Source organism: Rhodamnia argentea, chromosome 3 (assembly GCF_020921035.1).
Source record: "Rhodamnia argentea isolate NSW1041297 chromosome 3, ASM2092103v1, whole genome shotgun sequence".
NCBI classification, from domain to species: Eukaryota; Viridiplantae; Streptophyta; class Magnoliopsida; order Myrtales; family Myrtaceae; genus Rhodamnia; species Rhodamnia argentea.
The window spans coordinates 12,792,099-12,864,187 of record NC_063152.1 but is presented as its reverse complement, the minus strand read 5'-3'; the positions used below and the strand labels follow the sequence as shown (position 1 = coordinate 12,864,187).

The following is a 72,089-nucleotide window of genomic DNA, read 5'->3' as shown; positions in this document are numbered from 1 at the left end:
TTGAAGTGGCAAGTGGAGAGCATACTGAACCAAATCATACTGCTAAATTAACAAGAGGATTCTAAATCTAAGGGATACTGCTTTGAAGAGAAGAGAAAATTTGGTGACTCATGGATTTGAAATCACACTAATATTTCCGAAGGCAAGGCTATAAGCCAGCTCTACCGGACACATTACATGAGGGGGCCTTTTATAGGCAAGATTACAAACAAGACAACAACATACCATATGTATAGGATGCTCAAATAATTGAAATCCTTTAGTGGTATGACAAACACATGACAGACATGTCATATTGGCTTTTAACAACTTTTGACCATAAGTGGACAATTATTGAAACAAAAGACAGATATAGTACATGCATGGCCGATAGGATGATCAAGCGGAGTGGACAACTCATTATGAAGGGTGATAATTTGCATCGTCGTTGTTTAAGCTATCTGGGCCATTTTTCTATCGCTTAAATGCTCTCCATAATTGTGCTTCTTCAAACTCGGATATTTTTCCGTCAAGTTCTGGATCGTCAGGTATTCCATTGGAAGTAGATGGAATATCTCTTGAGCTGGAAGAAATATTCTAACTGGGCATCATTGATTGGGGAAAATCATAGGGGTCCTGTGACAGTGGACCACCCCATGGGTCTTGAGAGCTTTGAGAGTCTATTTCCATTGTTGAGTTTAGTTGATTTCTTCAAAATTCTTCAAGGGCTTCAAAAGTGCTAGGATGTGTGCTAGGTCTATCCCATGAAAAATGGCTGTATATGGCCAAATTTATAAATGAATGACTTTGTTCTCCTAGCATAGAATTCTCTGGAGTTCTCTATACTCATGCGGGATCCGTAAAATTGACCTTGGAAAAGTTTGATCAATTCGAGCAACTTGTTCATGGATATCAGGCTTGAAAGTTGAAGTACCAACTTAAGTTGCCTGTCTATCACCCGAAGGTCCTATGAAAAACCATGGCTTGTGAAAGATCACAACTGCGTATCTCTCTAGTTATGGTATGCCAACTCGCCACCGCATTCCGAACAAATCTCTCCATGCTTGGAGTGGTTGAAACCATGTGAGCATATCCATCATATGCCTTTGGTCATGAGTTCAGTAATCTCCAAAAAGTGCTTGAGATAAAACCTTAATGATCTTATCTGTTGGAAACTCTATGGCAACATGATAAAGATTAATCATGTACCATAACATCCATTTAAGTTCTTTTGAAAATTCAACATCCGGAAACCGTTGAGAGGATGGATAAAAGGTTGATTATGATTAAGGCCTGGTTTTAATATTAAGCCACTATAATCTCTAAAGATTTGGTAGTAGTAATGCCAAAATCTGGAGGAGAGGTTTGCAGTGAACTAGTTGTGCTAGATTTGGTCGTGGACATCGGGAGGATATCGGTGTGATAGCCACCGGTGTTCTCTCATATTAAAAGTACGGAAAGTGCTATCCGAAGCTTGTTTTCTCACATATATGTTAATAGAGGAAGTAGGTTCTTTGGATCTGGAAAGGAAATTTGCAATGACATTTTTCTTTCTCGAAATGTGTTTGGCTTCAAAGGAGTATTTGAAAAATCATTCGGCCCATCTCAAAAGCCGAGGGTGAGAAAAAAAATTTTGTTTGAACTTCAGCATTTGAGGGAAAGAGGACATATCCCTTTCCACAAGAAAATGGTGGCCAATGAGATGGAATTCAAACTTTTTTATTTCATTTTTTACTGCTAAAATTTCTTTGAAGGTGGAATGATAATGCATTTCCGCATCGTTGAATCATCCACTCTTGTAAGCACAAATTTTATGCTTACCATTGAATTCTTCAAGAAGGATAGCTGTCTAATATTTGTCATTGGCATCGGTTTGCAAAATTATTTTGCCTATAGAAGGAATTTGCAGATGGGGAACGTTCTAAAGGATCTCCTTGAGATATTTGACTGTTTTAGTCCGCTTGGGTCCCCATGGCGGTGCTTTCTTCTTCAGCATTTTTTGAAGGGGGTGTAATACCTTTGAGAATGTAGGTATAAAATCTCTAAGGTAATTGACAATACCAAGAAAAACTTGCACTTGGTTGATCGTTAGGTCAACATCCGGAAACTTCTGCAAAATTTTCCGCAACATGAGGTCCCGAGTAATAAGTTCCATCTTTAAGATGCATGCCAAGGAATTCAATTTCCTTCCGGGCAATAATCATCTTCTTCTGGGAGAGCATGATGCCATATGCTTTGACAATTTTAGCGAACCGGATGAGGAGTTTATAGTGAGATTCCTCATCAATAGAGTAAAGAAGGATATCATTAATGTAAATCTAGGCATTAGGCGTAATAGGCTGGAAAATTTTGCACATAGCCTTTTGAAACATTGAGGGAGCTATTTTTAGTCCAAAAGAAGGACTTTCCATTGGTAATGTTGATTTGGGATACAAAAACCAGTTTTGGGTCTATCTTTTTGGCTAATTCCCAATTGCCAAAAACCTACTTTGAGATCAAACTTAGAATAAATTCTAGATTGAGTAAGGCTGGAAAATAGGGAGTTTTTATGAGGCAATGGGAACTTATCATCCTGAAGGAATTGATTCAAAGGCTGGTAATTTATGATAAGCCGAAGCTTTCCACGATTTTGATCCACTCTTTTGTTAACATAAAAAGCTTCACAAGCCCATTGTGAGTCCGATGGCTCAATGAGTCCTTGAGAGAGTAACTCAGAGCATTCTTTCTAGGCCAGAGCAAGATGTTCGGATTCATTCCAGAATGACTTGCCTTTGTGGGATTGATATCTTCATTCTTCTTAAATGGAAGGTGGACAAAGAAGTCTGAATTTGTCCAAAGAGGACGGGGACAGCTTTGAGAAAACTGAAAATGGGAGTCTGTACAACAGGATAGAAGAGATTGGGTGATTGGGTCAAGGATTTTCGGTTGTATGATAAAGAGTCTTTAAATGTCCACAAACTCTTTGAAGTGATTATTAAAATGAAGTCCATCGTGAGCAATCTTGAGTTGTGGAAGTTGGGCTAAAATATCCCAACCTATAATAAGATCTTTATCATGAGAGCGACATCCAAGAATTTTGGTAGTAATCGAACTTTAGGGAAAAATCTAAAGGGTAACTAGTTTATTGCGAACTTTTGTGGCAAAAGCATTACCAGAAGTAGAATTAAAGTACCTTATATAAAGCACCTAGAATTCTTCTAGAAGAACTTTGATGTCCATGAGGGACGCAGAAAGATCGATATCTATGAGTGCAATTACTTGGATGGAGCAAGAGCTATATTGAAGTTTGGGAATAAAGTGATGAATATTGTGCCAGCATTCAAAGTAGTTTGGACTGTACCAATTGAAGCATATTGGTAGTCCAAGAAACGAGTATCCAGGAGAGCAATCCTTGCTACCACAGGTAAACCTTTTCGGCCATGGAAGGATAAAGGAAGACGAATAGCTCCAAAATGAAGATGGGTAAAACCTTGTTAGATCCATTGCAATGGAAACTCCTTGGGAATTTGTAGAGGCCCTTCTAAAGGTGCTCAACAAGATGTATGCTCCCGATACTACCGGCGCACTCCGGTTAGAGGAATTCGTTGGCTCTATTCTCATGAATGATCAAATATCATTTTCTAATGAGGATCTTCCGTCCGGCGATCCTTCGCATTGCAATGCTCTCCGCATCTCTATCAAGTACCGAAGCGTAATGATTTCACGAGTCCTTATTGACAACAGGTCCGCTATGAACATTTATCCCCCGAGTACATACCGTCTACTGGGATTTGAAGAGTTGCAAATGCATCCGTCGAGATCAAATGTGAGGGCTTTCGACGGTATGCGTAAGAATGTGTTGGGCAAGGCTAAACTAGAAGTGTTAATTGGGTCTTCAAAGTTCTCAATGACGTTTCAAATTCGGGACATTCCATCTTCCTTCAACATGCTGCTTGACAGACGATGGATTCACATGGCTAGGGTCGTCCCTTGAAGCCTTCATCAGAAGGTTCAATTTATTGATAACAGCCAAATGATAACGGTTAATGAAGAAATACACATGCGACTTCTCGAGGGAGCAGTTATCCTTACATCCCACTTAGGGCTCAAGAAGAAGCCGATTACTGTACATTCGAACCGGTATCAACAATACATATCCCCGAAAATGCTATCACTCAACCCCCGTCGCTACCTGGCCTCATCCTTATGTCCAAGAGAGAGTGTTGCTTCAATATGGCCATGTCCTCGGAGAGGGTTTGGGATTGTATAGTCGGGGCATCATTGAGCCCATCCGCGTAGAACTAGATAATGGTCATTTCGGACTTGGATATTCAAGAAGCCGTAACCGATCTGACGGCCCCACCTTCCATCTGTTTCGATGTAGGCGCCGTAATACAGCTAATCCTTACCCATCTCCCCTTTAGTGTGGTTGCTGCATTCAAAGAGGTCGGGGCAACCAAAAAGGTTGTATGGATAATGCCGCCCGCCTGGTAGTAGGTGAGAGTTCTAGCAGCCAGCCAATTAGAAATCCCCTTAAGCTATTTTTTCCTCATCTACCCAGAATGCTAGATGACACAAGCCTCTCCAACTTAGAAGGGATAGCGCAAGTGCTCGAAGAACTTGTTGCTGATACCGTCATCACACCTACTGATATTGATGCATTCTTTGAAGAGGAGACTCTCGAGGTTGAGCCAGCCGATTCTCAGAAGATTCTTCCCAAAGAGCCTTCCGCATGTGCTACTGCATCCAAGGAGGAGGAGTCGTCAGCTAGTTCCCCCAACTCTCTAGAGTATGATCGTGGGTTTATCTTTTTTTGTCATGTACATATGCTTTTCCCGCTCCCGCTAGGGACTATGTTGGTGTTGTACTAACTATTTTTTGCATACCCCCGTGTCTCGAGTAGTTGGCTTGGGGGAGTACATATTGTAATGCAGCTCCCAGTTAAATAAAACTAGCACATGTTTATTAATGACATGTCAAAGTGTACTGCCAATCCTATGACGGTGCAATTATGAGCCTAAGTATAAGCCTAAGGATTGGACTTTTACACGCTTCTTAATTTTAGCTTTTCCAAAAATCCGGATAACTCGATGATATCAAGATATTTCCCGGAGCTTACCCATTTGAAAAATGTCGTTGCAAATCTATTTTGAAAAACACATATTTCTGCTCGTTGTTTATATGTCATTGAAATGAATTGACCTTTCTGCATTTGTCTCAAGCATAGCATTCTTCATAATCATGATAAGAGCGCATGGGACTTGGGCTCGCCCGGCGACGATTCTTCGGACTCGGACAATGATAGTGACGATTTGAAAGGGATTGAGATCGAATAGAGTCGCCACGAGGAATCAAAACCGTTGACACCTGAGCCGATTGTGACAGTGAATTTGGGTACCGAAGACAACATCCGAGAGACCAAAATTGGGGTAGGGTTATAGGAAGCAGAAGCCGCCGCATTGGTTAGCCTTCTTCAAGAGTTTCAGGATGTATTCGCCTGGTCGTACACCGATATGCCAGGATTGGATCGAGATATCATGCAGCATGCTGATCTGACTAACTCGGATATATCGCCGAAGAAACAACGGTTGAGAAGGACAAAGTCTAAGTTGTCTAAGAAGATTGAAGAGGAAGTAATGAAGCTCCCGAAAGGCAACTTCATTGAAGTCGCTCATTACTCGGATTTGATGGCAAATATCATCCCAATGATGAAGAAAGACAGGAGAGTCGGGGTGTGCATTGACTACTGTGATCCGAACAAGACCAGCCCGAAAGACGATTTTCCGCCCTCGCATATTGACGTGCTAGTTGACAATACGGCTGGGTTCAAGCTATTTCCTTCATGGACGGTTTTTCTAGTTATAACTAGATTCGGATGAAAGAAGAAGACGGAAGCAAAACTGCCTTTATAACCCCATGAGGAATCTTTTGCTATAGATCATGCCTTTCAGCCTGAAAAATGCGAGTACTACATATTAAAGAGACATGGTGACCTTGTTCCATGATATGATGCATAATGAAATCAAAGTATATGTCGATGACATGATTGCGAAATCAAGATCAAGAGAGAACCATGTTGCAATTCTCTCGAAGCTATTTAAGTGCCTACGTAAATACCAATTACGTCTCAATCCCGTAAAGTGCATATTTGGGGCAAATTCCGGGAAATTATTGGGCTTCATGTTCAGTAGTAAGGGCATTGAGATTGATCCGTCCAAGGTGAAAACCATATGTGAGCCGCGACCCCCATCTTTTGTAAAAGAGATTCGCAGTTTACTAGGGAGATTGAATTTTGTGGCAAGATTCATATCCTAGCCGTCAGAGACCGCCGAGTCGTTTTTCAAGCTTCTCAAGAAGAATGCGAAGATTGTGTGGAATATTGAATGTTAGATCGCTTTGTTGAAGATTCAACATTATCCGATCCATTCCCCTATTCCGGTTCCTCCCGTTCCCGACGTGCCTCCGATCCTTTATCCGACCATCCACAAAGAGTCCTTGGGAGCCGTATTGATGCAAAAAACACCATCAGATGGAAACGAATGTGCGATATACTATCTCAACAAGAAATTCTCGAATTCCGAAGCCAATTACTCAGAAGTCAAGAAGACTTGTATAGCTCTGGTTTGTGTGTCACACAAATTGCGACGAGATACCCTTCTCTATCGGATCATGCCGATCACCAAATGTGACACCATTTAGTATATATTAGAGAAGCCGGCGTTGGTCGGCAAATTGGGTAAGTGGCAGATTCTCATTTATGAGTTCTATGTGCAGACCATGACACAGAAGTCGGTGAAAGGTCAAGCTATAACATACATGTTAGTAGAAAATGCTGCAGGACCGCAGTCTGGATATGAGATAAACCCTCTTGATGATCGTGTTTTACTAGTGACTACAAAAAAGTGGGTCATGTACTTCGACGAGGCTATTAACTTATCCGGATCGGGCATAGGGGCTGTCCTTATCTCCCTAGATGGCCAGCACTATCTAGTAGCCACTAAGTTATTGTTTTCGTGTACCAATAATATCGTTGAATACGAGACCCGCATTCTTGGGCTGCAGGCTGTTGTGGAGATGGATATCCGGAGCCTACGAGTTTATGGTGATTCCGCCCTCATTATCCTTTAGACATAAGGGAAGTAGAAGACTCGTGACCAAAAGTTGATCCCATATCATGAGTTTCTAGAGGATATAATCGAAGAGTTCGATGAGATAGCATTCAAACATCGTCGCCCGTAACCAATTTGTAGATGCCTTGGCCACCCTCTCTTCAATATTCCAAGTAACTACGGGTTCGGACATCGAGCCATTAAGAATTGACATCTTGAAGCGTTCCGCCTAGTTCATGCTAATAGAAGAAGAGGCAAATGGAGAGCTATGGTATCAAGACATTAAGGTCAACTTGAAGACTAGAGAGTTTCCTGAAAGGAGTGAAGCGGGCGACAGGAAGTATCCGATAAAACTATCTTCGAAGTTTTTCCTCGGCGGCGATACTTTGTACAATAGGTCATATGACTCTGTTTTCCCGAGGTGTGTCGACGCCAAGAAAGCCAATCAGTTGATGAGTGAAATTCATGAGGGTAAATGTGGCCCCCACATAAATGGCTACCTCGTGAGTAAGAAGATCATGAGATTGGGATATTGTTTTCTCACCCTAGAAGCCGATTGTATTCGGTATGTTCATTCCCGCCATCAATGTCAGGTCTATGGAGATAGAATCGCTGCTCCTCCTAATGAGCAGTACTAGATGTCCGAAGCGTGACCTTTCTCAATGTAGGGCGTCGACGTCATAGGGTTAATTAATCCCAAAGCTTCAAACGGATATCGTTTTATACTTGTGGCAATTGACTACTTCTCAAAGTGGATTGAAGCGAGTTCATACACCAATGTCACTGCCAAGAGCGTGGCCGTGTTTTTGCATCGAGATATCTTTGCTCGATATGGAGCGTTAGAGGTTATAATCACCGATAATGGTTTAAACCTCAATAACAAGATGGTTGACAAGGTGCTTGGTGAGTTTCACGTTTGGCATTTGAATTTTTCGCCTTATTGCCCGCAGATAAATGGTGCCGTAGAAGTGGCGAATAAGAATATCAAGAAGATTCTATCTAAGATAGCAAACAATTATCATGATTGGCATGAGAGGCTTCCCTATGCACCGATGGCATATCGGACGTCGATCTGTACTTCAACCGAGATAACTTTTTTCCCGTTGGTATGCAGTATAGAAGCGATGCTACCGGTAGAAATAGAGATTCCATTACCGAGGATTTTGTCGCAGTTGAAACTATCAAAAGCAGAGTGGATTCAAACGAGATATGAACAGTTGAATATGATCGATGAGAAAAGACTGCAGGCCATCTATCACAATCGGTGTTATTAGAAGCGTGTGGTCAAGTCGTTCAACCGCAAAGTTCATCCCCGGCATTTCGAGATCGGTGACTTGGTGTTGAAGAAGAGATTAGCATTTATACCGTACCACGGAGACAAGTTCACACCGAACTATGAAGAGCCATATGTGATCAAGAAAGTTCTTCCTGGCGGCGCGTTGATTTTAGCCGAGATGGACGGCCGTGTCCGGTTGAGCCCCGTAAATGCCGATATAGTGAAAAAGTATTTCCCATGAATAAAATCAGAGGTCCTGGTGGTTGTTTCCCATGTAGATCCGAGTCAATCCAATTGTTAGCATCATACATATCATGCATATATGTATATCATTTTTGTGTTGCGCATTTAGGTGTAATACTCAACGAAACCGAGCCACATGATTGGATTGACTCAATTTGGAACACCTTAGTGGAAGCAAGCTTGCAAATAAGTAATGCTCGAGGCCGCATGAAAAGTCGTGCCCTGCCGCGGCGGGATCGCTTAAATAAAAGCGAAGCCTCCACATGATGCCAACAACGTCATAGCCTGGTGGTTAGGGGGATGAAGGTGGTCCGGACGTAACCGGGATTCGAACCCCATGGATGGCACCCAATGGAGGGGAGCATTTCACTCAGAACGAAATCGGGACGAGTAGTGGGACGGTTCCTAAAATTCCAGGATGCTTTGTTAGCATAGATCCTCGGAGGAGTCGACACAAAGAGTCAACTGGTCACCGTAGCCCAAGTAAGTATCCCTCCCCTAAAATTGCTATAGAAGCATGACTATTTAAATGTTTCGGACCCAATCGAGTTATATCAAATGTTTAGTCCATAAAGCATTGTTAAAAGATCTCATCCCCGGACAATGCGCGCAATAGGCGTATCCAATCGAAGTGGGGTATATCCGAGTCCATCTTCGGGAACCGTTCGGTGGTGTCTTAATGTACTGTCTCGTCCTTTTTTCATGATCTTTTCTGCTGGGATTTGGCTACTATTTTGGCCTTTTTGTTTCGGTGATATATATACCGCTGTCTAGCAATTGTGTAGGTTGATGCTCTGGTCCGGCCAGTGTTGTCTTTGTATAGCTCTCCTTTTTGCCTATACAACCTTGCACCTATTGACACATGCCCGTGTTTCTATAGGTACGAGGGTGGTATATGGTTTTTTATTGTATGTAGCGCTTTTGAAAAGTCAATATACACCTTACCTTACCAAAAAAAAAAAAAAAATCTCATCCCCAGTCGAATTGGAGTAAACGCACTTGTTCGCCAACAAAAAAAAAAAAGAGGCATCCACGTTCACCGAACTGGTGCATCCATTCATGCATGCATGCATCTTGCATCGAAATCCCGTACAAGTTCGTTTGGTCAAATGATGTTTCCGAATGAAGCGGAGATATCGAGTATGCGAAGCAAGAGTATTTAGCATGAGAGGAGAGCCCCACCTAAATACACCCTTGATACACTTTGAGATTAAGTGAAGTGAGAACAAGATTCGTGACTCAGGATAGAAGATTCATTCGCAATGTGTACAAGGGTTGAGGTGACGAAAGGCATTCCTTCTTTACCCCATACACAATATATCCCTTGCTAGCTACTTTTAGCCCGAGTAAGGAGAAGTTCAAGATATCCCTATCAAGATCCACCCCACACTGGGGCAAATGTAGGAGATCGTAATTGAAAATCAGTGAAGAAAAAGGTAAGAAAAATTTAATTGTCTTCACTTGCATTAACTTTTGTGTGGTAACTTCAGGTGAATCTTTGTGGAGGCTCGAAGCGTCCCAAAATAAAGAAGGGCAGTTCTTTCTCTATCTAAACATTGAATACCCTTTGCTAGCCAAGTTGAACCTAAAATCATTCATTTCAAAACCCGAGTGGTGATCATCTTCCCATGCTGGGGTAAAATGTGTGATTTATTAGAAAATAGGTGTCGATATGAAATGTCTTGAGAGTCCAGAAAGCTCACGATAAAGGCAAAGAAGAAAAAAAAAAGAAAAGAAAAAGAAAAAATAAAGGGCTAAAGAAAAAAAAGAAGTACCTAGTAAAAGAAAGGCGAAAGCCCATAGAGGAAAAAACTAAATGCAGAAAAGCATTGAGCTTACTTCAAACAGAAACAAATGCATAAAATAGAGAAAAACTCTTTTTTTGCTAGGCAAAAACAAGCAGCTCATTGGACTCTTGAGGCGAGTTGTGATTCTCATAGTCATTTGATTTCCCCAATTGGAATGAGATTAGTAAAGACACAAAGAGGGTCACCAACTCTTAAACCCAAAAAAAAAAAAAAAATCAGAGCCTTATATGTCTTTCTTGAACCAACATTACAACCCATCCAAAGACTTTTTCGATTGGGATGTTTCGAGTTGACACGAAGACTTTACAAAGAAGCTACCGCCCGAGGGAGTGGAGCCAATCATCTCTTGTCTTATCTTCCAGGTTATTGACTTGTAAACCCGGTGAAGATAACAACTTCACATATTTCACTTGTGTAGCCTCAAAGCGGGAGAAACCCTTTGTGTAAGCCCATGACCAAGCCAACATTATTATCCCCGAAAGACCTTTCAAATTAATCAACAATGTATGCATTGCGAATATGTCCCAAACCTTAGACAATGCAAGGTCTCAAGAGTATTTCTACTAGAACCCTCAAGTAAGCAAATTTGGGATTAATAGAATATCCGCCAGCACGAGTGTGTGAGAAGCCCTTTCAGACTAAGGATCTTAGCTTGGCATGCTCAGCAAACCCTTTTCAAGAGGTAAATTTGTTATTTTTCATGAACCGAGGTTTTCATCTAAAAATCATTTTCGGGAGTGACAATTCTCCCATCAATTGATCTTTCCCGTGGAGTCTAACGGTCAGTGATACCGTCTAATTGAGTGAGAAGTTTTCGGTATCATATTATGCCTTGTAGCTTCCCCAACGAATCGACTTAGCTTTATCTGCGCATGCATTTAACGCCACTTCCCCATCGGTTCGAATTTTTCCCGAGTTGCGTAGGGACCCGGCTTAAGCGGTTCAGTTATCGAGAGCAAGTTTTGAGTTGTGAAGGAACATAGCATAAATGTTCATTGGTATCAGTATTTGTTTGAGCTATCCTTGTTTGGATACGTAAGGCGAGCTTTAGCATTCCTAAACTAATTCCATAATAAGCTTCCTTAGTCCGGTGAACCTAATAGCCCGCAATAGATATGACAGCAAGTACTTATCAAGAGCAAAGTCACACGAGTATAAGTCACGGTGGCAAAGTTCGTTGATGATATTCTCGATTCATTCAGTAGGTTCCGATCGACATGCAAATGCTAAGGTCGAGAGCTTGTCCCGTGCAATCCAAAGAATGTACTTTAGAGGCTAAAGTGTGGTTCAATCCCAGAGTAGCATTCTCTCTCCATTGGTATAATTATTTGTTGGAGCTAACCTTCTTTGGATAAGTAAGGAGAACTTTAGCTTCCCGAAGCCCGTTCCAAAAACAAGTTCCTCATTCTCGTGAGCATAATACAATGCTAAGCCAAATTCCCTTCTTTTCAATAGCCTTTTCAGGAGTCAAAGATCGTGAACTGAGACTTTTCAATAGCCTTTTCATGGGTCAAAGACCTTGAACTGAAACTTTTCCAAAATAACCTTTTCATGGGTTAAAAGACTATGAACTGAGTCTTTTCAAAATCGTCTTTTCATGGGTCAAAGATCGTGAACTAAGACTTTTCAATAGCCTTTTCATGGGTTAAAGACCGTGCACAAAGTCTTTTCAATCGCCTTTTCATAGGTCAAAGACCGTGAAATGAGACTTTTCAAAATTGCCTTTTCATATGTCAAAGACCGTGAACCGAGTCTTTTTAAAATCGCCTTTTCATGGGTCAAAAACCGTGAATTGAGTCTTTTCAATCGCCTTTTCATGGGTCAAAGACCATGAATTGAGTCTTTTCAATAGCTTTTTCATGGGTCAAAGACCATAAATTGGGACTTCTCAAAATCGCTTTTTCATGGGGCAAAGATCGTGAACCGAGACTTCTCAAAATCGCCCTTTCATGGGTCAAAGATCGTGAATTGTGACTTTTTCAAAATCACCTTTTCATGGGTCAAATACAGTGAATTGAGACTTTGCAAATCGCCTTTCCATGGGTCAAAGGCGGTGAACTGAAATTCTTTCAAAATCGCCTTTTCATGAATTAAAAACCGTGAATTGAGACTTGTTCAATCGCCTTTTCATATGTTTGAGATCGTGAACTGGGTCATTTCCCTTTGAGGGCCAGACTCGTATCGTTTATACGGTTGTCCCAAAGTTTTATTTGTTTGTGATAACCTTGCATGCGTAAATACTGAGATGTGTGGTGCCCCGGGGCCGGTTCTCCGAGTGAGTCTCCTCAATTTTGGTCTCGCTAGTTGCTTTGGAGGTTTTCCCGAGCATTGCCAGGTTAGTTTACCGACAAAATTAGGTGTCCTTTCATCTTGAAATGGAACGTCTTCGAGTCCATTCCAAGAAGAGCAACGGTTGACACCAAATTTTGGCGATCCCGTATTTTATTTTCCGTTAGAGCATTGTCTAATTGGTTAGTTATGCATTTTTATGTGTTATATATATATATATATATATATATATGTGTGTGTGTGTGTGTGTGTGTGTGTGTGTTTTTTTTTTTTTTATTTCCAAAATAGAAAATAAGAATATATATAAATCTTAAAATTGTAAAAAATTAAAAATTAAAGAAAAAGAATAAAATTGGAGCAGGCCGTGCAAGCCCGCTCGGTGAAGCTTGGCCCGCATTTTCTTTCCTTTCTCGCGAACAAGCCCGCGCTAGCGACCCACCCAAGTCCCTTTTTCTTTTCCCCGCTGGCCTAACTTTCTCTTTATTTTCCTTCCCGCATAAAACCAAGCAAATACTCCATTTTCTCCTTTTATTTGCCCAAGGCCCATCTCTCTTTTATTCTTTTCCATCAACCCATTCACCCTCCACGTCCTTCCCTCTTTCATCAACTCACGTAGCTTTCGGTTCCACCATACACTTCAGATGGTTGGTCACCAACCCAAGTCCACATCGGGCGGAATTCATGCCTATCCACATGAAGAAGCTTGTTGAAGGAGGCAAGACGTGCATAAAAGAGGGTAGAGGTGGGCAAGCCGAGGGTTCGTTTATGAGAAAGTGAGGAGGAGGAAAGAAAATGATGAAGTGAAGGGTGAGAGCAGGTCTATTGGCGAGGCAGGCTTGAGTGTAGTCGGCTCCAAGAAGGAGTGGAGGCTCCAAAAAAGGGAAGAAAAAGGCAACTCATGGGGTGAGGTCGAAAAGAAGGAAAAAGTGCGTGAGAGAGAAGGGGAGTTAGTGAAAGGGGTTCGAAGGAGGAGCCACAGCTCCATCGCTAGTCACCATCTTGATCATGCCCGAGCAGTCTCCTTAACCAAAGCCGTTTGACGACCATTAGCCTAGCACCTTCCACCTCTGAACAAGTAAACTTGAATGCTTTATCCCGTTCGGTTTACGTAGGAATAGTGATCGAAGTTTGTCCCCTTTGCCGTTTACGAGTCTTGGATGTTTGATCTTTGTTTGTTTTCTATGACGTTTGTTGTTCATCCCGTAGTCTAGATATTATCTCGAGTTACGCGTGCAACTTGTGTTCTGTGTTAGATAAATGCTAGCCACCGCTCCCTCGAAACTTTTAAGTCGGTCCCTCCATAGCTCCGTTGTTAGAGAGTCCATCAAGCATGGGTAGCCGTCTTTGGTGTCGGCGGTCGGTATGGCTTAAGCACTTCGTGGTCGACGACCACGTTTAGTGAGGGTTCAAAAAGGTTGCGGTTATGGGGGGCACGTCTTCATAGAGTGTCCGGTGATTGGCGTTGGTCCGAAGCTTTATTCTTGGGTGTTTTCCTCTTAGGTCTGTGCTTTGTTGAATAGAAGCGACATGAGCTCATATCAATGGCAACGTTAGTGTAAGCGAAGGTAACACACATAGCTCGAGCCAGTGGACACTTGAGTGTAAGGGAGGTATACGAGCTCTAAACAGTGGCGGCACAATGATAGAGGCGTAGCCGATTAAGCCGGTGAAGCAGGTGGGTCAGCCCTAGTCGGAGGCAGCGGCTTTTTTTGGTTGACCCATCAACGGCCGGTCCTATCTTTTGGAGGTTTAGGCGTGATTCTATGTTCAGCAGCTCGTCACTTGTGGGACACCAGGAAGAAGATGATGAACAAGAGTGGTCCGGCCATCCCATGTTTTTTTTCTTTGGTTGCATCAGGCTACTCGAGTGGGTTGGTGGGGAAAGAAAAGAAAAGATTTTTGGCTTGGGTTGTTTTGTTTGAGAGAATGGCTATTTTGGGCGTGAGTGGTTTGGGCTAGAAGGAGAGCTAGAGCCCGGTTTGATTAAAATTAAAAGAAAATGGGCTTGAGCTTTCTTTATGCCTACCAAGCCCTGTTCAGGCCCTCTTTCCAGGGCCGGATCAGGTCGTAGACCTGGTCCAAGCCCGGGTCCGAGAACTCAACCCAAACCCGGCTCAATTTAATTAAAAATATAAATTAATAAAAAAATTAATAAAATAAAAAATAGAAAAAATTCCAAAAAATTCCCAAAAAAAAATAAAAAAAATTAGAAAATTGATTTCCTTGACCTTTCTACCCCTCATGTGAAATTTTAAGCCTCGGATTGGTGTTGATTGAAAAACGATGTCCAATCCGATCCGATACTATTGTAATTTGACCTTCAAGTCAAAATTTTTTGTTTAAATATCGCCATTATAGATTTGGTCTGCATGTGCTTATTTTAGTCTTGTATTTGGCATATTTACCTGATTGGGTGTTTATTATAACACTGTTTTTTGAAAAATTGTCTGTTAATCGCTTTTCCTATATTGTTAGGTTAAGGATAAATAGGTAATTGCACAAAATGACAAAAAAACATGATGTATGATTATTTAGTACTTGGTTAGATACCCGATAAGCTTAAAATGATATACGAAATGTGTGGACACCTTAGGGAATGTCGATTGGTTAGGTACCGAAAGAGCGCTAATATTTAGTTAGCGTAAACAAGTTCCCGAACCTAGAAGCTTTGGTTGTGTAGGAATCGAGATAATACTCCCGTTCTCGATTGGTTTCTAGCCGACCCCAATAAGTTAGTGGCGACTCTTAGTAGCATTTTAGTTTGCTAATTAGTAAAAAGAAATCCAAAGTCACGCAAGGTATGACTTGGGAGAGTGCACGCCATTGACTTATAGCAATACTTCTAAACTCGCCGGATCCTCGGGAGAGGCTGAAGGCGGGTCGCAACAAGTGTTCCGAACTTCATTCCCGTTGTCGAAAGACCGGGGAAGACAAGCAAGAAGTCTTTGAGCGAAGAAAGATCTCCACATAAAAAAGAAAGGAGAAATCGTTTTGATTCGAAGCCAATCCCATTTTTGTTTGCCCGAATATGTAGACGAAAAAAGGCAATTGCTTTATGGGAGCCCGTAGAAGTAGCAACCCAAGCCTAACCATGAAAGCCAAAATAGAAGAAAATAAAGATGTTAATCGAAGTTCTCTTCCAGTTAACTGTCTACCCACTCAAGTGTAAAAAAAAAGGTAGAATCACACAACGGAAGAGGCAAATGCTGACGAGATTGCTAGAAAGGGTGTTTTGAACTTCATTCTTATTGTCGAAAGACCGCGGAAGACAAGCAAGAAGTCTTTGAGTGAAGAAAGATCTCCACATAGAAAAGAAAGGAGAAATTGTTTTGATTTGAGGTCGAACCCATTTTTGTTTGCTTGAGTATGTAGGCGAAAAAAGCAATTGGTTTATGGGAGCCCGTAGAAGTAGCAACCGAAGCCTAACCACGGAAGCCAAAATAGAAGCAAAGAAAGTTGTTAATCGAAGTTCTCTTCCGGTTAACTGTCTACCCACTCAAGTGCAAAAAATAAAGTAGAATCACGCAACGGAAGAGGCAGCCGCTGACGAGACTACTAGAAAGAGTGTTTTGAACTTCATTCCTAATGTCGAAAGACCGGGGAAGACAAGCAAGAAGTCTTTGAGCGAAAAAAAATCTCCACAGAGAAAAGAAAGGAGAAATCATTTTGATTCGAAGCCGATCCCATTTTTGTTTGCCTGAGTATGTAGGTGGGTTGGGACCAGCCTCCTATTCCGGTGAATAGTCCCAAATAAGGGCATAAAGTGGTCATGCCAGTTTCAAATAAGGGTCTAACCTTACCAACCGGCTAAATATTCCAATCGATCAAGGGCATTTTCCACTAAAACAATTTTATTTTTATTTTTATTTTTATTTTATCTCCTTTCTTTTGTTTTTTCTTTGTTGTAGCTTACGAGGGCCTGCAAACCCTCATTGGCCTCCGGCAAGAGTTTTCGAGGGTGGCCATCCGATGCGAGAGCATTGAGCTCCATCAAGCGGCTTTCAAGTCCAAATCGGTCCTCATCGATTATTCTTGCTCAATCCTTACTTTTGGAAGCATAGGGATAATTTTGATAACAATTTGAATTGTTAGGCCTGATTTTTTTCTAGTCGAAGTTGGGCCCGAGTTTGAAGATGTCGCTTCATGCAAGAGAGTATTTTGATTATAACTTGCTACAAGGGATCAATAATGGAGTTGCTAACGACCAAGATGCTGACTAAGAAGTTACTATGTGAATAATATTGGTTAAAGAGTTACCAATTAAGAAGTTATCAATTCTTCCTTGCCAATCATGTTTCAAGTTACTGATTCACTAGATTGATTACTGATTGTGTGGCATATTCAAGTTATAATATTTCCATATTAAATGCTAATTTGATGCTATATTCATGATATATCTTAGCTGATTAGTCGCTTATTTGATGCCAAACAAAAGACATATCAATGGGATGCTAATTAGAGTTATTTCCTTTAATATTAGTAGATCTTTGAAGATTGTTATTGATTGGACAAGGCTGGTGAACGAATTTTTGTGTCTTTTATTTTCTTTTTCTATTTCCTTCGTCTTAGTCCATCTTTTAATAGGGAATTGTTCTCCATTGTAACACATAATTGATTTGATGAATGAAAACATTTGAGATTTTCCTCTATTTTAGTGAATATCTTTAGAGAGTGGATAACTCCTTGGTTTCTTTATCATTGGAGAATAGATTACTACTTGGTGGTGAGCCATAAAGCCATTTATCATCGATTGGTGGATATCCTTTAGGCCTTGGTGGTGAACTTTCCTATCTCGAAACCTTTATCATTGGATCCCAATCAGTATCGTTGGTTGGTGGCGCGTTCTTTAAGCTTGGTGTATATCAGAATCTATCCTAGATTTACATTATCCATCAACATCCGTCCTACTATGATGATCTAAATTTTTACCCGATTGGAATTACAAGTGGAATAGTGTGTTCATTAGGCTCAAGTCTATAGTGGAAGTGATTTTAGAGGTTAATAAGTTGGCATGGTGGATTAATTGATTTGAACGTTGTAATGTGGGCGAGGTATTTGGACTATTGGTGAATTTATTTATTTTTGTGTTGGGGTACGATGTCGGTCCGATGCAAAATTGGTTCGCGATTTGAGCGGAAAGCAACCCCTAAATCCACCGCCTCTAACCCCTATATATGGGCACCTATTCTCTCTCCTCTTAATTTTGTAATCCCCATCAAGAACCTCTCATCTCCTTTCTCTCATTTTCTCTCGATGGAACTTCCTTCCGCACGACTCCTTCTTCGTCCTAGCTTGCACCGGAGTTTCCCTAGTTCAATGACGGCTATCCATGAGCTCCCCTAGCCGTGCCTAGCCCCTCAAAGTTGCTCATTCATCCCCTCGGCCTGTTCTTCCTCGCACGCGACCCGCTAAGAAGAAAAGGGCGGTTTGAGCTCGTTTTCTCAACGATTTTGATTCCATTTTCTTCATACGCGCTCCGAATTCAAGTATACCTCTAATCTTACCACTACATGGTTTGTTGATCATTTCCTCGACTATTTTGATTTTATTTTCTTCGTACGCGCTCTTAAGACAAGCATGCCTCTCATCTTACCACTAGATGGTCCATTGATTATTTGATTGGGAAAGAATCCTCGACTTTGGTTGTGGGTATTCCGAGTGAAATTTGTGCTTACATGGATGGGAAAATTGCCTCGGATGCTGAATCAGTAGCCTAGTTTAGTGTCTTTTGTGACATCTATGACTTTAGCAATTAATAAACCTTATATATATTGTACTTCTAATTAACCATGATAGGTTTTGGGATGGGTAAGACCAAGACGGACCGAGGCAAGGATCACTGTCCCCGTCTGGCCTAGCATGGCGGTGCTAGGGTGCACGCTAACCGGGCGTGGTGGTGAGTAGTTTGGCCTAACTACACATGGTCATTCGCTTGGTTAGCATTGACCGACCAGTCGTGTCGTCGAGGTCCCGTCTCCGTCCCGATACTCCGTAATCAAAGGTCATTGGTCAAAAGTAAGTAAATGGTAAGTCAATGCACAAGTCAATGGTAAGTCAATACAAAGTCAATTATTTAAGTACAAGATCAATGTCATTTTCAAGCGTTAAAGGTTAGGATAAGATCAATGTCACTTTTAATAATAAAGTCAAGATTCATAAATGCATTTACATGGATAGTAAGAACTTAACGGGGCAAGTTCATTTACAAAACTTAGGGAAGAAGTTGGAAAAAGTCAAGATTCATAAATGCATTCACATGGATAGTAAGAACTTAACGAACAAGAGCATTAATGAAGAAACTTAGGGAAGAAGTTGGAAAAATAGTATAAATAAGGATAAGATTTCTTTAATCCCCATAACCCACTAATTTCCTCTTTCTTCTCTATCTTCCTTCTCTTTCACGCCTACTTCCCCAACTCCCTCACGCTGGCTCCCTCTCTCTCTCTCTCTCTCTCTCTCTCTCTCTCTCTCTCTCACGCCAACTCCCTCACGTATTCTTGTTTGCTCAACCGTGATCTCGCTTATTCCTCATGTGTTCTCAAGTAGTTCTACATCGAAAAAGGTAGAAGGATTACTAGTTTTGACGTAGGGATGTTAGTTTAATGCTTATTGAAGTGGATGCATGGTTATTCTTTATAAATGAAATGAAATGTGTGCCGGATTATATGTATAAAACTTGCTAAAGATAGGTTAAGAATTCAACTCATTCTCGTGTGTATAAGTATTTACCGCATGCGGTATAGGAATTTTCTTAAAACGTATAGATGGTATGACAATCCTAATAAAAAATAATAAAGAGATATGCATGTGCAAGTATGTGATTGCCACTAAAAAACGATGATCACCACTATTAGCAAGAAAAGCAACGGTGTACAAGCTCGGGGGTAACGTCAACGGATGTACCCGCCGTCATTCACTAAAAGTTTTAGATGATGTGATGGCATAGACATTGTTACTTAATGATGATATGAAATAAATGTGCCATTGTGCACGTGCAATGATAACGTTACTCAAGATCAGAAGTCTCGATGAGAGGTTTGAGAAGTGAAAAGAAAAGAATGCTTGCTGTTTTTATTATGTTTATACTTGACATTGTGACAAATGTCATACGAAGTTGTTATGAATGATGAAAGGTTTAAGAAGTAAGAACCCGAAAGTGGAAAAGTAAAGTATGTTGTAGTCATAAGTTTATGATTGGCATTATAATTAATGTCGTGCTTGATAAATTTGAGTAATGAACCACATGATAGCTTTGTGGTTCACAATATCAGGTGTTATAACTTCTACTCTATTTCGAAACTAGTGCTTTTTTCTACTGGATCGTGTGCCCATCCCATTATTTTCGGGGGAATTAGCATGGCTCAGTTGGTCCCAGGTATCGGCATGGTTATAGGAGTGCACATTCAAGAAAAGGACCTAGAGTGCGTTGGTTCTAGTATTGTGTTTACTAGAATAAAATCTATTGTACGGCTTAACGTGGATAGGATAGAGCGAGTCCCAGTATTGTTCGTGGGTTAGCTCTTGAATAACAACGGCAGGTTAGTCGAACCTATCCGAGACTTCGACCGATCCTCGGGTTTCCAAGGAGGACAGTTGCCTATATGAAGAGAACTACCATGGAGTTCCAGGCTGAGTAAAGTAGTAGTCGGTGTGTTGTGAGACTTGAGGGCCAAGTTGTTAGTATGGAGTAGAATATATGTGCTCGTTTGATGGGAGAAGTTGTGAGTCAACCCTTTTCCTTTTTCTCCATAATCTCAACTGGATGTAGTGCTATAGGGGAATTGTGTAAAGTTTAAATAGTAGATGATATATAGTAAATAAAAGGGTTGTTAGACTCTAGTGAAGAAGTTTCTGTCTCGATGTTTTGGTTGCTCTTTATCTGCGTGCCCAAGAAATGTAAAGGAAGTTACATCATGCAAAATATTCAATAAATGAATTGGAATAGGTTCTTAAAGAGGGGATTATCTTGGGTCATCACATCTTTAGTTCTTGGGTAACTAGATTATAAGGTCCGATCGCCTTGTTTGCCTTCATTTAGAAGTAAATTGAAGTTAGATCGTATATGGGCATTTGGCCGTGAGCCTTGGAGGCGATTTTGTGGAGTTATATGGTTCATATGTCATATTTAACTAGCAACTTAGTATCTTGTGGCTAGAATTGCCTTATTGCTAGTGTAAGTTGTGAATTTATGTCCGATCGAACGAGGAATAAATAGTTTAGTCGTTTGGTTAGATGTATTGCTTGCTAAGTTTCGGCTCACCATTTAGTTGTTACCCTTTTTTCGGATACCCGGGTTCCTATGATTTCGGGTGATAGTAGTGGCTTTAGAGCACGCCAATGATGATTGTGGATAGTATTCGGGAGCAGTTCTTTCTGTTGATCCTCCCAATATACTTTTTGTGTTTCGTTTGAGTAAAGGGCAATGTATATAATCCTGCCTTTGTATTTGGCTATAAACGTTCTTATTGCATGTGATACAACTTAGTGAAACCTTATGACGCCGTACCCTTTTAAGTGTGCCTACCTTGCTCCTTGATTGCACTTGTAAGACATGCATCGTTGTTTGATATTATCTTCCGCATGCGCACTTTATTATATATAATATCAAATTGAAACAAAGCTTGTTAGTAAGGTGATAGCTTGGGACATCATAGCCACACACTTTGCTCTGTCCTCAATTCCTTCCCGCATCACTCAAAATGCATTTGTCTATCCTGCGCACAAATTAAGTTGGTATCAGAGCTATAGATCGAACTCATTTTGAGTGATACCATATGTTATCATTTTCATTTAAAAAAAACAAAGATTGAAATGGTTAATCAGGTTCAAAGAGATTTTACTATGGAGCAAACACACAATGAAAGGTAGGACCATGCTATAGAGAAACTCTAGCGACAAATGGATCGAGTCCTTACACTCTTAGAGAAACAATCAAAGGGTGATAAGAGATATTTGTTTAAACCGTCAACTAAAGGTATGTCCTTCTTTGAGGGTACACATAGGTATGGGGTACCTATACTTGATTGTGATGTTGTTGATGGCTCAACTAGCGACACACATCCCGTACATTCCATCCTTTTTTTACACAAGCTAGGCCGGCACCGAACATGGACTCATGCTTTCCCGTACATATCCTCTTGCAATAAGCTCATCAACTTGTAGTTGCAACTCTTTTGTTTCCTTCGGATTGCATCGATAAGTAGCTTTATTTGGTAGAGAAGCACCCAAGATCAAATCGATTTGATGCTCAATACCTCTTATGGGAGGTAATTCACGTGGCTAATCCTCCGGAAAAACATCTTTAAACTCATCAATCAATGATTTCATTTTAGGATGCATGGAACTCTCAATCTCGCCTTTTTGCTTTTCAACCATAAGCAAAGCAATATATATATATATATATATATATATATATATATATATATATATTGCTAATGGCTATCTCCACCTATGTTTCATTGAAGAACAAATTTTCTTTGCTAGTGTTTCCCTCTCCAAGTTGATTTATGCCTATCATGGATAAGCATAAAGGTGCAAGAGTGATACATTTATGTTCTTTCTAGAAGGAGTAGGTATTTTTATATCCATCATGGATGGCATTTCGATCAAATTGCCACGGCCTCCCCAATAATAGGTGACATGCATCCATTGGAATAACATCACATAGAACCCGATCGCGATAACTTTTCCTAATATAAAACAAAATCAAGGCTTGTTTAGTTACCCGGAGATCGTTCCCCTAGTTCAGCCATCGTAACTTGTACGGTTGGGAGTGTTTGGAAGTAAGAAGATTCAACTTCAACTTGTTGACTAGAGTTGTTGATGCCACGATGGTACAGCTTCCCCCGTCAATGATCAAGTTACAAACCTTCTCGTTAATGGTGCAATGAGTTTGGAAAATATTCTCTCTTTGCTCATCCGTCGTTGGAAAGATTGTCGTGTGTAAAGCTCTACGAATAACGAGCACTTCTCCTTCGTCCGCCCGCTCGACAATTTCATTTTCCTCCTTAGATTCGGTGTGAATCTGGTCGACATCTTTCATAGCTTCTAGAAGTCCCATGTTGATCTTTTCTATCTCTTGAAGAGTCATAATTCTTCGATTGGGATATTCGGATTGAAAGTGTCTATAACCTTGACACATAAGCATCTTCGACCACTACCACTATCAATTCTTTTAGGAGTTTTTGTAACCGACTCCATGGTTTTCTCCTTAACTTTGTCTTTTGTTGACGAACTCTCGACCTTACCGGAAGAACCACCCTTAAAGAAGGACGTCCCCATGCCGAAGATTTGATCGACAAACTTTGCCATGCTTCAATTGTTTCTCCACTTTTGTGGCCAGTTTGCAAACATCTTCGAAAGACCAATATGGTTGAAGTTCAACCAAATCAGCGATCTCTCAATTCAACCCACCAAGGAAATGAGCGATGGTTTGCTTAGGTAATCTAAGAATATCGCACCTCATAAGGAGTTGTTCAAACTCCCTAATATATTCTTCAACGCTCATTCCATGTTGCTGGAGGGAATTCATCTTGACGAACAAGTCTTGCTTATAGTCATTGGGCAAGAGCCTCTTCTTCATGAGTTTCTTGAGTTTCTCCCAAGATTTGATGCGACTTTTCCCATCATGAACCCTTTGGTTCTTCAAATTCTCCCACCAAACGAAGCATATTTCTTTAGTTTGATAATAGAAATTTTGCATCACTTTTCGTCTGAGTATGAGTGGAAATCGAACACACGTTCGATATTATAAAGCCAATCGACGAAGTCGTCTGGATTAAGGTTACCTTCAAACTCTAGTGCCTCCACTCTAACTTCATTATTATTCTCTTCATGCCTTCTTCTTCTTCTTCGGACTTGGTCACTAGAATTGCTTCCAATGGAATCGGAATCATCACCAAAATTTTGATGAGAACCTGGATCATCACGCTGAGGTTGATTATTAGGACGCCTTCCTGGTTGTTCTTGTCTTGCTGGATTTTTCAAAAGACCGAGAACTCGCTCCATTTATCTTTAAAGAGCTTCGATGGCACGATCTCTAGCCTTTCATTATGCGATTGCTCCAAAGCCAAACCCCTTGGAACACGGTTATCCTCCATTTGTAGAATGATGTTAATAATAGAAAGGAATAACTTAAAACGAGTTCAACCTACAGCTTTGATACCAATTTGATGTGGTTGCGAGGGAGGGCAAGTATATTTGAGTGATTGTGGAAGGAAGTGTAGAAGATCGTAGTATGTAGAGATGGATCGAAGGTTGGATGTTAAAATGCAAGATAGAATACAATTTGTTCAAGGTGTAATGGATGCGCCACCAGCCAAAGAATAAGATCGGGATCAATGAAGTTTACCACCAAGGCTTAAAGGAGAACCACCAGCCAAGGATAAAGGACTTCGGAATAGAATGTAGCACCCCCACTCCGGGTACTTCCAATAGAGCCGTAACGTCCCAAGCCGTTACATTTAACTATTATCATTATCGGGCAAATATTCGCATGCAGCGGAAGATTTTAAATAATGATTAAGTTGAAATCAACAAGTGGGTGATATAAATACATATTCCTTTTTGGAAAATTCTTTACGTAATTTCAAATGTTACGGATTATGATGACTATTTTCATCCTATCGACACAATCAACTAGCTTTGTCTTGGCCATTTTCTTCGGGGCTCGATTCCATTCCTTACCCGAGTATCCGAAAAGATAGCCTCCAAATATGGGTAAGCTAACAACAACTCAGCAGTTAAAACTTCTAGCCTATAGACTACGCCGTCCATTCAATCATTCGATCAAGTAGATCTTGATAAGCGGACAAGCAATAGAACCTAAGAAAAACATCCACAATCCGAATACAAAAGGAACTTCAAGACATTCGAGGTCTAATAGATAACCTAACACAATGAACCCCGGGCTCCACGAATGCTTACCACCATCCTCGCAGCCAAACGCCCAAGTAACCTTGATTCTATTCCACATCCAATTGGTGACTACTTGGCCAATCCTACATAGAGTTTCAACTCACTCAAGAAACTTAGCAAGTAGATTCAATCACTCTAACGCACGCTCGATTCATCATACCTTTGAGTCCATAACAAATTAAGCAACGATTGCAATAAGGGTAACAATTAGAATTTGGTACACAGCAAGGAATCATATGAACTTTATGAAATGCGAATGAATAAATGCATGCACTCCCAAGTACATTGCTTGCCATCATTGCACTCGAGTCCAATTATCGACTCGTAACGTTATCACTTTTGCCCGGCCCTAATGCCGATTTGTATGGCAACTTCTCCAGCCATGGAACCCTCACTTCGAGGCTTCACGTCAACAAACGATCCTTCCAGTGCCACTACCGGGGCATGCCGCCACCCTCGAGGATAATTGAGCACATACCATTTCCGTGGCCTCAACGCTATCTGCCAAATGAGAGCAATGTTATGCAAGTCAATACATATGCGATACACAATACAATGATGTGGGTATCAACTATTTCAATCAAACGTAGCCTTTTATATCAAGGTCGATAAATAATCAATCACTATGCAAGCCCAAATACCCATACTACAACTCTCGTGCTACACCATGGCCGTACCTATCTTGCGAACCTACACACAACCTACAGCCAATCTCAACCAAATGACCCCAAATTCGCGAACTCTACCTTTACTAACATCAATAGCGCTAATAGCATAACATGTAAGACACTTCGACGTACCACTCATCAATACTGAATCTGTCCTCACGCTCTACCGCTAACCCCCGCTCTATTTCGTCGATCCATCCGTCAATTGCTTTAACTCGATATTCAAAAACATTAATCGTGCCAATAGTAATAATAAGCAAATTAAACAAAGCTCATTGCATCTATGACTGAGCCCTAACTATCTTAATCAATTCGGTTCAACGTCCACATTGATAGTTTGTCCACCAAATTGATTTAGCCAAACCTCAACGATGCAACTCACAATTCACCCTTAGAGCCCTCGGCCACGACACCTTTTCTCTCCCCAAATCTCACATCACTACTGATTAGAGATATCCTAGTCATGGGCTCACTCATTCTCGAGCAACAAGGAGACCATTCGAGTCTTAAAAATCAGCAAGCCAAACATGGAACTCCTCTGTCCTTTTCATAAAGTACACGGCCTAATCTCTATTAACACTGCCCATCTCATTTCGTCGTTTGCTCCAACAATTCTCCCATAGATTCACTAATCTTGCTCATAAGGGCTTCAAATCCACTCATTGGGACAACACACAAAGCTCTTAAGCCCTTCTCGAGACATAACCAAATTACCACATGCATGCTAATCCTTAACTCTAGCTCAATCCATGAAAATTCACACAATCAAACTTCATATTCCTCATACCCATAACCTATAGTTGATAATGCAAGCAGTATTTTGTCACTTCATCCTCGTTTCCTAGCTCATGCAAGACAATCTTCAATTTCAAATACCCATTTTTAAACATCGACAATTCATGTCCAAGTGAATGATAAATGAGCAACATAGTGGTAGGGATGGAAGTCCACTTGCCTGGGATCGTGTACGAAGAAAAATGAAGTCCGAATCACACCGAACGAATTGTTGGTCTCCTCATCCAGCTTATTTTTTGCTCAAAACCACAAAAATATCTCAACTCTTTAATCCACCCTTATATCCATGTTCTCCATGATCTTACGGTTGCATAGGAAAAAACGGAGCTCAATTCACCTTCCGGAAAAGCTCAAACGAGCCATTTCTCTGTCAGCTTGCGCTGAAACCCGCGAGAAAGAGTGTCATCCCATGAGTTTCAAAATAATGTGAAAGCCCCCTTTCTATCTTCTTAGGGGTGGATTGCACGAAGTGAGTGAGGAAATGATGGCTTCTCTTCACCATGTGTTCTAATGATTACAACCTTGCTGATTGTGAGAAGCATCCTGCCAAGTGTCATGTTCATTCCTTATTCTACCATTTTCAAGAGGTATACACGGCTATCTTTTCTTCCTTCTCTCACATTTATGCACTGCCAATACCCTAATTTCACTTCACAATTGTGCACATGGCCATTCCTAGTTTGCCGCCTCCCAATTTTTTAGTCCACCAAATATTACCACCCCACGTCACCCAATTGAAATTGCTAGTTCTTAGGTGCTCATCCGCCACTTCAATGCCCTTCCTTTTTTCTTTTGTGCACACGAACAACCTGAATTAGCTGCCTGTCCCTAGCCAATTTTGCTTGAAATTACTCCCTTTTGAATCCTTAATTTTGTCATGTACACTTCGGCTATATATCGATGGTACTGGATTTGATGCGGAGCACTCTTTGAACTAGACTTTATAGAAATTATTTCATCCTTCAAAAACAATTTGAAGAAAAATAAAACGGTAAGTTCTTCTGGTGAGCATTCTGACGGATCACATGAAGTTGTGCTCACAATGATGAAATTAGCATTTCCCCAAGCTCGTAATGAGCTTCATCTAGTAAGCTTGAGAAGTAACCTGCCAAGTGGCAGCTCTTTTCCATGTCAATCCCTCTAGGTTGTGCACGACACCCCCACCGACATCGTTTATTCCTTTTATTCGTTACATTTTAAATCCTCCTCATGATTAGAGCTGCACTTCTCTAATCTGCCACTCCTAGTCCCTTGCTCTTATTCACGTAAATTGTCGCGATCAACGAGTTGTTATTTCAATATGGTGCAATCTAAATGCTAGACTCTAAGGAAATAGTCCGTCCTTAGGTTTGCTCAATTAGTCGCGCTACCTAGCCATGTATTTTGAGATTTTACACCTGTTTGTAACGTCACACATTTTCCAGGTCAACTACACTCTATATAGCTTATTGTGAATACCTTTCACAATATATCTAAAATGACCTTCGTATAGGAATATGGACTTTTATTGGGAAAGGCGTCCTTATCTCAAATTACAATTCACTTCAAGAGTAATTGAGTATTACAATCAAAATAACTCCAACTTGGGGAGCTGGTTTTAAGGATGCTACAGTTCCTCCCCCTTAAGAAAATTGTGTCCTCGCAATTTAGGTCTTTGTTCCATTATCAAACAATTCTGGATACTATCGCTTCATTAGTTCCTCACTTTCCCAAGTGGCTTCTTCTGTATCATGATGTTACCTCAATACTTTGACTAGAGGAATGACCTTATTCCTCATAACTTGTTCCCTTCGATCTAATATTTTCACTGGTTTCTCTATATACGTGACCCTTGCTCCCGCATCAATCACCTCAAAATCCAATATATAAGACGAGTCATGTCGATACTTCCTTAACTTCAACATATGGAAGTCATCATGTACGCCTGACAACTTCGGCAGTCAAGCTAGCTGATACGCCATTTCTCTGACCCTTTCAAGAATCTCAAAGGGTCCAATGAATCTCAGTTTAACTTCTCCTTCTTACCAAACCTCAAGACTCCTTTCATTGGTAACACCTTTAGGAATATGTAATCACTCGTTTCAGACTCCAAGGGCCTCTTACATCTATCTGCATAACTCTTTTGTTGACATCAGGCCGTCCCCAGTCGATCTCATATTAGCTTTATCATATCGGTGGCAAGTTGCACCAATTTGGGTCCTATCAAACTTTGTTTTCCTACTTTGTCCCAATAGACAGGAGTTCTACAGACCCTTTTCATATAACACTTCAACAGTCCTATGGTCAAACATGTTAAGGCATGTTTTGCGTCATCAACCTTCACTCCCTTCCACTAATAGTGTTCACTAAAACTACCACACATCCTCGTATTCTCCAGATGAATACTATGTTTACTTCTTTGTGCTTCCATTAGTATCTCCTTCCTCAACCCTTCGTCTTTAGGTATACATCGTTGTCCCTAGAACTTTATTGTTCCATCCATTGGTTTTCTTTTTAAGCTCCGGTTTCCTGTCCACTACTTCTCCTCAGATTTTCAAAATCTCAGGTTCTACTTGTTGTAATAATCTTAATCCTTTGTTCAATTTCTGGGTCGATCCTCAGGGTAGTTAGAATCATCCCACAAGCATTCATCTCGACCTTAAACTCGGAGTGTGAGGCTTTCTCCAATAGACTCCATTCTCGAGCTATCACACTCTCTATCATTATCGACTTTCGACTGAGAGCATCGACAATCTTATTCGCCTTCCCCGTATGGCATAGGATCTCATAGTTGTAATCCTTTAATGGTTCCATCCACATCGGTATGCTAACACCTCCAAAATTTCTCCTTAATCCCTTAACATAATAGCTCTCCAAATGGATGCAGCCTCACTACGCTTCTGCTATGCCACTCCAATAAATCATTTCTGTCTAAATCTTCATTGATCCTAGAACGTCATTTAACAAGAGAATACATCGTAAACTTTGCAATCAACTTAGTTTCAGACTTAGGAAAAACCTTAGACTTTGAAAACAATTTAATTCAAAAGCATAAAGCATCCAACCTTTGAAAATAGTTTAGTTCAGAAGCACAAAATACCTCAAGCTTTGAGATCATGTTAATTGAGAAACTGAAAATAGCTTAGACTTTGAAACCAATTTACTCAGAAATATGAAGCATCTCAACCATTGAAGACATTTTAGTTTAAAATCACAAATTACCTCACAACAATATCTTTGTTAAGCTACAAAACAATCATAATCAGTATCTCAAGTTAGTTTCACAGACCAGAACAAACTTAGCCTTTTCATAAAATTTAGCCTCCAAAAATATTTTCTTTTGTAAAGCAGTTCTCAATCACAAAACTCATTTTGCAAACCAGTTCGTAGAACAATGCATCTCAACTCCAAGATGCGCCTTCACATATCAAGCTCGGCACCTTTTCAAATTCAGAAACCTCTAAAAGCGAATCAGACTCTAAAGGTTTTGGAAATGACTCAGATTTTAGAAAATATATCAGATCTAGAAACATTTCAACACCCAGATATGCAGTCCAAATTCAAAAAGCAGCTTAAACTGATAAAGCAATTCAGACTCATAAGTCATTTCAGGCTCCAAAGAGATTCGGTTTCAAACCTAAAAAGCAGTCTCAGCATGATAAGCAATTTAGACTTTGAAAACTCTCGGATCATTAGAGGTTCTTCAAGCTTCTCTTCTCCTTTTGTTCAATCATTTGCCACTGCTAGATATCCTTAATATCTGTCCTCTAGAAATAGATGTGCTTCTAGTGCCGAAACCAATGGCAAATCCTTCAGTACCCCATCTCCTACAAATTCCAAACTGGATTTATCCTAATTGCATTGACCTTTTGTCGCATCTAAAATTTGTAACTTGGTGATTTGGCCTTGATTGAATTACTTCCTTCGCTCTTTCCTTCATAAACCCTTGCTCCATGAGTTGAGCTCGCTTGTAGAGTTCATTACAATCCACTATATTGAAGGGCACCAACTGCCTCCTAATGGCATCCCTTAGTCCATCTAAAAATCCCTTCGCTTTATCCTTAATATTTTCAACCATTTGTGGAGCGAACCTGAGAGTTCAGAAACATCACGTCATATTGGTCTAATGTCAAATCCTCCTAACTTAATTGCATGAACTCTGTTATTTCCTTGTCTTGAGTATAGTTTGATAAATACTTCCCATGTGACTGCTGTACCAGCTAGGCACACCATTTGCTTAGATGTTCTCCACCAATGTTCTGCATTTCTTTCAAGCTGGTATTCAGCCAAAGTCACTTTATCGATATGATGACGACTTAACAGACCAAAGATTTTCTCCATTCCACCAACTCATTGCTCTGCCTCCTCTGGATTTCCGTTTCCAAGGAACATGAGTAGTTTCAACTTCGGGAATCGCTCAACTAGTCCTTGGATACGGCGTTTACCACCTCCTACCACCGCTTGTTGTTGAGCTGGTCTTTCCAATAAGGCTCCTACAGTTACAAATGTTTCCAAGATTCCACCCACTCTTGGATTCACGCTTGATCTTCTCATCTTAAGCTTCTGGATCTTCTCATCGTGCTTCAAGATCTTTTACACATTATTCACTAATCGCTAGTAGGGACCAATTTTCATTTTAGCTAATAAGTAGCATAAGCTACTGCCAATCATGAGCAATCACAATTACATACACTTGTAAGTTTTATGCGTATTTGTCCTTACCAAACAAATTAGTCTCTAGCTCACCTTATCACTCTACTAACCTCACTCTAATACCAACTTAAAGCTATAGCACCCCCACTCCGGGTACTACCAACAGAGCCGTGATGTCCTAGGCCGTCACATCTAACTATTATCATTGTCGGGTAAATATTCTCATGCGGCGAAAGATTTTAAATACTGATTAAGTTGAAACCAATAAGTGGGTGATACAAATGCATATTCCTTTTTGGAAAATTCTTTATAGAAGTTCAAATGTTACAGACTATGATGACTACTTTCATTCTATCAACACAATCAACTAGCTTTGTCTTGGCTACCGTCTTCAAGGCTCGATCCCATTCCTTACTCAAGCATTTAAAAAGATAGTCCCCAAATAGGGGTAAACTAACAATAGCTCAGCAGGTAAAACTTCTAGCCTAATGAATAGGCCGTCCATTCACTCATTCAGTCAAATAGATCGCAATAAGCAAATAAGCAATAGAACCTAAGCAAAACATCCACAATCTGAATACAAAAGGAACTTCAAGACATTTGAGGTCTAATAGATAACCTAACACAATGAACCTCAAACTCCACAAATTCTTCCCACCAACCTTGTACTCAAATGCCCAAGTAACCTTGATTCTATTTCACATCCAATTGGTGACTTCTCGGCCAATCCTACATAGTGTTTCAACTCACTCACGGAACTTAGCAAGTAGATTCAATCACTCTAATGCTCGCTCGATTCATCATACCGTTCAAGTCCACAATAAATTAAGCAACGATCGCAATAAAGGTAACAATTAGAATTTGGTACACAGCACGGAGTCATATGGACTTTATGAAATGCACATGAATGAACGCATACACTCCCAAGTACATTGTGTGCCATCATTGCACCCAAGTCCAATTACCAATTCGTAACATTATTACTTTTACCTGGCCCCACTGTCGACCTTGATGGCAACTCCTCTAGCCATGGAACCCCGACTCCAAGGCTTCACGTCAACAAGTGGTCCTCCTGGTGCCACTACTAGGGCATTCCGCCTCCCTCAGGGATAATTGAGCTCGTGTCATTTCCGTGGCCTCAACTTTATCCTCTAAATGAGTGAAATGTTATGCAAGTCAATACATATGCGACACGCCATACAAGGATGGGGGTATTAACTATTTCAATCAAACGTAGCCTTTATATCAAGGTTCGTAAATAATCAATCACTATGCAAGCCTCAAGACCTACACTACAACTCTCGTGCTACACCATGATCGCACCTATCTTACGAACCCATACACAACCCGCAGCCAATCTCAACTAAAGGACCCCAACTTTTGCAAACTCTACCTTTACTAACATCAATAGTGCCAATAGCATAAAATGTAAGGCACTTCGACATACCACTGATCAATACTAAATCTATCCTCACTTACTACCGCTAACCCCCGCTCTATTTCATCTATCCATCCATGAATTCCTCTAACTCAACATTCAAAAACATTAATCGTGCCAAAAGTAATAACAAGCAAATTAAACAAAGCCCCGTCGCATCCATGACCGAGCCCTAACTTTCTCAATCAACTCGATTCAATGCCCACATTGATAGTCTGTCCACCAAACTGATTCACCCAAATCTCAACAATGCAACTCATAATTCACCCTTAGAACCCTCAGCCACTACACCTTTTCTCTCCCCAAATCACGTATCACTACTGATTAGAGACATCCTAGTCATGGACTCACTCAATCTCGAGCAACAAGGAGACCATTCGAGTTTTAATAATCAGCAAGCCAAATATGGAACTCCTCTGTCCCTTTGATAAAGTACATGGCCTAATCTCTATTAACACTGCCCATATCATTTTGTTGTCTGCTCCAACAATTCACCCATAGATTTCACTAATCTTGCACACAAGGGCTTCAAATAAACTCATTGGGACAACAAACAAAGCTCTTAAGCCCTCATCGAGACATAACCAAATTACCACATGCACGCTAATCCTTAATTCCGACTCAATCCATGGAAATTCTCACAATCAAACTTCATAGTCCTCATACCCATAACCTATAGTTGATAATACAATTAGTGGTTCGTGACTTCATCCTTGTTTCCTAGCTCATGCAAGATGATCTTCAGTTTCAAATACCCATTTTTAAACATCGATGATTCATGTCCAAATGAATGATAAATGAGCTACATATTAAACATCGATGATTCATCCTAACAAGAATCTTATCACTGGCTGGGATATTCTAGCCCAACTTCCGCAACTCAGAGTTGTGCCCACCGGCTTATTATTTAAAAATCAATTTCGAGAATTTGTGGATATCTAAAGACTTTTCATCATCCAGCCAGAAATTATTGATCCCATCACTCAAAGTCTTTGATCCCGTTGTTCCGAGTCTCACTCACAAATCTCCCAAACTTGTCCTTATCCTGTCTGGAAAAATCTAAATTTTTTGTGGGATTTCCTTCTATATGAGCTTAACATACACCTGGATCCACCTTAACCTGGCTCTGATACCAGCTAAGGTTCTCGACCTCAAAATAGCTTTTGTATAGAAGTATTTATTGCATGCGGTATATAAATATTCCTACAATGTGTGGATGGTAGAATAATCCTAATCAAAGATAATAAAGAGGTCATGTATATGTAAGTATGTGATTGCCATTAAAAAATGATGATCACCACCGTTAGCTAAGCTACGGTGCAGGGGCTAGGGGGTAAATGACATGAGTTTAAAGTGGACGTTATTCGCGACAACGGAATTGATAACCGTCATCGGTCAAAAGTTTCCTTGAGGCAATGGCGCGGACGTCGTTTATCAAGTGATTGAATTTTATGTTCCCTTGTACACGTACGGTGGCGACGATGCTCGGTATCGAAAGTCCCGCTATAACCTTGGAAAAAGGGATGCATGATAAGTGAAAGAAAAGATTGCATATTGCTTTTCTTGATTTATGCTTGACGTTTTATGTGATATCAAACAAGATTGTCCTGAAAAGTCAAAAGCTCGGGAAATTAAGACTAGAAAGTGAAAAGAAAAGCCTTTAGCATTTATTAATGCATGCTTGATATTATGACTAGTGTCATGCTTGATGGTTTGAGTAAATGGATCATAGGATAGCTTTGTGGTTCACGACATCAGGTGTTATAACTTCTACTCTATCTCGAAACTAGTGTTCTTTCCTACTAGGCTGTATGCTCATCCCTTATTTTTCAGGAAACTAAGATGGATTCGCCTCGTGCCCCGTTGTTTGGGTTGCCAACTTACATGAAATATTCCTAGCAGGAAGTCGTTAATGTAGAAACTAGCGTCAAAAAGTAGGTGGAAGAATGCTCATAGGCCCATTGCGCAACTTATGCAAGAAAGGAGTCTTGACAGTTTAGTAGTAGAAAGATCAGACGAAGTAGTATAGTAGGGATTACCTTCCTAAATTTTGATTGTACATTTTTAAGGGAAGACAATGAATATTGTAAGATATACTTGATGCATATATAAAATCTAAGTAGGTTTATAAATATCTTGAAAGTTGCTATGTACGTTAAATTAGGTTGGCTACTAACGTTTTCATAAATAGAGAATAAAGATTGGCGTAAAATAATAAAGAAATTAGTTCAAAGGTAGAATAACAAGGCAAAGGTTTTGGGATCGTCACATCACGGCCCTCGCCCGGCCTCGCCCGGATCTTAACAAGGGTAGCCTCGCCATGTTCTCGCAGGCCGTGCATGAAGGCGATCAAAGTTGCAAGCAAAAAACAAAGAAGGAAGAAAAAATAAAAGAAAACAAAAAAAAATAAAAATTTCTAAAATAATATTAAAATTTTTAAAAAATATAATAAAATATTATTAAATATTGTCCACTTCAATGCCGACTAGAAAAATGGACTGAATTGTACAAATGCAAAAGATTTAGGACTCAATTGACAAAACAATTATGACTAAATTGGCACGATTGTAATATGTTTAAGATTGTTTTTAAAATTTTTAAAATATAATAAAATATTATTAAATATTGTCCACTTCAATGCCGACTAGAAAAATGGACTGAATTGTACAAATGCAAAAGATTTAGGACTCAATTGACAAAAAAAATTATGACTAAATTGGCACGATTGTAATATGTTTAAGACTATTTTGATAATTTTGCCATGCATACAAACATGGCATTAAGTAAAACAAGATTATAGTTAGAGATGAATATGTTATTTAGACAATCTACATGTAACCTTTTTTATTGTCCATGGCTCAAACTTAATAGGTTGGACATCAGCAAATGTTGTTAATTTGAAGGGATAATATCATGAAAAATCTTAAATCAGTTCATCTGTGATAAATTTACCCAAAAATATATTTTTTTACCACGAAATGTCCCAAACTAGTATACCTATAACAAATTTACCTCAAACCGATACAACCGTGACAAATTTACCCTCTGTTAATTTTTTGTTAAATTTTACTTCAAATTATTGATTTGGATGATAATTGGTAATAGACGGGTATATTTGTTTGGGATTTTTACTTTCCGTTTGTTATAAGTATATCGGTTTGGAATTTTTCTAGATATTAATAACGAATAGTATATTTATCACGGGTGTACCGGTTTTGAGTTTTTTATGGTAAAAAAAATAGTTTTGGAGTAAATTTATCACAAGTGTACCAACTTGTGGTTTTCTACGGTAAAAAAAAATAGTTTTTGGTACATTTATCAAATATGTACTAGTTTGGAGTTTTTCGTGATCAAAAATATAGTTTGAAGTAAATTTATCACGGGTATACCAATTTGAAATTTTTCATGATATTAATCCTAATTTAAAATTGAGGGAAGGACATATAGTCTAGAGACTACAAGTTGAACATTTACTAATAGTCTAAAGACGATATTGAAAAAATAAAAAGTCAAAAAAATAATACGGTACATCGGATCAAATTTCGAAGGTCATTTGCGTACATTTTCTCAACGTGCTTTGGGGCCAAAATTGAGTTAACAAACGACTTTATCTTAATTTTTTTTTCCCCCAAACGGTACAAACGACTATATAATTTGAAGTTTTCACCACCCAAACAATAATCCGCACAATCCAGCACCAGCCAATAACTTTCTGCCTAATCTCCACGTGTCACATCCAATAACCGGAGGGAGCATCGTCTACCTCAACACCAAACCAGAGAAGCTCACATTCGCCATCAACCATGAGAGCATCACCACTCCACTCTCCCATTCGCTGCTCTTCCACAAACCCATCGCCGCCGCCGCCGCCGCCGCCATCTTCCCTCTCAACCTCCACCACAACCCAATTGGCCACAAAGCTCCCCAAGAGCCTCCTCCACAAACACCCACTCTACACCCCAACCCACCCCCACATCTCCCTCCAGTTCAAGGAGAAGATCCTCTGCCTCGAGATCATGGGCGTCGACGCGAGCCGGGCCCTCGCCCTCAACCCGTCCCTCCGTGGCGCCTCCCTCGACTCCATCCACTCCGTTGTCTCCTTCCTCCAGTCCAAGGGCATCCACCAGAAGGACCTGGCCCGGATCTTCGGTATGTGCCCCAATCTCCTCACTGCGGACATCGAATCCGACCTTTGCCCCGTCCTCGGTTTCCTGTCCCGGGACCTCCGCGTCCCCGACCATGACTTCCGGAGGCCCATCAACAAGTGTCCGAGGCTGCTGGTGTCGAGCGTCCGAGACCAGCTCAGGCCTGCTCTGTTTTACCTCCAGAGGCTTGGCTTCCGGGACCTCCATGCCCTGGCCTACCAGGACCCGATCCTGCTGGTGTCCAGCGTGGAGAACACGCTGATCCCGAAGCTCAAGCACCTGGAGAGCCTCGGGTTCTCGCGGGGCGAGGCGGTCGGGATGGTCCGGAGGTGCCCTGCCCTGTTCACCTTCAGCATCGAGAACAACTTCAAGCCGAAGTTCGACTACTTCTCTGTGGAGATGGGGGGGAGGCTGGAGGAGCTGAGGGACTTCCCTCAGTACTTCGCCTTCAGCTTGGAGAAGAGGATAAAGCCGAGGCACATGGAAGTGGTCAAGAGTGGGGTTAGATTGGCCTTGCCTGTGATGCTCAAGAGCACCGATGAGGAGTTCGGCGAGCTGATAGGGCAGGGACTTGATGGAGCTGGATGAGGCTGTGGGTCCCTTCATCTTCTTCTTTGTCTGTACATTGCTTGTTTTTTTTTTTTTTTTTTGTCAGAATTGTACATTGCTTTCGTATGGATACCAGAAGAGAAAAAGTTCGTTCCACTATTTAATCTGCTTTCAAAATCGAGATTCGAACTCCTGAATAAATTTCGGATACGTCTCAGATTGGACCGACAAAATCATCCAAGATAACGAAAGCATTAGAATGAGCAATGCTAGGAATTGTGAAGAAAAACGGTTCAAAAATTAGTTAAAGTCCGTATTTGAAGCAAGAAGACTTCCGCCTTTCGACCAAAAAAAGGACTTCCGCCTATAAAGAGGTGAAAAAAGAGCCAAATTGAATTTGACATGACTATCGGGCAAAATCCATTCGAGCTCTTTGTATGACTCGGATTTTCCCGGCTTCGATGCTTACGGCAAAGTTTGAAAAGGCGGAACCGCAGTCACACTCATATCAGGGGAGAATTGCGTGATAAAGCTTTCGAAACACGGAGGTGAAGTGTCGTCCAAGAAAGCTTTGGAAACTCACCTGATTGCAGACATGGCTTTCTACTTCAAATGTTAGGACCTTGCCAGTCTTTCATATGACCCAGTATCAAGTTTAGTCATCAATTGCTATCCACAGAGTTTCCACACCAGGCACTCAGGTCTAAGATTGAAACTGGTAACCTCGCAGCCAAATGAGAAAAAAAGGGATGTGCCGCATCGTCTTGTCATTCAGGTATGATCTGAAGTTTGCCCACGAGCTCCAGAACAGTATCTAAGAAAGATGACTTCATTTCACTCTTTGGCATGTCCGTACTTCTCTAGCTCTATCATGATGCTGCATTATGCATCTTCAATGGGTGACCGGTCTCATTCTTGTTGATCATTTACGCTTGTTTCAGTGACCATATAGAACAAGATGATAGTCATATGTCAGTAATATACCCTATGCGCAACTGTCATTTCACTTAATTGACTGAAACATCCTCTGTAATTCAGCGGGATGGCGTTATTTTTGTACCCTGAGTAAGAGAAATCTTAGGTCCAGAAACTTTTAGCGAATACCTTCATCTTGTTCTGCTATGTTTTCATCTGATCTCCAAACAATATTCTTCAGACAGCTTGCCAGATTCTTGTCAAACTGCAATAAACAAGCCATCACTCGCCAAGTTCTACCACACAAGAAAGGACCTTCTTCTTGCCCTAGTAAGTGCATTCCCAAGACCGATTCTCCGTTCTACAATATCGAGAACAACAGAGTGCTCTCTGATAAGATCGGTCAGCCAAATTTTCAGTTCTAATCCTAATCTTGTTTCCCCCCCTTTTTCCAGCGGGCAAAAAGATTAGTCTGATCAAAGGAAAGCGGTTCTCTAATCTGTTTGTACAAGATGAACATAGCAAAGGATTCCAGAAAGTAAATAGGAAAAGCAGCAGTTCGAGAAGCGGCCCAAGTTCAGTCATATTAGCTTCCTATAGGTACGCTGATACCACCACCAACTTATCCAAGAGCTTAAGCCATTATGTAAAGACGTGTGAATATACAGAGTGCCCTAACTGCCCCGCTAGGCTGGCCAAAGACCAAAGCGCAAAAAAAAATAATCACTGTATAGGGAGGCAAAAAGAGAGGCGTGGAGAACCCAGGACCTCCTGCTTTGATGTAGAAATTGAGGACCCAACTTGTCTAAAAGCTAAAAGTTAGAGGAGGACTTAGTTTAATATTTAAATGTTCTAACGACTTATGTTAATCAACCGTGACGCCTCTGGCAAAGAGGAAAGATGAATGTGACTGTCTTCTTCATCAGGAGAAATTAATGCGCTAAACTGCAAAGACAAATGCAGCATTTTCGTCGTCTTAAGTGGGCTAACATTTGATCAAAAAAAAAAGTGGGCTAACATTGAACAATTTAGAAGGAAAACCTAGTTGTTTTTTGGAACTTAGCAGCTATAATCTAATTTGGTCTAAAGCTTATGGCTTATCTAGCATTGGCTTCCCGCTGAGACATGTTCCATGAGTTTTGTATGTGAGTGCTCCAAAATCTTTCTAGTTATTGCTGCAAGCTAACTTTCAGAGAGCACATAATCTCATCGCTCTTGCCCAAGAAACGTGAATAGGTTAAAGAAATGCTGAAGCCCTACCATCTTTTATATCAATAAATATTTGAAAATCAAACACGAACAGGTCAACAAAAATGCTGCGGGATTCAGACACTGTACCATATGAAAATCCGGGGCATCTCTGCCTGACTTTGTGAAGTTCAACCATGTACAGTGAAGGTGCCACCGCAAAAGTCTGACACAGAACCCGGCATTATGCAGTTGAAGTACTGAGAATGAATTCCGGACAAAGAAAAGAGTGCTAAAACTTTTGGGATGAAAATTCTCTGCATTAGTGAGTGTCGTTTGGTAGACAGCAATGTGGAGTAAAGAAAATTCTCTGCATTAGGGAGTCTCAGTTGCGACCGCTAAGTGGCCTTTCCTTCCAATCTTTCCTCCAAGAACCTTCCTCTGACAAAAAGATTTTAGATTGAGCGGTAAATCCAGTTGTTACCTACTCAGATTCATGCTGATCTTATATACATTTATTCTTGTTATAGTGTCAGAGGACTTTCTCCTGAGAAAGTATCTCGTGAAAGAGTAAAATGAGAATCAAAACCATATGAACTTTATCACGAGCCATCAAGTTCCAAAGAACTTGATCCTGATGAATTAAGCTTCTTCAGGGAAGATGATTTCTAGAGATGGAAGCTTATCTTTAGAAAGGGCCAATAACGTTCATGGTGAAAAGGCCTTGAAAACGTTAACTATCCTGTCTGAATACTCAAATGGCAGGACGCAAGCAGAGAACAAGAGATCGTGTGCTCAGTGCCTTGAAGTTGCTCTTTGTTATGTCGAAACAACAATGCAGCTTCCTTAATCTTCGCAATTATCTTGCCGGCTGAGCATCTTGATGTGAATCTGGTTTCTCTTCTAACTAGTTTCTGAACAATGGATTGAGGTTGGCTATATAAAGTTTTAGGCTACAAACAAACCCGGCATTACTCCGAGTTATTCTTTCTGAACATATTACTAAGAAAGACTGCAAAAACAGACATTGACGAGTCTTTTCAGTGTTCATTTTACTGAAAGCAACACTGTAGGTAACTTACTTCTGTTAACTAAGCTGACCAGACATACCATTGGCTTCTGGAAAAGGGTACCAAGGTTGAGAACGTGGCAGGTTGAGAAGAGCTCGAACGCATATTCGGAGCGGCCAGGGCAACAGGCCCTTTGTCTCGCCTCTCCACAACAAGGTTTTCGGTGTCCTGATACCGAGATGGCACACAGGCACACGCAGAAGTCACTTCTCGTCTTTCAGGACCACTGAATCACTATGTATATTTACACCTACAGGTGGATGTAGAGAGATGGATCTCGCGCCCCCTGGTCTCACTGAAGGTAATGTTGATGTCTTTGGGACTAACATTGGCTTGTTCAAAAGTTGGAGGCTTGCATCCTTTCTTAAACCACTTGTTCTCGATAACTTCTGGGATCGTGATTTGCTGCTCCACGAATTCAACACAGATAAAGAGATGTAATTAACGGACATTTACGACTGGATCGATGAGAAGGGGACTAAAATCTTTTGAAACAGTCATTACATGTGGATGCACACCGGATAGCAAAGAAAGTGGCCAGCAAGAGTGAACCGTCACGGGGTTAGGATCCAGAATTCTTCTGATAAATTTCTTTGCAATTTGGCTTCGAATACCGACACCACAATTGGGAGCAAATTTCCATCTGCTACAGGTGAATCATGCGAATCAGAAGAAGACAGAAGCCTTTACCCCGGTGATAATTTAGCACTCCCGTGCAAGTTCTTAGATTACCCTTTTCTTTTTCTTATCATTCCGTCTTCACCGGACACCTGGGGATATACAGCAGATGACCAGAACGACAAATCACTGATAATTGAGACTTGGAAGGTGTAACGTGGTTTGTTGCGCAGTTGAAAGTGGGTATAGATCAGAAAGACAAGGAAGGAGACAGAAGCCTTTTCCATCTGTTCATACAGTGCCATGAGATTGGATTCTTCAAATGACAAGGCAACTCCAGCTCGCACATCGAACAAACGATGACAAAACCTCCGGAGCGACATAGTCCGGCGTTCCACATGTTGTATGAAGCGGTATCTTCCTAAACAAATGAACGCAAAGACAAGTCGATTCCTAGACCAGTTACCGTGAGTATCTTACCAAATGGTTTCCCAGTTTCCTCGGACCTCAAAAACATAACGGGAAAATTATCAAAAAAATCATCAATTTATTTGTGTCAATTCAGTTTTAAGTTTTTGTTTTTTGCCAATTGAGTCCTAATTTTTTTTGCAATTGTACCAACTCAATCCATTTGACTGGCCAGCAATTTTTAATAGTATTTATATTTTTTAACTAATTTTTTAAATAATTTTTACTGTATTTTTGTCTTTTCTTTTTTTAGGGTTTGGACCCGTAGCGAGGGCTCTCGACCCTCGGCCGGCCACATCGAGGGTTTGCGGCCCTCACCAACCGAGAGCAGGGGTTCGCAAGCCCTCGATCGAGGGCCAATAGGGTTACTGGTGCAAACCCTAAAAAAATAAAAGAAAAAAAAAGAAGGAATTTTTTTTAAAGAATGAAAAAAAATTAAAATATTATTAAAAATAATCACATCGATGCCAGCCAACCAAATTGCAAAAGGTTTATGACTCAATTAGTAAAAAAAATATTTATGATTGAATTGGCACAATTACAATAAGTTTAAGACTTGTTTGATAGTTCTCCCAATAAATAGTTTATGCGAAAAGTGGTTAAAACATGGTTCCCTCAAAATAGAAAATGTCTAATTAGTAAAAAATATATATTTAACGAATGTCTTTTTTTTTTTTTTTTGGGTCATAAAAGAATGTCTTGTTCACATGAACTCATTTTTCCAAATCAAAAATCTTCTCTATAAATCAGACGTGATAAAGTCGATTTTGGAAGAAATACAATAAGAAAGTCCTTAATGAACGTAAAGAATGAAAAAAAAAAATTTTCTGTCAAAATGGTTATACGAAAAGAAAATGCTATGCATGCTGATGGACAGTGACCATAATATGCTAATAAGATGCATTCAATTGGCCACTTAACTAATTAGCTATTTATTGACCCCTCCAAAAAAAAAAAAAAACTCTAGAGTTTCTAGATTTGTTCATTCCGTGGTGGAATTTGGGCTCCAGGGTCAAAAAGGGGAAGTCTGCTGGTCTAGGCACATGGTAGAGCCAAAACTCTAGCTTCTCAAGCTAGAAGCTACTATCCGACCAAAAAAAAAAAAAAAAAAACGCTAGAAGCTACTTAGAGCATGTTTGGTAATGTTTCTGTTTCTCTTATTTTGTTCTCCGAAACAAAAAAAAAAATCAGAAACATGTTTGGTAACGCAAATGATTCCGATTCAGCTTCCAGAAACAATTTTGGACCAAAAATAAGAATAAAAAAAGTTGGTTATAAAAAAAAAACACTTTTGAGAATAAAAAAGGCAACGATAGTTTTTTCTCACTTTTGTCGGGCGCTTGCAAGGCGTGGGCCAAGTCAACCCGACATAATCCATATAATTTTTTTAATTAAAAATTTCAGAAATTAATAAAAAAATCAAAATTCATAAAAAAATTCTAAACAAAATCAAAAGAAATTTCAAAAATTTCAAAAAAATTCTCAAAAATTAGGAGATGGGTCATTTTGACTAGCCAATCGTATTTTTGATGATTTTGCCTTTATTTTGCCCCTCATGGGCAAATCGTTCCAAAAAAATCCCCAAAAGTTCGAAAAAATCTTAAAAAGTAGGAAATTGTTCCATTCAATTGGTCTATCTTGTTTTTAGTGATTTTGTCTTTCGATTTTTCCTAAGCCATGCCTGATTTGTTGTCGGAGTATCATGCTGCATTAGTGACCATCCGCATGGCATCCAAGGGTAAAATTGAGACATCTATGTGGCATAGATGGAATTTATTCATTATGAGAAATAAAAGATAATCGTAGTCACATCTCTCATCCTTGGCATATGCATAACCTCAAGAGAAACATGCGAAAACAACAATTTTACCGTATTATCCTTTCAATGAACAAATCTGAAGCATCCCTATTTTGGCCAAAAAATTTCATAGTGTAAGAGGATCGCAATTGTGGGGTCTAAAGAAAGTCTTCAAATGTAATTATGTAATTATTTGATTTAAATGACAAATTGAGAGGAGAAATTACATCCCAAAATAAAAAATTTATGTAGTTACCAAACGCGTTTCTATTTTTAGAACATAAATTTCATGCAGTTACCAAACGCGTTTTAATTCTTTAAAACTTATCTAGGAAACAGAATTAAAAAAATTGATTCTAATCAGAATCACTTTTTTGAAACAGAAACGTTACCAAACAAGCCTTTAGAGTCGGGGCTAGTGTAAGAGAGAAGAGAATGCATTTATGAGATCTCAATGTTGCCGCATCAAACAATGAGAGCCCAATGACAATAGTTGATCGGTTAGTGGGCAGAGCCATCGGGCAAAGAATTCTATCATTCATGGACTGTCGCTTGGGTGGGATATAATCCTATTTTCAATTTCAAGGAGGACTAGGCAAAAGAGCCTCCCGTTCCATCGACAAATTATTTTTATTCATATAATTTTCAAATTTGTGGAGCTTAAGCTATTGATGAAGGCATAGCGTGAACATATCTAATTGGGATGTCAAATGGGGTCCGGAAGGATTTAAAGTGAAGACCTCATCTGTGAGATTTTTTGGGACCACCAACTACTCCAAAAACTTAAGTTTTTAGATTAATACATGGTTTGATATTTAAATATTTGATCATAAACTTTCTCCAACATCACATATTTCACACCAGAAGGACTACAAAAAAGGTATTTGGCAAAATTCAAAAGCGTGACAATTTTTTTCCCCATTTGTGGAAGGAGAAAACATGTTCATAAGAATGAATTCTACGGGCATTTGTGCTATAATATAAGGTAAAAAAAAAATGATTTTTTCCTATCATTTTTTTCTCATTTATGATATCAAAAGGGAAAACAGTTCAATATGCAATTATAATAGATGGTCCGGTTGAATTGATATCTGCTTCTAACTTGTAATTATTTGTAAAGTACGTGAAACTCGCGATTTTATTTTTATCTTTACTCTAACTCCTGAAATCTTGCAATTTTTATATGCAAATGCTTGCATAAATTTTCCTTAATTTGCTGAAACTCAATTGATATTTTATGTTTAATTTTTTCGACGAGAAATCCTATATAGAAGGGGTAATGACATCAATAGTTCATGAATTTTTGCTCACTATTCAATGTCATTTCCAAACTATTAACTTTTTCTCATTAAATGCCATTCTTGAACTTTAAAAAGGAAAAAAAAAAAAAAAAGATTCGGAGTGGCCATTCCGTCAAAATCATTCATGAAATATGTTAACGTAGATCGAATAGTTTATTTAGTTACCGACTTATCCTTATGTTGTTTAATTTCCTCCTCTTACGTTGTTCATTTGTTCAATCTAATCTCCGAACTAATTTTTTATTCTCTCTCAATTGTTCCATGTCAATTTAGTTTAGATCCAACTGAAAAATGTTTTTTAATTATGTCACAAGAGTTAGACCCAAACACAGCATATTAATATGTTCGATCACACAATAAAAAAATATTTAAGATATGAACCCTCATAAAATGCTTACTTGTGTTTACAGGTTGTATGTACTTTTATGTGTATATAAACTTCTTATGTTAACACAAGCAACATTTTAAATTGTTTAATTACGAGTCAAAGCGCGGTAAGCAAGTGAAAGAGCCAATTAATAATCCTATACAACGGTCATCGAGGTTTATTTGAACAGCATTTAACAATCGTCACCGTGCTCAAGCGAAGATTGCTAGAGGGAGAGCCACAAATAATAGGACGAATCTGGACGACAAAAAATTTCCAGAATGCAATTGAACAAAAAATGAAATGTTAGTAGCTATTTTCGAATTTCATTAAATCTCTTATGGAAGGACCGCATTGAATAAAAATTATAGAAATTCGGGAACAAAATTGATAAAAATGAATTTAGGAATGAGATTGGCCAAAGTTCGAGAACAAATAATGTTATTACTCCTATGTCGAAGTCAGAAGTAGTCTTTCGGTGCTTCCCGACCAAATTTGGTACGCTTGGAGCATTAGTAGGTACCTTTCAAATAAAGTTTCGAATTTGGTCCACCATGATAATTGTCAGGATTCTCTTAACCTATCTATGATGCAAGCACAATTCCTGAAAAACCTCCTAACTTCAAGTTCAATCCCAAATTTATCTCGAACTTTTTTTTTTTGTCTCAGAAAAAACATTCAACCTTAGTTTTTTTTTTTTTTGGGCATTCAACCTTAGTTCAGTCCCAAATGTGTCCTCAATTTTGTTTTGTCTAAAAAAATCACAAATTTTCATTGCATTCTCAAATCTATCCCTCACGATTCAGTCACAACTTGATGTGACATTTACACATCGATAAAAAAAACCCACATCAGCAAATCAATTGGACTATAGGTACGGACCGATATGGCATTTCCACGTGGATGACAAGCTCACACCCAATAAAGAAATTCTCCAAAATGAAGTCGTTATCGGATATGAAAATTAGGGACGACTAACGGCGATTTTTGGATAGAGGACTAATGGGGCAAATTTGAGATTAGAGTAAAACTGGGTGATTTTTCTTAGACAAAAAAAGTTCAGGATAAATTTGGGATTGGGCCTAAAGTTTAGAATTTTCTTTTTGAGAAAAAAAGTTCGGAGCAGATTTGGGATTGAAGCTAAAGTTGAAAGTTTTTCCTTTGACAAAAAAAAGTTTGAGGCATATTTGAAATTTGATCTAAAATTAAGTTTTTTTTTTTTTGAAAGTAGACCTTATGATGCATTATCTATTTACCCTCTTATACGAAAAAAGGGATCATAAGGCTATACCTCAATTATATTAAGAGAATAGGTTTTTTTTATATAGTTTTGATTTGATAACTCTTCTATTTCAATAACCCTTTGCAGTGTCAAAGATTACTCTTTCAAATTACGACACGAGTTCGGTGTTCCACGTCAAACACGTGAAATTTTAAGCGATCTTGCTCATACTCTACTAAAATTTTCACCCCTCATGGAAAATAAAATGGGCACATTTCAAGATCCAATAATTAAGATGCAAAGAAAGGATTCGAAATTTGGGTCGGAGTTTCAAAAGACAGTAATAACCTTACCTACACAAAAATTAATAGAAAATAAAAAATATGTCCATTCTCTTTTCGAATTTAGATAATTATAACTTCGATCTCGTCACTATTTCATAATTTAATATAAAGTTGCTCTCATCAAGTATCAATCAATTTTTTTTTTATCTCCCGATTTGACCTAACTTAAATCTTCAACATTTCGAAAAATAAATAAATTAAAATTAAAATCAGTTTATTGAAAAAAAATGATATTGATTAATGTGCTCTGTGCTTTTTCTTCAAGCTGATTAAAGAAAACGAAAGAAAAAGGACAGAACCCCCTGTCACCCCCTCTCTCTCTCTCTCCAGCAAAACTCACCACTTCGAGCGTCGAAGCTGCGGTGGCTGCGCCGACAGCTGCCGCCTCCGGTCGCCGGCGACTTCGAAGTCCTCCAGTCGTACGATCCTTGACAGCCATCGCGGCGATTGAGGTTTGATTCGAGCCTGCCGATATCCGTGCCCTCAACCTATTGCGTTTCTTCTCTTTTCTCCGCTCTTCTTAACTAAATTTACTATCTTTGCAATGATATTGACCTAATTAGTCGGGTAGTCCCCCTAGCGATGTTAGCTCCAATGTTTCGTTGGAATTCGATGCTTCTGTCACCTTATTGTGATGATGGTTTTGTGTTCGAGTCAATAGTTGGTCTTGGGTAGTAGTTGGCTTCTTGGAGATCAGGGTTCGCGGCTATGTTCTTCGATGTTTGAGCTTAACTATCTGCTAATTCGTCTCCCTTAATAGTAGATGCTGCGAAAAAGGGGAAATTACTGTTAATTTTCAGAAACGATTGATGAAGCATATAGGGATGCAGCATTAGACGGGTCGTCATCATACCTTTGATTCTCATCCATCTGCGTGCCTGCTTGGATCCACGTGATTTGATGTTATAGGAATACTAGTATTATAGACATTTGGCTGTATTAACTGTGGTTTTCTGTTAAGCAGCCAAATGCCCTGCTGGCAAAGGCTGAGAAGAGATTGTACAATCCACTATTGCTCCGAGTCGCCATTGCTGCATAATTCCAACAGCTAGAATGTTCTCTTAACCATAAGCCTAGTTGAACATTTGGAACCAACCTTGACCAACTTTTCTTCACCTGTTTTGAGTTTTTCATGTGTGGTATTGTAGTGTAGCGGTGACTCTTAATTCAACATAAATAAATGTCAGTGTGGAATCAGGGAAAACACTATTTCTGTCTCAGATTCTGGGTGTGTGAGGTGTGTGAGGCACACTTCGAGATTTTTAGCTGCTTCAAGGTAGATACATTGACTTTGCACTGTACAAGTCTAGGTTTTGCAGATCCTGCATTCAAGCATCAAAAATATGAATGCAAGTGTCAAGCATGTTTGCACTCGCTTTCTAGACTTTTGTGCTTTATGTTAATCTAATGACTCTGTGGCAACTTTATGTACTTTTCCCTGTATGCACCCGATTGATTTTATATTTGCATTGCTAGTGCCTGCCAGTCTGCTTCCAGTAATTCTCTACATATGTCAGACTGCTACAGATGCATGTGAGTTTAATTTAAATAAAATTTCAAGCCTTCTCTTATTGTTTCCTTTTCAGGATGGAGCCAACCTTTGTGGTTGTTTAGCACATATTGTCAAACCAACTTTTGGTTGGAACTGGTAGCTTGTGGAATGATACCTTTGGCCTGGCCTTATAAATTCCTCCGCTGAAAGAAATCTAAATTGAAACCATCCTTTCGACTCAGTCATGCAGTCAGCTTGTCAGCTTCATTCACCCTTGTTCTTTTGTGACAGTAACAGGTATACATCTCATCAGGCATTTGAATTTGCTAGTTATGTTTTGTGCCTGATATTTACTTTTTTGAGCATATTGCAGTAGTCGAAATATACAACTGCACAGATGGATGCAAACAAAAATACCAAATTCGATTCAGCTTGTCAAGAAACTTAAAATCACAAAGGGTATCCCGTGTTATAAATTCATCTTGCCCAGGGAAGAGACTAAATTGGCTGCTGTTCCCAATACAGACGATGGCCACCTTTCCGTTTCTACTTTGGGAGAAGAAGCAAATAACAATAATGCATTCTTCGTCGAAGTAGACACTTGGTTTAGCAAATGGTCGCCTCCTAGGTATCTGTGGAGGGGGTTATCAGTTCTTATTCTAGCAGGACAGGTAATTATCCGGACAATGAAGGGGAAACTCCACTGGAGGAATACTCTGCAACAGTTGGAGAGAGTTGGTCCGAAATCAGTTGGAGTTTGCCTCTTGACTTCTGCTTTTGTAGGCATGGCTTTCACCATTCAGTTTGTCAGAGAATTTACCAGGTTGGGATTGAATAGGGCAGTTGGCGGGGTATTGGCCTTAGCTTTCTCCAGGGAGCTCAGTCCTGTTGTAACATCTATTGTCGTCGCTGGACGCGTTGGAAGCGCATTTGCTGCGGAGTTGGGGACTATGCAGGTATCTGAGCAAACTGACACCTTGAGAGTTCTTGGCACAAATCCTGTGGATTATTTAGTCACTCCAAGGGTGATTGCTTCTTGTGTTGCATTACCATTTCTGACATTAATGTGTTTCACGGTGGGGATGGCATCAAGTGCCCTCCTGGCTGATAGCGTTTATGGTGTTAGCATTAATATTATCTTGGACTCGGCGCAAAGAGCTCTTAGACCATGGGATATCATAAGTGCAATGATCAAGTCCCAGGTTTTTGGAGCAATTATATCTATCGTTAGCTGTGCTTGGGGAGTCACTACCATGGGAGGGGCCAAGGGCGTGGGCGAGTCGACGACTTCTGCTGTGGTCATCTCACTTGTCGGTATATTCATTGCAGATTTTGCACTCTCTTACTGTTTCTTTCAGGGAGCAGGGGATTCATTGAAGAAGTTGTGAGGTGGCATACCTTGTACTTGGACAAGTACTATGGTCATAACCTTTATAGTTCCTTGTCATTTTCGTTTAATTTGTATATTTCCGTCTACTTTTAGGAATTTTGGAGTGTGATTGTTGCTGTATCCTGTTTATTAAAAATACATTATGCCTTTAATCATCTCATAGATTTCCAAGCTTTAAGGTAAGGGGGTGGAGGGTAAAATACAAGATTCGATTTCTTTTCTCAAGTGTGTGTGTTCATATATTTGGGGTGCTTATCTAAATGGGGTGAGCGCTTTTCTCTTTGTTTTCACCAAAATGAGGAAGGCACTTTAAGAAGTATGCTGTTAACTCCATGTGTTAGGAGTCGACGTGAGCTCTCTGATTGTTAGATTCTTTACTTACTGCTGTTACCCTTTTACTTTAGGTAGGCAAGTTGCGACTGCAAGCTCCATTATAGTTCTTAGCTTTAGATTTATTCTAAGCATCTCGTAGCTTAATTAATTGATCTGTGGAGTTAAAAGTGCTTTTGCGCTTGTTGATGTTTTGGTATATATTCAAGATTTCTAGATTCTTATTGATCATTGTGCTGCATCCATTTGACGAGACATTTAGCTGTTGGACGATTTAAAAGAACATGAAAGATCCATCCTTTTCATTAGGCGTATGTAGAAGAGTGATGATTTCTTCTTGAGTATTAGTCGGAACCTGGAACTATAAGTATTGCTTTCCATTCTAAAGCCCACATCATTAAAGAAAGTAAGAAGACGACCTCCACTTAATTGGGCAATCACTTTCAACCCTAATGTCTAGAGAGGGGTTAAACGCTAATATTGTCCACTAATCTAAGGTGAGTCATGCTGTAACCGGTTAATTCACCTTTGGGATTTGGTCCCCTTCCATCATGTTAGGGCTCACATGGTTCTAGTTAGATGGTCATTTTTTGCTCATCCTTAGTCATTCTTGTGTGTGTATAATGCAATTGAGTTAATATAATGGAAAGAAACCAGACAAACGTGCATATATAATCTTTCTTGTATTTCATACAAAGATAATCTTCATGGGTAGATGGAAACTGAATGATCTTCTATGGTCTCGTAGAATAATTTGCTCTTTTATTTCTGCTCAATATATGGAAAAAATTAATCTGTTTCGTATTAGCTTGCTCGTGTCAAATGTCCAGGTGGAATTTGTAACTTTTACTGAGAATAATGTCGGAGCGGTAGATTGATTTTTCTTTGAAACCTTCACACATTACCAACACCAGGACTCGTTAAGTCATTATTGAATATTAGTAACCGAGCAAGATAAATGCTGAAACTCACCCGTTCATTAAGTTCTTAACTCGTAGTTGACGTTAATTAGGAGATAATAATCACTTCAATTATGAACCTATTCTCTGTTCGGGTAATTGCTGTCGATAAGGGGTTAGTTGCGCAAGGAGCCCCAACATGCGTAATATGGCTTCATTCATAGCGTCTCTCCTCCTCCTCGCTGTCCTAAAGCAATCGGCGGCGGCTTCCGGCATTTCTAGTTCCGATTCGTCTCCTGTCGACGACTTGCTTCTGTCGCTCAAAACCCCGCTTTTTGCAGCCACCGACATCTTGACCGTTCTTGAGTCTGCTAACCGGGCTGACATTGTTGAGGAAAAAAGAGGCACTCTCGAGGCCTGCGAGGAGCTCCACCGGATATCTATCTCGAACCTGAAAGAATCACTCTTGGAGATTGCTGACCTGTCCAAGGTGAGGGGCCTCCTCAGCTCGGTCCTCACGAATCATTGGACATGCCTAGAGGGACTCCGGTCAACCTCGGGACCGCTCAAGGATGTCCTGGAAAGTTCCTTTCGCCATTCCTACGAGCACGTCAACGCGTCACTCTCTGTTGTCTATAAGGCAGAGTTGCTGCAAGAACCGAGACGTCACCGGAGGCAGATGAGCTCCGCAGAGTGGCTGTCTAGGAATGACCGCTCACTCTTGGAGGCCCCCATTACAAGCTTTCATCCTCGGAAGGTGATCACCGTGGCTGCAGATGGAAGCGGGATGTTCAGAACCATATCCGACGCGATTAGGTTGGCCGTCCCGGATAACAGTAATCGCAGGACAATAATTCATATCAAGAAGGGAGTTTACCGTGAGCTTTTGCGGATTCCGGCCCATAAGACGAACATCTTCTTGGTAGGAGACGGAGACAGCCGAACCATCATCACCGGGAACCGAAATTATGTGGACGGGTGGCAGACTTACCAAACGGCAACCGTTGGTAAAATATCTCGTGTGACATGGGAATATCATCCTCTTTTCTCAATAAGAAGTCTTCAGAATTCTTAATACACACTTTGGCTTCGTTTTCCCGACAGGCATTTCGGCTCGAGGATTCATGGCGAGGGACATCACGTTCGCGAACACGGCAGGACCCACCAAGCATCAAGCTGCTGCGCTCCGAGTGAACGCGGATTTTGCCGCGTTCTACCATTGTGGCATCCATGGCTACCAGGACACGCTGTACGCGCACTCGGGCAAACAGTTTTACCGCGAATGCAACATCTCGGGAACAGTCGACTTCATATGTGGCGATGCTTCGGCTGTCTTCCAGTCTTGCCGGGTGATATCGAAAAGGCCATTGCCCCAGCAATTCACTACTGTCACGGCCCAATCGAGACAAGTGCCAACCCAAGACAGCGGTTTCTCCCTTCACAGGTGCTCCATCCTGGCCTCCCCTGGCTTGGCCTCCTCTCGTGTGAAGAATTACCTGGGGAGACCTTGGCAGGCTTACTCTAGGACAGTGATCCTTGACTCCTACATCGGTGGACACATCGACCCTGCTGGTTGGTCGCCCTGGAATGATAAGGGAGTTCCCGACACCTTGTACTACGGCGAGTACAAGAATCGTGGCCCCGGTTCGACCACTGCTCGTAGAGTCCGCTGGCGCGGCTTTCACGTCATGAGTTACCGAGACACTTCACCTTTCATGATCTCCCCATTCATTTGGGCAGATAAGTGGCTGGCATCCACTAGGTTCCCCTACGATACTACAATTTGAGCTTCGACATCTAGGTGTTTTGAAATTTAGAGTGATGGTTCCGGTTTAGTGATCTCTGGAAAAATAGGTTAGAATTAACATGGTTGCTTTGTCCATAACTCTTGTAGGGTCTCGGAAGGTTTTCGCTATAGTCTCCTGAATTTGAAGAAGTCAGCTTGTTTAGTCAAAGATGCCAGCAGCATCAGGAAACAAAATAATCCGAGCACCGACGGGTCATATATCTCGCAATGACTTAAGATGATTGCGATATAAAGGAAACTTGCGGAGTAGTTACTTCTCATCCGAGTTACCGGTTAATTTGATTAAAAGGATTTGCGTCCTCCCAATTTAAGGGCTAATGTATACGCCTGAATATGATCCAGAACATCATATTTAAATTTTCCGCTGTCCATTTTGTGATTTTAAAAGCTCTTTCTTTCCAAAGAGAACAAAGCAAGAAAGAGTATCTCAGCCAAATATGATTGTTGGTCCAATCCCTAACCCCCGTTAATCCATGGGAAAAGTACCAAAAAAGTTTTAAACCTTTCGCATTGGTACCAATTTAGCTCTTAACTTTTACATTGATATCCATTTAGGGTGCGTTTGATTTGGATTTTGTGAAAACCCTTTGGGAAAAGGCAGAGGCCTTTGGCCTAAAAGGATTTGTTGAAATGCAAAGACTGTTTGGTAAGCTATAATTGAAATTTGCTTTGGGAAGGAACTTTGGGGAAATGTTGTTTGATAAACATATATGTGAAAAGTAATCAATTTAAATTTTTAAATTTTACTTGTTTAAAATTAAAATAAAAAACAATAACGGCAACTTTTATATTTTCATGTTGAGTGTAATGCAAAAGACACATATTAACAAATTAGTTTTTATTTTTTTGGTCAAACTATTAACAAATTAGTTAGAATCTTCCAATTCTTTTTAAAACACCAAAGACTCACTCAATTTCTAAACAGCGCAAGGAATGGGCACGGTTGAACACTTCTCGATTACCCGTATGGAAATTTTAATTAAGTGATGACACAATAAGCTTTTATAATAAGTTTATAATAACCGAAACTTCGTGTAGAGTCGATCGGGACAAGCACAAATAAATATTGCACATGTAATTCTACCGGAAGCTTCGCAAGTACTTTACATAAAATACTATTAAACCAAAAGATAAAAGAAATTAATCGATCGGAAGGATAAATTGCAATACCGCATATCGTGAGAAAGGTCATAATGACCAACCCACAAATATATATATATATATATATATATATATATATATATATATATATATATATATATTGGATCAAATCTCAAAAGCAAACAATTGATCTTTGCTAAACTAAGTTCAACCCGCCAAAAGGGAACGAAGAAGACAACAACTCATGAAATGTCATGCCTCTTCAGTGATCATTTCAACTTGAAAAGGTTATTACAACAACCTAAACACTCATTATTCATTGAACTCAACTCCCATGTCTCTACATAAATCCAAAAACACAAGAATGTCTTGATTCTTCTTGTTCCCATCCCGAGTTTGAGAGGAGAAGAGTGAGACCGAGCATTGGGCGGGAGGGAGGCAACAAAGAAGAGATTCGGAAGAAATTTAGGGTTTTTGTTTTAAAGGGGTAAGTTGGGAATTATGATGGTTGAGCGAGGATGAGATGGGAAATTGTAAAATTTCATTAACCCCAAGCCTAGCAGTATGCCGAGAAGCCAGAGTGCCAAAGCTAGTGGGAGGCTGCCTTGAGCTGAAGGCCCTTTTAGGATACTTGGAAATGCTAACATTCTCCAAATTTGTTTTCCATAATACTTACCAAACACACTTGCTTTTGCCTAGGCCCCTTTAGAGGTCCAAAGAGCCTTGTAAATGTGGTTCCCAAATGCAGCCTTAGTCCTTCCGGCCAAACTTAGCTGGAAAAGTCTGACATGGATTCCAAGTCGGTGCTAGCCAAGACCGACATGGACACTAAAAATGGAAAATGACGTTGTTCCCTTAAAAAAATTTGATTGAAAATTTTTCTTACCTAAACGACTCTCTTCAACCTAAATGATCACTCTTCTGCTTCCTTTCGTGCTGTTATATTTTAACTTTGAAATAAAAGATAAAGGGTGGTTTGGACCACAAACTTTTGTTTTAGGTTTTTCTTTTAGAGGGGCTATAAAAGAGATATGTTGCGTATTATATTGTAACGCTTGCTTTAGTTTTTGCCCCGAGCTTTTCGCTTTTGTACTGAAACCTTTTGTTTTTCACTTCTCTTGCTAGATCTTTACATCTTTGATTGTACACTTGCACTCGTTATTGAAGATAGTGAAACCCTTCTCTCTCCACATGGTTTTTCCCATTTTGGATTTTTCACGTATATCGTGTCTTGTGCGCTTTTTGTTTTACTTTCATCCTTTGCTATTTCGCTCTTGAATTCACACATGTCTTAGTGTTTTTCACAACAAATTGGTATCGGAGCGAAGGAATTTCGATCTTTTGTTCAAGATGGCATCTATCAAGTTCGAAGTGGAACCCTTCGATGGCCAAAACAATTTTGGGCTATGGAAGATCAAGATGAACACATTGTTGCTTCGGGAAGGTTCTATTAGAGCCTTGGATGGGAATTATCCTAACAACATGACTATGGCAAACATCGAGGAGAAGGAAGAGAAGGAGCACAACACCATCCAATTGTCATTGTCCGACAAGGTGCTTCGTGAAGTTGCCGATAAAAAAAGGGCTTTAGGATTGTGGCAAAAGCTAGAGAGTCTCTACATGAAGAAATCTTCTACGACGAGATTCTAGAGAGTCTCTACATGAAGAAATCTTCTACGACGAGATTATGTTTGAAGCAGTGTCTTTACACGCTAAAGATGCAAGAAGGTACTCCTATCCAATAATATTTAGATGAATTTAATAAAATCATAATGGATATAAAAAATCTAGATTTGAAGTTAGATGATGAAGATCAAGTCTTAATTGTGTTATACTCGCTACCGAACTTGTATGAGAATTTCGTGAATTCTATGTTGTATGGAAGAAAATTCATAACCTTTGAGGATGTGAAGGCCTCACTGAATTCCGTGGAGATGCATACAAAGTTGAATGCGAGTATTAGTACGGACAAAGCTAATGTGTAGCATCCCGAAAATCAGCTCCCTAAGTTAATTGTTATTTTAACTATAATGGGTCGACTACTACCATAGTGGGTTGTAATTAAGACTGATATACCCTTTTCCAATAAATGTTCTTTTTAGAACATACCATCCGATAATGTTATGAAAACCCTATATAGTGTGGCGAAAGTTCATTTCCCCATATAAAGGTCATTTTGGATATATTACGAAAGGTGTTCGTAATAAGTTATATAGGGAACGATCGACTAGAAAAATGTGTGATGTCACATATCATTTGGACGATCAAATTTTTGAGAATTTTATCTTAGAAAATTCATCTATCCTAAGTCTAAGACCTACAGTTCAAAACTTTCGAAATATACGCAATGTGGCGCGGCTAATTATTCAATCCTAGGGGTGGATTATTTTCTTAGGATTCAGCCGAAGAATTGCATCCACATTAAATCCACAACCTATTGATACACGGCCTAATATGTGTGTGACACGACCAAGATCTAGAGGGGAGTAATATCACATGGAATTAGCTAGGTGGTGGGTGGCAATGAAGGGATGGCCGTGTGCAATGAATGAAGGGGAGGTAGAGTTGCTTTGCACATGTGGTAATAGAGTGTGAAGAGTGGAGTTGCCATTTGGCAAATACCTTCTAAGCTTCACCAAGAATGTGATGATTGGGAATATGGGGAAAGGAAACCCACGATTTCCCCCTTAGCTTCATGCAATTTGCCCGGCAATAATTAAAAGAGAGAGAAAGTTTCTCAAATTGGATTTTCTTAGTACTCTTGAGTGACATCCTCCTGGCCAGCTCTCCATGAAGCCTTGTTGATGTCGAAGTCCGCATGGCCCCAGTGGTTTATAGGTTTGTGTCGGTGTTCCTAGTAATCGACCGACAGCATGAGGGCCCCATCCCTCACGATCTCTTCGATGGAGGTGATGACGACGACGCTGCCGACGGTGGAGCTGTTGGAGGAGGGTTGCCGCAATGGCAACCTAGGTGGGGAAGGAGTGGCCGAGCATGTTTTTGAGAAGATCTAAGACTTGGAGCTGGAGTTGCAGCATTTTGACTTATGGATGGTTAGGGGGTGTTTTGTTTGTACATAGGAGGGGTTAGGTAACCCATAGAAACCCCAGGTTAACCATTTTTACGAAGATATGTCAGCTAATGTAATCACCTAAACTTATGTTTGTATATATCCAAGGTGGCATGATGGTTTATGTGTGACTATTGAGTATTAACTTGCTAATTTCACTTAATTCGAAATTGAGTTCTTCCATTATGTGACAATATATGTACAAGACCAATCTTAATAGTTATACGTGATGACTTGGGCGTTACGGCTCTACTAGTAGTACTCGGATTGTTGTGCTACATGATGGCTTAGTTGTTAGGGGAAGGTCGAATCATTGGGATAGACGCAATAATAGTAAAGTGCATTCGAAGTCTAGCTTAGGCCAAGACAAGAGAAAAGTTGAGTATCACTATTGTCACAAGTTCAGACACTATAAAAACAAGTGTCCTTTGCTCAAGGCTAAAGGGAAAAAGTTAATGGAGAGCTTTGATTTGGCTAGTCCGGTGAAGGATAATAAGTCTGCTAATGTAGATAATATTTTTACTATTTTATCTTCAGATTGTCGTGTAAACAATGAATGGATTTTGGTTTCGGCATGTTCATATGATATGTTCCCAAATAGAGGGCTTAAATACACCCCAAGTGCCATAAGTTGTGTACGGCGCTCACTTTAGTGCCAAAACTTTCAAATCGATCACTTTAGTGCTAAGTTTTTGTAACTTCGATCACTTTAGTGCCAAAACTTTCAAAACGATCACTTTAGTGCTAAGTTTTTGTAACTTCGATCATTTAAGTGTCAACTTCTTTTAAAAACGATCACTTTAGTGTCAAATTCACCGAGCCACGTCATCTCAAATATTAATAAAAAATAACACGTGTCGAATTTTCGGCAAGCCACGTCGCCTTTGGCACTAAAGTGATCGTTTTTAAAAGAAGTTGGCACTTAAGTGATCGAAGTTACAAAAACTTAGCACTAAAGTGATCGATTTGAAAGTTTTAGCACTAAAGTGAGCGTCGTACACAACTTATGGCACTTGTGGTGTACTTAAGCCCAAATAGAGATTAGTTTCACATGTATGAGAAAGTTAGTGGTGGTTCAATTTTGATGGGCAACAATGCAATTTGTAGGATTGTGGGTGTTGATACGGTACGGATCAAATGTCATGACAAGGTAGTAAGAACTTTGACAAATGTTAGGCACATCCTAGATTTGAAGAAGAATCTTATTTCGTCGGGTAGTTTGGATTCCAGTGGATATATGTACTTCGGTAGAGGTGGAGTTTTGAAAACTTCAAAGGGCTCATTGACCGTAATGAGAGGCAACAAGAAGAATAGCCTTTACGTTACGTAGGAAAGTACCGTTGTGTGTTCTTTAAATATATCATTCTCTTCATATTCTGATAAATCGAGATTGTGGCGTATGCGGTTGGGCTACATGAGAGAAAGAGGAATGACTATCTTGAGTAGACGTGGTTTATTCTGTGGAGAGCATACCGTTTCACTTGATTTTTACGAGCATTGTGTTTATGGGAAACAACACAGAGTTAGTTTTAGTACTAGGGTGCACTCGACGACGGGTACAGTTGACTACTTCACTTCGATTTGTGAGGACCCGCATAGGTTACATCTAAAGGTGGTGCAGTTTATATTATGACATTTATTGATGACTTTTCTAGGAAAGTCCGGGTTTATTTCTTAAAGCGTAAAAGTGACATTTTTTATACGTTCAAGAAGTGAATGTTGATTGAAAATCAAACTAGCAAGAAGATAAAGCGTCTCGGAATAGATAATGGTCTTGAGTTTTATGGAGGTGATTTTAACAAGTACCGTGAAGATTCAAGGATTGTTCGACATTGAACAATTAGGTATAGACCTCAGTAGAATGAGGTGGCGGAGTGCATGAACCAAACACTTTTAGAGAGAGTTAGATGTATGCTTTTTAATGCTTGACTTGAGAAAGATTTGTGGGTTGAAGCCGTGAATACGACATGTTATTTGGTAAATTATTCTCCTTCGATCGCAATTGAATGTAAGACTCCAAATGAGATACGGTCTAGTAAACCTTCTAATTATTCTGTTTTGAAAGCATCTGGTTGTCCCGCTTATTATCATGATAAGCTTGAACCTAGAGCCAAGAAAGGTATTTTCGTTGGTTATGTAGATGGTGTTAAGGGATATAGATTGTAGTGTTCTGACCCTCAGTCCACAAAATTTATAATCAATAGGGATGTTACTTTTGATGAAAATTCTATACTTGATTAGAGAAAATTTATTGAGTCTACAGATATTCAAAAAGAGAACGTAGCGAAAAAGGTGGAATTTAGTGTCGAGTACTCACAAAGAACCTCTGAAGATGTCCCTATTAAGTCAGAAAATGACAATGAGTAACAAGACTCAGATTCAATTAAAGATAAAGTAGAAGAAGTTGAACAACCTTAGACTTTGGTTGTAAGGAGAGCTAAAAGGTAAATTAAGCCTCCCCGGATGTATGGTTTAGCTGATTTGGTAGCATATGCTCTTACATTGCTGGAGAGATTGGTGTTGAAAAGCCTTCTACATTCCATGAAGCTACTATTTGTTCTAAATCCGAGAAGTGGCTTGTTGCAATGAATGAAGAGATATAGTCTCTTCATAAGAACCAAACTTAGGATCTTGTGAAATTGCCTAAGGGCAAAATACCAGTTGGATGCAAGTGGATTTTCAAAAGAAAAGAGGGAATTCCAAGGGTTGAAGATGAAAGATTCAAGCACATTTGGTAACGAATGGTTTTAGTCAGAAAGAGCGGATAGACTTTAATAAATTGTTTTCTCCAGTTGTGAAACATAGTTCCATTCACGTGTTGCTGGCGTTAGGGGCCTTTTATGATCTAGAACTTGAGCAACTTGATGTCAAGATCGCTTTTCTACATGACAAGCTTGAGGAGACAATCTATATGTCTCAACCCAAGGGATTCGTTGTTGAGGATAAAGAAGATCACTTTTGCAGGTTGAAACGCTCATTCTATGGTCTCAAGCAATCTCCATAATAGTGGTACAAGAGATTTGTTAGCTTTATATTAAGTCATGGCTACTCGCGAAGTGCGCATGACAGTAATGTGTATTATAAGAGATTGCGTGATGGTTCTTTTATTTATTTGCTATTGTATGTGGATGATATACTTATTGCAGCGAAGGATATGTTAAAAATACAATTGTTAAAGAGGCAACTTGGCATGGAATTTGAGATGAAGCATCCTGGACTGTCAAGAAAATTCTAGGTATGAAGATTCGCAAAGATAGATAGGTTGGGAAGTTATACCTTTCGCAGAAGGTGTATATTGAGAAAGTGCTTGAACGTTTCGGCATGAATAATGTTAAATTGACAAGTACTCATTTAGTGTTCCATTTTAAACTTTCTACTTCTTTGCCACCTAAAATCAAAGAAGAGGAAGAGGAGATGTCTCAAGTTCCATATTCTAGTGCCGTGGGTAATCTTATGTACACTAAAGTTTGCACTCGTCCAAACATTTTCCAAGCGATTAGTATTATGAGTAGGTATATGGCATATTCGGGTAAAGCTCATCGGCAAGCAATGAAGTGGATTCTTCAGTATATTTGGGGTACCTTAGATGCTGGTTTGATTTTTGTAGAGGTTGTGATATAGGGCATCCAGTTGTTGGCTTCATTGATTCTAACAATGCAGTTGATCTCAACAAAATAAGATCATTAACAAGTTATGTTTTTACACTTGATGGCTCCGCAATTAGTTGGAGAGCAACTTTACATGACACAATTGCTCCATTTACCATTGAAGCAAAGTACATAGCAGCGACGGAAACAGCAAAAGAAGCTCTTTGGTTGAAGCGTTTGGTTACAAAACTTGAGATGATGCATGAGAGAGCCTCTGTTATCTTTTGCGATAACCAAAGTGCAATCCAATTGACAAAGAACACGATGTATCATGAGAGAACAAAACACATTGACATTCAATATCATTTTGCATGTAATGAGGTTGCTAAGGGTACCGTTACGGTGTAGAAAGTACCTATGGTGGATAATCTAGCAGCTATGTTGACTAAACCAGCTCCCAAATTGTCGATCACCTTTCATCCTTTGCACCACATGTTTTGTCTAGTCACTTGACACCCAAATCATTAATCGAAACCCCTATCGACCGACGCCTTCATCCATTGCCCGGCGCTTCACCTTCATCTAGTTGCCCTCATTTTCTTACTGCTTCAATTTCCATCGAGAAAGGTAATTCCCCCCTTTCTTTCTTTGAAACCTCACCAAATTTAAGGATGCTTGGTTTGCTGAATTTGTTAGTCGGGTTGGAAGGAAATGTCGGTTCGCCATGTGTAGTACACGAAATGGATAAAGTTGAGTCTGCACGGTTTGCACGATGAAATGCCAAAGTGTGTTTATTCTCTAGTAAACCGATGCCTAGTTTGTACACGAAGTGGGTGAAGTTGAGTCTGCACGCATGCACATTGTTTCAATATCGTTGAAAGCAACTTCAAAAAAACATGCATGTACATTGTTTCAATGATGTTTGGAGCTTTCAATACATGGGAGACAAGCCATCTATGCATACCCATGAAAAGTAGCTTCGCAAATAAAGCATGTGGTTAATCCCGGTATCCGGGCTTTGTTGAGGCTGAAAAAAGACTAAGTTCACAACGGGATAATTGTGCTTTCCGGGCTTGTTAAAGCAATCTATTTCCATATTTATTATACTTTAATTAGTACATCAATATGATTGAATTCACAACAGGATATCACATTAATATGCCCGAGAGAGGTATTGTTCCAAGGATGTTATTTTCACTATCCTATTGGCTCGATTATATGGTCTTCTCTTGGGGCTCCCTTTTGCCCGAGAAATCGAACTATTTTTTGCATATCGTGAATCTATGAAATACTGGACTAGACAAAAGATAATTCATTTTTCAACCGATCTAGTGTTGATAATTGTGTTGTAGAGATTGCCTATTCTATTGAATGGGACGTTAAGGGATGCTAAATGTGTGCCTTGATATGATTTAGTGCTTTTAGATTTGACTATTCATATGAGGTGCATTATGCAATTGTATGTCAAGCAATGTAAAATATGTTGAACTGTCGTTATTGAACTTCTTCACAGGTTAGGAATGCTCCAATTGGTGTTGATTCTAAAAGCATGAATTGTAATTCTCGTACAATTATCACAATCAATGAAGACATCAGCAAATTCGTTATAATCAATGATATCGGTCCCACTTATCGATAATGATACACCTGTTTTGCTATTGTAGCCCAAAATGTCCTATACAAACATCAAAGACGAAGCATAATCGATGAAGAAGATGTCATGGTTTCCCAAGAATCAAAATTGAAGAGTTGTGTCATGGGTGTTTATAATAATTCTAGGAAACGCGCCATTTGTAAATTTGAAGATGAATTATATTATGTGCTTGCCGTAAGGTGTGTTAAAAATGGTTGTGTTAGGTAATCTATTTTAGTACATTTTTGTAATACGATTTGTGCTTGTCCAAATGCGGAGTATGAGCATGAATAAAGTGAAAGTTGTTTGCAAACTCTTGTTTCATATGCAATTTGTTCCTCAATCTCAATACCAGAGACATACCATTTCATTGCAATATGTTTTGCTCATGAGTGAAGTATGATATGAGAAAAAGTCCGAGATAAAAAAAAAGTAAGATATGAGAAATAAGCAATACAATCTCACTACTTCATGAACAAACAATCACAAACCAATTTCATTGCAATAAGAGATGGTTTCCAATTGCTATACAAGCAGCCATCTAAGATGGATAATCGAAAAGTAACATCAACACATCTTCACTAAACCCATTATTACAAGAAAAAAAACAAGAAAGAGAGAAAGAAATGAGCTACGACATGCCAACACGAAATCCATCCTCACTTCCTGTCTCTTCGAGCAACTTTTGGCACTCGCACCTTTGCCTGTAGGATTCATACCAGTAGAGCCACCCCCACTACCACTTGCACCTTTGCATGTACATCTTTGAACCTGCTGTTGGTGCGTGGGACTTATGGTATGCGCCCATGCAGGCAATCACCCGCCCACTAGTAGTTATCTGCCATTTCAAATATGAAGAGTCACATCCCTTCACGGACGTAAAAAGAAACGACTCATCTCTCGTTTCTTTTCTCCGCCATTCATTCAAGAAAACACAATAGAGACAACATGCACTCTACCCCTCCCAAGATTCACTGTTGACCGACAATCAACGTCAAAGATCTTCTAAGAACGCAAAGGACTCTTAACCCGTGGCAATTAAGGTATGTCCTCGTGATATATCCTTCATGATCAGTGATTCAAGTATAATATTGGGCATATTTCCGCAATTAGATCTTAGATCCGAATAGGGATTTGTACCCTTCATTGGTATCAAAGCATTGGCTGCTTGTTTCCTGATTGATTTGTCTCAAGATTTCGCTTAATTGAGTGATGAAAGCCCTAATTGCGTCGTTATTGTTCATGCATGATTTTTTAAGTTCCATGTGTCAAAAATGCATTTTGAATATGTGGTTGAATCGGGCTTGTCGACACGATCGTTTCGAGTATTGGATCGTTGCCGCAGGCCGTCGGAGCAGGCCGCAAGCATCGAGGAGGTCCACCGCACGTGGGCTTCACGCGCCCACGTGCACGGCGCATGCCAATGGACTATTCTTGGTTTTTTTTTTGCGTTCTAACCCCGTTTTAGCTTATCCATGTTCCGATTTAATACTATTCTAACTCTAATTTTGGTTAGTCCTAATCTAGTTAGGATTAGTAATAATCCGGTTACGATTTTTAGTATTAAACCGACCCGTTGACCCGTTGACCATTGACAGTTAACCGTTGACCGTTGATAAAAAAAAAAGGAGGCTTGTTTAATACTTGAATTTGCATGTTCTTAATTACAATATGTTTGTAATAATTACATGGTTAATGGATTTCAATAATCCATTTTTGTTCCGCATTCGTTGCTGGAACAATGTTATCAAGATCAAACCCCGGGATTAAATGGGTAAGGCGAAGTGCAACAACCCCTAAAATACCAAGAACAAATGAGCAAAGATAAGCCCTAAATGCAAAGGTTGAGCGATTAGGCCAATATAGATGGGATAATGTATGTGACATTATAACCCATGTATAAAGGGTCAACAAAATGCTCCAAAAAATCATATGGGGAGGACATGAGGTATCATCTATGGATGCCTTTTATGCTTTGAGAAACTTTATCCCCGGGGAATGGCATGAGTTGCTCACTCGTGTAACAATTGAACACAACACATACAAGAAATCTATGCTACATTTCTTGCACGAGTACATAAAAATCGGGGCGGCAAAGACGTCATCACTTAGGATGAATGGATCTTTGTACAGACAATATGCACCTTAGCATATCAACGAAGGTCCTCGGAAGGGCTATCCCGGGCACCGATATGGGTTCCCAACATTATAGTCCATCCCCCTAAAGATCTGGAAGCATCATTCCCTTGTAATAAGGAAATTGAGTGGGTCGAAGTTGGAACTAGGAAAAGGAGAATAACACGTTATTGTATTTGATTTTGTTCTTATGTTAGCTTATTTTATAGTATGTTTAGCAGTTTATTTTAATTTTCGGAACCTATTATTGTCGGATGGATATTCTATTTTAGATAAGGATTTTGATTTTCGATGCAAGACATTCTATGCATACAAATATATATATCGTTATCTTAGTTATGCATTTGAGTGGGAGTGTTCATGAGTTTCTTAGTAACTTTGCATGAACACAAAATGGAATAATTGCATTGATATTAGTTTCCAATTAGAATTTTGAGATGATGATGGGGAATATAGTGAACTGTCGATTCTAAAGTCTACTATGAAACCGTATATTAGTACAGTTAAAATGCATGAATATAATGCATTTGTTGCATTCAGATAGACTTTATTAAATCATGCGAAATGTCTATATTACCCCATATTCAGATATGATGACAACGGCTTCAAAGAACATCGTGGTTGAGCTCAATAAGGGCAAAAAGTTAAACGGTGAAAATTATGAGATCTGGAATATGAAAATTCAGTATGTCTTGGAAGAGCTAGAGGCACTAGAAGCTCTTAACTTGATCATGACTGAGCCAAAGGATGGCAATACTTCACAATACGTAAGGGATAAAGAAGCCTTCATTGCCTGGAAGAAAAAGAACTCAACCGCTCGCATTACGTTGTTGAGCGGTATGGATAATGATATCATGCGAGAGTTCGGGCAGCATGAGAATGCAAAAGATATGTGGGACACATTGAAGGCTAGGTTTGGGCGGACTTACGTCACCAAGTTGAGGCAACTTACAATCAGATTCAACACCTACAAGATGCCACATGGGTATAATGTGAAGCAACATTTGAGAAAAATGTCGAACATGATTAGTGAGCTCAAGGATGCAGGTCACACATTATCCGATTAATAGCAAATGTAGTCCGTGATTCGCTCTTTACCCTATAGCTAGGAACACATGAAAGTTAACCTGACCTACAATGAGAATGTCAAGATAATCGAGGATGCTGTGCGCCACCTGGAGCTGGAAGAGGATCGTCTTCCATTGGCTAAGACACAATCCGATGTGTATTTTGCTGGTTCTAGCTCACATGGAGCTTTGGACTTCAAGCGCAAGCGTCTCGGCAAGTTCATAAAGAGAACGGGTAAAGGAGCGGAACCATCCGGCAAGAAACCAAAGTTTGAGAAGCATGGAAAAGGGAAACGTCCTGTAAAGAAAAACATTTCAAGGATGAAATGTTATAATTGTGGCAAGAAAGGTCACTTCGCTCGCGACTATGACGAGCTGAAGAAGGTAGAAACCCTTAACACACTTAAAAGTGTTAGTTATGTATCAAGTTCTGTATTTTTAACTCAATCTCATCCTTTGTGGACTGTAGACTTAGGAGCCACAGACCATGTAACCAGAGATAGAAGTGCTTTTGTGGAATTTCGACGAATTTCAAGGAGTGAAATGGATCTATGTAGAAAATAATTCTAGAGTGGAAGTTAAAGGAATTGGCACCTGCTAACTTATCAAGTGTAGTGGACGCACTTTGTTCGTGCACGATCTCCTGTATACTCCAAAGATTCGTCGAAATCTTGTCTCTATGTTGGTATTAGTCAAACTTGATTTTAGTATGAATTTCCATAACAATTGTGTGGATTTGTTGTTAGGTACAACTTTCTATGGTTTAGGTTGTTTCATTGATGGTTTTATCGTGTTGGATGTTGAAAGTACAAATATGAATGTCTGTTATTCTCTATTTGTATCTTCCAATTCTAATGAAAATGATGTGAATATTTGGCATGCTAAACTTGGTCATATTGGCCAACAAAGAATGAATATATTAGCCAAAGATAGTTTATTAGGCAATATTGAAAAATTCAATTTGTTGTTTATGAACATTGCCTAGCTGGAAAAACCACACGAAAGCCATTTGGAAAGGGCACAAGAGCTGAATTTCCTTTGCAACCGATCCATACAGACATCTACGGTCCAATGAATGTGAAAGCAAGGCATGGTACTATTTATTTCATCACATTTATTGATGATTACACTCGTTTTGGATATGTCTATCCGATATTGCATAAATCGGAAGTATTTAGTTGCTTCAAGAAATTTATGACCTTAGTGGAAAATCAGTTAGACAAGAAAATAAAAGCTTTAAGATCCGATCGAGGTCAAGAGTATCTATCTGATCAATTTAGAGATTTATGTGATGAAAAAAGAATAGATAGTCAGTTATCCATTCCATATACTCCTCAACAAAATAGAGTAGCTAAGAGAAGAAACAGAACATTACTCGAAATGGTTAGGTCCATAATGACACAAGCTAATTTGCCGATCGCCTTTTGGGGTGATGCTTTATTGACTGCTACCTATGTGCTTAACCTTGTGCCTTCAAAATCAGCCTCTTCCATCCCATATGAGTTGTGGACAGGTCGAAAACCCGATCTCTACTTTCTTAAACCTTGGGGTTATGTTGCCTATACTCATGAGTCCACTCATAAATATGGAAAATTGAGACCAAGAGGTAAAAAGAGTATCTTCATAAGATATTCAGAACACTCAAAAGGGTATGTGTTCATAGGTGAACAGGAAAGCGGAAGTGTGACTGAATTCAAATCACGAGATGTCACATTCTTAGAGAATGACTTTCTAAGAAAGGGTGAAATAGGTGAAGATTATTCCCTATTTGAAACCTTAGATCAAGGTAATGGGACAATCATATATAATGATCCAAGTGGGAGCAATGTAAGAAGTGAGGAGTTGAGTACGAATCGGTCTCAATTGCAACCACTTGTTGAAATGATACCATTATCCGGTCCAAGTGGGAGCGTAATGGAGAATGAAGCACCCTTAGTGCAATCTTCTTCTCGGCGAACAAGTCGCAAAAGCATTCCCCGTCGAAGCTTTGAAATTGAAGGGAAAACTTTCATGATCGCTCCATTAGAAGAGGATGAGCCAATAAATGTAAATGAGGCTCTATCTTACCCCGATAAAGAAAAGTGGACGAAAGCAATGGAAGAAGAATTGGAGTCAATGAGATCAAACCACGTTTGGGAACCGGTTGATCTCTCAAAAGGACGTAAGGTTATTAGGAACAAGTGGATTCTCAAAATAAAACGAAAATCAGATGGCTCAATTGATAGGTATAAGGCTTGACTTGTTGTGAAAGGATACAACCAACAAGAAGGAATTGACTACGAGGAAACTTTTTCCTCTGTGGTTAGATTTACTTCAATTCGCCTTATCTTGGCAATAGCGGCTAGTTTGGATCTAGAGCTACATCAAATGGATGTTAAGACCGCTTTTCTCAACGGAGAATCAGAAGAAGAAATTTATATGAAGCAACCCATTGGGTTTGTTACCAAAGGCCAAGAACATAAAGTGTGCCGACTTCTGAGATCAATATATGACCTAAAGCAGTCTTCTAGGCAATAATATATACGCTTTCACAATGCCATAATGGCATATGATTTTGATATGATTAGTGAAGATAATTGCATGTATATCAAAAGATCCAAAGGTCATTTTGTAATCATATCATTATATGTTGATGATATACTGATTGCTGGAAGCAATATGGAGTTTGTCAAGATAGTGAAAAGTTGGCTATCTTCTAATTTTGAAATGAAAGAGATGGGTGAAGCTACATACATTCACGGAGTTAAGATTTCGAGAGATCGTTCGAGAAAGTTGTTGTCTCTTTCACAAGAGACGTACATTAATAAAGTTCTTGAACGATTTCGTATGCAAGATAGTAAACCCATTGATACTCCTATTGTAAAAGGTGAAGGATTTAGTCGTAGAATGTGTCCTAAAACTCCACATGAACAAGAGCAAATGAAAAACGTACCATATGCCAGTGCTGTTGGAAGTTTCATGTACGTAATGATGTGTACCATACTTGATATTTGCTATGCAAGATGACTGGTAAGTAGATACCAATCCAATCCAGGTCAAGCATATTGGATTGCTGTTAAAAGAACCCCGAGATATCTGAAAGCAACTGCTGATTACTCGCCGACATATCAAGATAGTGATCTGCACCTTGAGGGCTATACTGATGCTGACCGGGGAGGAGATTTGGATGAGAGGAAATCCACTGCTGGAAACATGTTCTTACTGAATAATAGCGTCATATCGTGAAGCAGTAAGAAACAACAGTGTATAGCCTTATCTATCATAGAAGTCGAGTTCATAGCATTATCATCTACGACACAATATGGTGTTTGGTTTAGAAGATTTTTGGACCATTTAGGTGTTACAAGAAATGCTGCAAATCCCGTGAAGGTGTATTGTGATAGTCAGGCAGCAATAGCTTACACCAAGGACCCTAAGTTCCATAGCAAGACCAAACACATAAACATTAAGTATAACTATGTCAAGGACATAGTAGCACAAAAAGAGGTGAACATACAATATATATATACGCATAGAATGTTAGCGGATTCTTTAACAAAGTAAATTCCCGGAGATATTTTCCTTAGTCATGTAAAGTCTCTAGGACTGCGTAGATGTTGACGTATTGAATATTTATTTTTTCCCTTTAAATGTCACAGTTGATGATGTTGTTTATCGAAATGAATGTCTATAAGTCTATTTAATATTTATGCATATTTAATGCTTGGAGCATTATATTGAGAAGGTATGTCGAACAGATGAGATATTAGCCCACTCACATGAGTACTCTATTTGATGTGTAATGAATAGAGATGAGACAATTTTTAAGCTTATTGTCTAGGTGATAATTGAGAGCTCAAGCTTAAAATACTTAAGCCACCTTAACAGAAGGTTAAGGTGAGGACTTAATGTTCATAATGTCTTAAAGTAAAATAACCCATATATTTCATTTTATTTGTCTTTGTCGCCAAATGAGAGTTCTGATGGAAACTCTTGACTAGAGTTGTTACGGGAACTCAAGTTAGACATTAAGTGTGTCTAAGTTATCATCCGCACGGTATTAAAATAGAAAGATATACGCTCCGTGGGAAAGGAGAAAATACCGTAGTACGTATTTCATATTACGTATGCATGAATCGACCAATGAGAGTAGGCAAAAGTTTAGATCTCAACTTTTCTGAGCCGTGTGAGACTCTTGAGGGTAAGAATCCCTCATTTTACGTACCCTCATGACTATTCATTATTCTCGAGATTTCTTTTTTAGTGTTCGCTATCTTACAATGTTACCTATGATCATGAAATTGATTCGATCTAAAGGGATATTTCTAGAAAAGCGAGCTAAACCGAGATTAAGAGGTCTAATGAAGGAGGAAGATTGATCTGGAGTTGTAAAGTCACATTATCGATTGTATTCACGGACCGGTCGATTATGATTATTTAGTGTAATTATAATTGTGAATATAATGCGTTGTATTTCAAATGAGATCCGGAGAAAAATATATATGTGATTGATTGATCTAGGGTACCGCACACAATTTTATTATTACGTCCATTATGAGCTGTCATATACTCCCAATGAATGTATGACAACGAGCTCTCGGTATATGCTGATCGCACAAGTTATTTGTCAATATGAACTTTGTGAAGATAAAATTTCTTTGTTTGGTCCTCGGTGGATGAATGGAAGTTCTTGGTCCTTTGTGGGCATGTGGGAGCTATTTGCCCCGCATGGACAAGTGGGAGATGTTGATGCGTGGGACTTACGGTATGCGCCCATGCGGGCAATCACCCGCCCACCGGCGATTATCTGCCATTTCAAATATGAAGAGCATGTCTCTTCACATCGCTTCACCGACGTAAAACGAAACGACTCCTCTCTCGTTTCTTTCCTCCGCCATTCGTTCAAGAAAACACAACGGAGACAACGTACGCTCTCTCCCTCCCAAGATTCGTTGTTGACTGACAATCAACATCAAAGATCTTCCAAGAACGCAAAGGACTCTTAACCTGTGGCAATTAAGGTATGTCATCGTGATATATCATTCACGATCAGTGATTCAAGTATAACATTGGGCATGTTTCCACAATTAGATCTTAGATCCGAATAGGGATTTGTATCCTCACCTGCAAAGAGTAATTTGTTTATAGTCTTATTATTAACAAAGCAAACATGACACAATGGAAATATGTAAGCACTAACCGAATTTTTTTCCTTGAAAATCATGTTTGAGAGGATGTAGACCCACTCTTCTTAATTGGACATGTCAAACTGTTGTATCCCATCTTGAAGTAAGTTCGACATGTCATCTTCATTCCAATCCTCAACATCTTAGTTCCACTTGCTACCTCACTTTCTTCCCTTGATCTTTTCTATTTATGTCTTACGGGCTTCACCACAGCCGGAAGTGGTTCGGTTGGCTCCCTATTAGTCCGTTTCTAAATATTTACTCCTCGAACTGGCACCATCATGTTCCGATATGTAGCTAAGAAATTGGCCTTGTTATAACGGCATTCAACATAGTCATATGCATCATCCTACCTATGATTTATAGCTGAAATAGCATGAGAACAAGGGATGCCAATAAGCTGCCATCTTCTACAAGAACAATCTCTTTTGAACATATCCATCACTTATTTCTCACCCTTATCCTTCACCTCATATCCTGTCTCACCATTCCGTATCATATGGCAGCACGTCATGTCAACTCTATTTTCTTCTAACTTTCTTACAATTCTTGGACCACAGAACCTTCTCCACCTAGCACATGCATCCCTCTGTGTATGCATTCTAGTCATTATCATTATCCGCATTTCCTCCAACATATTGTAGATGGACTTACACATAGCATGTATGATTCTTCCATTGAGTGCCCGTTGACACTCGATTTTTAATTAGTACTTTTAGAAAATTAATAGAAAATCAATAAATACTCATAAAATTCAAAAATTCAACTTTGAAACCCTTGGCCAAGCATAAGGATCCAATTTTGAGCAAAAAGCATTTTGCGTACTTCTTCAATATTTTGGGAATTTCTTTTCGTTTAGAAAATAACCAAAAATCAAAGAAAACATCAAATGAGGTTAGGAAATTATGAAAAAAAGTAACTTATATTTTTCTTTTAATTTCCTTTTCACTTTAGCCACTTTAAAAATCAAAAAAATTCATTTGAGTCCTTTTTAGTGTTTTTCTCGTTCGAGACCAGTTATGACATTTGATTTAGATACTCTTAATCGCACTCTAGTCGATTTAGTCTCATGAGAATCGGTCAAATGGACATCAAATCGAGACATTTTCAAGCCAAATTTGGTAGGTCAAACCCAACCTGGCCTGTCTGAGCCAAAAAAAAAAAAAAAGACAGTTGCGGCAAGGTGACAGAAGCGGAAGGAGTTACGCTCCCTTTTGCCCTATAAGAAAATCGAAGAGAGAAAAGGCCCAAAACAAGCTCAACGTTTCCCCCCTAGCTCCAGCTATTTTCTAGAGGAGCTGAATCCCCAAGCAATGTTAGGGGTGACATGATCGATCCAAGCCGTCCAAATAAAAAATGGACAGTCCGGATTGATCCACATCACTTTTTCTAAAAATTTTGAAATTTTCCGTCAAAAAATTCCCCCTCCCTCCTTTTAAAAGGTGATGTGGATGAATCCGAACCGTCCATTTTGAAATGGACAGCCCCGATCCCTCAATGTCACCCCTACCTTTATGCTAGGGGATCCGGTTCCTTTCCTTGGAGCCTAAAGAGCACAAAAAAGAGGAAAAATGGCGGACTTGAAGGGCCAAGTACCGGGATGGAGCGGCTGAGTTTTCTGACATTTGAAGGGGGAAGTCCCGAGCGGTTGCGTTCCCCAACGAGTCGAGAGGCTTCAGGATAAGAAAGAGAAAAAAGTTTACGATAAGAAAAGTGGGAGAGTTTTGAGAGAGGAACTCTCCATTAGGGGGAAAGAGGAGCTTCAAGAGAGAGCTCGTTCACAAGGACGGTCGGTGGGGAGTAGCTCCTAAGAGCAAAAAATGTGAATAAGATGGGGAGCTCCAGAGGAGTTCTCTCGATCGTCTGGGGGTGGTTCCGGAGAAAAAAGAAAAGGACATAGAGGAAGGAGGAGGACTCCCTAAAGATTTTCTTTCCACCATCTTTTGGGTGACAAAAAAAGAAAAAGAAAAAGAGAGGAAGAACAATGTCACTAGGTTGGAGAGAAAGAAAACTTGAGAGAAAACATATAGATACCGAGAGCTTGAGAGGGTGTTCCAAAGACGAGCTTCAACACATTGAGAGAGAGCAAGCGGGAGTGCAAGAGAGGGCGTCACAAGAGGGAGCTTGTGGATGGTCTTCCATTTGCACAAGGGCAGAGAGGTAGGACAGAGAGGAGTACTTGCTTCGCCAAGTTCCGGCTGAGCTCTGCTCTGCGGATACCCGGCTAGTCCACCACCACCGTTTGCGAGCATTCCCGCTCATCCGAGCTTCAGCCCAACTTCGTCGAAGCTCTAG

At 39.7% G+C, this 72,089-nt stretch overlaps 3 protein-coding genes and 1 pseudogene across 3 annotated transcripts; 3 read left to right on the top strand and 1 right to left on the bottom strand.

Moving 5' to 3' along the window:
- Nucleotides 1–35,578: 35,578 nt before the first annotated feature.
- LOC115757350 (transcription termination factor MTEF1, chloroplastic) lies at nucleotides 35,579–37,145 on the top strand. The gene is made up of 2 exons (XM_030697555.2): nucleotides 35,579–36,901; nucleotides 36,941–37,145. The coding sequence occupies exon 1, from the start codon at nucleotides 35,936–35,938 to the stop codon at nucleotides 36,863–36,865; it is 930 nt and encodes a 309-aa protein (XP_030553415.1). The 5' UTR covers nucleotides 35,579–35,935; the 3' UTR covers nucleotides 36,866–36,901; nucleotides 36,941–37,145.
- A 2,521-nt stretch (nucleotides 37,146–39,666) lies between these two features.
- On the bottom strand, nucleotides 39,667–41,000 carry LOC115757337 (annotated as a pseudogene).
- Nucleotides 41,001–47,775: 6,775 nt separating this feature from the next.
- LOC125314331 (protein TRIGALACTOSYLDIACYLGLYCEROL 1, chloroplastic-like) lies at nucleotides 47,776–49,151 on the top strand. The gene is made up of 2 exons (XM_048276356.1): nucleotides 47,776–47,906; nucleotides 47,983–49,151. Exons 1-2 carry the CDS (start codon nucleotides 47,854–47,856, stop codon nucleotides 48,995–48,997), a joined length of 1,068 nt encoding a protein of 355 aa, XP_048132313.1. The 5' UTR covers nucleotides 47,776–47,853; the 3' UTR covers nucleotides 48,998–49,151.
- A 1,285-nt stretch (nucleotides 49,152–50,436) lies between these two features.
- On the top strand, nucleotides 50,437–52,015 carry LOC115757351 (probable pectinesterase/pectinesterase inhibitor 12). Its single transcript, XM_030697556.1, has 2 exons — nucleotides 50,437–51,235; nucleotides 51,333–52,015. The coding sequence occupies exons 1-2, from the start codon at nucleotides 50,437–50,439 to the stop codon at nucleotides 52,013–52,015; spliced, it is 1,482 nt and encodes a 493-aa protein (XP_030553416.1).
- Nucleotides 52,016–72,089: the final 20,074 nt, after the last annotated feature.

Coding starts and splice junctions, on each gene's coding strand:
- LOC115757350 (XM_030697555.2), top strand. CDS start 35,936: ATGAGAGCATCACCACTCCACTCTCCCATTCGCTGCTCTTCCACAAAC.
- LOC125314331 (XM_048276356.1), top strand. CDS start 47,854: ATGCAGTCAGCTTGTCAGCTTCATTCACCCTTGTTCTTTTGTGACAGT. Junction 47,907..47,982: donor TTCTTTTGTGACAGTAACAG/GTATACATCTCA, acceptor AGCATATTGCAG/TAGTCGAAATATACAACTGC.
- LOC115757351 (XM_030697556.1), top strand. CDS start 50,437: ATGGCTTCATTCATAGCGTCTCTCCTCCTCCTCGCTGTCCTAAAGCAA. Junction 51,236..51,332: donor TTACCAAACGGCAACCGTTG/GTAAAATATCTC, acceptor TTTTCCCGACAG/GCATTTCGGCTCGAGGATTC.